Here is a 72,089-nt window from a genome sequence, read left to right on the forward strand (position 1 = left end):
GTGCTTTGGGATGATTCCTTTGGTAGCTGAGAGGTGGGTGGATCTAAGTGGGAAGAGATGTGAGGAAGGGAAATCAATTATACAGATACTTCAATAGTCTAGGCCAGAGGTTTTGAGCACCTGTATTAGGGTGAGTGGAGAGAAAGGGATATAAAAGATGATGTGAAGGTAGAAATGGCAAGATTTGGAACCATGGATATGTATGATATGTGAGAGTAAAAAGTTGAGAATGATATTAAACTTAAAGGCCTGGATATCTGTAAGGCTGCTGGTACCCTTGATAGTAACAGTGATGTTGGGAAGAAGGGATGATTTGGGGAGTGGTAAAGATAATGTTTTAAACATATTGAGTTTGAGGAAATGAAAAAAATCAAGATTGTGTCTATATTTGTATGTAGCTAAGTTGGAATAGAAGAGTAGGTGAAAGAAATTGAATATCCTGAAGAAGTGAGATGTTAGTGCATTTAAGGGAACCATGTTTGTTGAAGTCTCATGAGTTGGATGAGTGCCCTCTAGGTTATGCCTTTACCCTCACTTGAAAGAGCAATGTTCTGAGCTTGATTGCTCTAGCGGTGTGAGTCCCTGAGGTAGGATACAATTTGAGATGTTCAAATGCAATTAGTGCTGTGGGAATACAGCTCAGGAGAGATACTAGAGTTGGCTATTTAGATTAGGAAATCATCTGCATAGAGATGATAGTAGAACACACAAGAGTTGTCATGATTACCAAGTGAGATATACAAAGAGATGAGACAAGGACCCAGGACAGATATGATATGATTTTAGTAGGTTTGATTAGGAGAAAGATCCAGGAAAGGAGAACGAGGAGCTATTATGCAGGTAGGAGGAGAGTCAGAATATAGAAATGTCATAAAAACATAGAAAGGAGAGGATATCCAGGAGAAAAGGGTAATTGACAACATCGACAGCTGCAGAGAGATCAAGAATGATCAGCATTAGGAAAAGGATATTAGATATGGCAGTTGAGAGATTATCGGAAAGAGCAGTTTCCTTTGAATGATGATTCCAGGAGCCAGATTACAGAGGGTTTGGAAGCCAGTGGTAGGATAGAAAGTTGAGGTTCCTAATGTAAATGGCTTTCTCAAGGAGTTTAACCATGAAGGGTAGGAGAGATAGAAAATGATAGCAAACAAGGATTACAGGATCCACTGAGGGGTAAATGTGGATAAATTGAGGGAATGAAGGATTAGAAAGAGGAAAGTGAAGTGTTGAAGTGATTCACTAAAGGATCAAGATGGGGAAGGAAGGAGATTATAGTCAATGCAGGGGTGATAGCCTGGCAAATTACTAAGGGGTGAAGAGATTATACATCACAATGAAGATGAAGAATAGATTTGGAAGGAGGTAGACACAGGGAAAGATGGAATGAAGGGTGATTATGATAAGACAAAGGAAGTTCCTAGTTCTTGATCATCAAAGTTGAATACTTATAGGAAATGAAAAAACATCAAGTGTGACAATTTTTGCATATAGCTAAGGTGGAATGGAAGAGTAGATCAGAGGAATTGAATATATTAAAGAAATGGGATGTTAGTGCATATTAAATGAACATTGCCATGTTTGTTGAAGTCCTATGAATTGGGTGAGTGACTTCTAGGTCGTGCCTTTACCCTCACTGGAAAGAGCAATGTTCTGAGCTTGATAGCTCTGGGGGTGTAGGTCTCTGAGGTAGTCAGAAAAGGTATTATTAGCTCCATTTTACAGATGAAGAAATAGGTCCAGAAAGAGTAAACAATTCATTTGGTATTACAGGGAGATTCAAGGGTAGGTCCAGATTGGAAACCACATCTCCTTACTCTTAGCCTAATTCTCTTTCTGGTATATCAATTAACAAGCATCTATTAACCACCTGCTATATGTGGGCACTATGATGGCTTAAAACTGCACCATGACTTTTGGGATGCCATGTATGCAAAATAAATCATGGTAATTTTTATGTGTTATGGGGCAGAGTGAGGAGGTATGATGCACCATCAACTGAGTGGATCAGGAAAGGCTTCTTATACTATAATGTTGCTACATTTGTTCTCTCTGCCTGACTGAAACCAGGATTGTTTGCTCTCTCTCTCTCTCTCTCTCTCTCTCTCTCTGTGTGTGTGTGTGTGTGTGTGTGTGTGCACGTGTCTCTCTGTCTCTCTCTCTCTCTGTCTCTGTCTCTGTCTCTGTCTCTGTCTCTCTCTGTCTGTCTCTCTCTCTCTGTCTCTCTCTCTGTCTCTCTCTGTCTCTCTCTCTCTCTCTCTGTCTCTCTCTCTCTCTCTCTCTCTCTCTGTCTGTCTCTCTCTCTCTCTCTCTCTTTCTCTCTCTCTCTCACCAACTTCAGTGAATGTCCTTGAACTTAAAACATCTTTCTAATTAGATCTCAGATAGGAATTAAAGTTCTAGCCACTTCTCATCTTCCCTGTCTCTGGTTCCTTCAGCCCTGATAGCTACCTGTTGATTTTCATTTGGTTGTTACCTTCCTGAGAACTTCTTAGTTACTATCATATGATTTCCCAGTAATTACATGCCCATGTGGATTACTCAGTACTTATGCTCAGCAGGTGAAAAAAAGTCATTAGCACAACAACATCCCTGGCACTCGGGGTGAAGGGGGCACAACATCCTGTTTTAATTGGATAATTGAATGTTATTCACCATGGCCAGGGCTATTTATCTACAAAACAATAAAAAAGAGTCAATGACTCACCTTCTATAAGCCATTTGTTAGTCTAGGTGAAGAGCAATACACTGTGCATGAAAGCTTCCTACCATTTTCCATATGTAAACCTTTGGATTTGTCAGACAAGGGTGATACTTGAAAGTCTCTGACCAGCTGATTTGGTAACCAATGAGGTTCAATTCAATTCAGCAAGCATTAATTAAACATCTATCATGTGTAAAGCATGTACTAACCCCAGACAAACAAAGACAAGAATAAAATAAGCTCTGCCATCAGGGTTAGGGTGACAGCATATACATATGCATATACATATGCATATACATATACATATACATGCACACATACACATACACATATACACGCATATACATATACATAAACATATACACATATATACATATACACACATACATATACACATACATACACATACACATATACATATGCATATGCACATACACATACACATACATATACATATACACATACACACATACATGTATGCACACACGAACATGTACACATACATGTACATGCACACGTACATGTACACATACACATACATATACACATACATATACATATACATTCCTTCTCTCTCCCCTCTCCTTTCTCTTCCTCCTTCTCCCTCCCCCTCCCCTTATACATACATACATACATACGTACATACATACATACATACATACATACATATGTATTGTGTATGTAAATGCATGTATTGGAGAAGGAAATGGCAAACCACTCCAGGTTCTCCAAGAGAACCCCAAATGAGGTCATGAAGAGTCAGACAGGACTGAAATCTCAACAACAAATGTGTGTATTTGTATTGGAGAGTGTGACTGTGGTACAAATCACTAACAACTGAGAGAAATAAAATGTAGTACTTGAGCTAATTCTTAAAAGGGGTTCAGTATTCAAAGAGGCGAATGAGAGGAAAAAGCATTCTCTAGGCATGACTGCATTCAAAGATGCAGAAGTGGGAGATGCACTCTCATATTTGGGATACAGCAAAAGAATCAGTTTAGTTGTATGACATGAACTCACTTCAGAAAGATAAGAGCGCAAAGCTCTTTAAGTGCCAAAGAGAGAGGACTTTGTATTTTATCCTAAAGAGTGATCATATTTTTGTCATTGTTTAGTCATTTCAGACTCTTTGTGACCCCATTGGGGTTTTCTTGGCAAAGATACTGTAGTGGTTTGTCATTTCCTTATCCAGCCAGCTCATTTTACAGATGAGGAAACTGAGGCAAACAGGGTTAAGTGACTTGCCTACAGCCAAACAGCTAGTAAGTATTCAAAACTGAATTTGAACTCAGGTCTTCCTGACTAGGCCCAGTGCTCTATCTGCTGTGTCACCTGGCTGCCCCATAAAGAACTCTTATGTACATTATATGATATATAATGCATTAATTATCTCTGGGTTGATTATCTGATTTATGGATTATCATTAACAAGTTTTAAAAAATCTTAAGCCATCCTTTCCTAATGCTTTATTTGTTCCCAAGTTGATATGTATTTAGGAAAGTAAGGCTAATTTTAATATTATTTCTAAGCAAAGCATAATTAGTAAGGTAACTGTTTTCTACCTGCCTTCTCCTCTGCCCCCCCCAACTGTTTTCCAAAACCAAATATAAATGGTTTTTTGGCTATCTGTACCATTGCTAAACCTATTAGTTTGGACATTTGTAGGGTAATTCTGTTGTCAGATGCAACCAGGTTGCCAGATACAGGGGAGGAGCTGTCCTTTCTACATGCCCCTGCCTCCAACTGCTAATATTCCTGAACTGCCTGGTGTGAGCCTTTCTCCTGTTGATTCCCCCAAATCGATATGACAGCCCTTCATTTGTTCCCAGCACGGCTTCTTGCTTATCTTGGACTCAAGAAACCCATAAAAACCACTGGCAAGATATTTCTTGCACTGAATAATGTTCTCTTGGACTCCAAATGCCCATCTCCATCTTGAGAAATGACTGCTCATCTTTTCTGGCTTTTTATCTCTGCGTGCGGACTCTCCTTGTTTCTCCTTGAATTGCACAAGCTTTGTGGAACAAGAAAGTGGACAGACAGGCAGAGAGGTGCCTGGTGGAGGGGGCTGAAGTCGAGGGGCGAGTGTGACTATGGGAAAAGCCTCCTGAAAGAATAAGGAAAATGATGAGTCTGAAAAGGGGGACACATGGAGTGCACAGCATTTGTCTACTGGCATAGTGAAAGAAACGTTATGCTGAGGCACATACCTATTTAGACATGAGAGCTGAGTCATTTTTTTCCAGCTATTCAAAAGGAAAAAAAAGAGATGGGGATCAGCAGAGGAGGAGAGTAGGAAGGTATGTTTGTTATACCCCGACTGTATTGATTGATTTCAGTAGGCAACCAACCAGGGCTCCACTTTCTTTTGTGGAAATGTGGGCTTCAATAGTGGTATTAAGAAATGTTAGACCTGTGGTTCAAGGATCAAAATGTATCTTATTCCTGTTTCCTCAAAGGATTACTTAAGCAACCAAAATGGTGTTGGCTCCCAATAAACAGTTCTCAATAATGACATTTTAAGTTTATGGAACACCTTTTCCATATAAAATGTGCTAAGTACTTTGCAGTCAACACCCTCCCCACCAGCTTGTGGAGTCAGCACTGAAGAGAGAGGAGTAAATAGAAGAAAACCAAGGAGCCAGACTCTTTTTAGGTCTAGGAGCAATCTGTGTCTTTGGGGTTCCTCTCATTGCTCAGGACTAAGAACAGAAGGGCTCTTTTCTATACAGGTAGGCAGAGTCTCAGGCCAAATTACTACCATTTCCTGATGAGATCTCTCCTATATCAAAAGCAGATAAGATGAGAAAGCCCCATGTGGTATGGTCTGCTCCAGCTTCACATTCATCTATTGTAGTTTCACTGACAACACCTCTAGAGTTATTAACAGCCTAACAGGACTCAGAGCCTTCTGTTCCCCACACATTTTCCACACCTTCCCTGTCCTACAACCAGTATCTTTAGCTTATTAAAAAAAGTCTCCCTCTTCATAATCCATGGTACATAAAACAAGGAATAGTAGCATGAGCATGGACAAAGCTTATTGCTGACCCTTCCCATCTCACAAATCCAAATGACTTTGCAGGAATTGACATTGCTAAATTCCTTGGTTCTTGAATTCTTGAATTCCTTCCTGAATTCTTATTTCTGAAAATAAAATGGACCTAGTCAAGAGCTTTGCCAGTTTAACTAGTAATGACTGCCCCCTGCTAAGTGTAGTCTAAAATCTTCCCTCAAACTCTTCAGATAACTCCCAAACTGACTACTATTTGCTGGCATCCATTAGGAAATACTCCCCATATCAGTGACTCCCTTGTCTCACAAACCAAAGATAGAACAATTCTGGGTGATAGTGGGTTTTCCCCCTTCTGAGGTAGGGAACTTAGAGGAAGGTAGTCAGCTATTAATTATGGAACTGTTGATTTCATGTGACCAGGGCAATGAAGCAATTCTTCTGTGACTTGTGAGACAACCTGCCCTTCTTCCTTCAACTCATTCTACCTGAAAAGTACAAGAAGTGAACAAGAGTGAAGGAGAGACTAGTAGCGGCCTCCTTTGGAAATTCTGATTCTCACTCTGACATTGTGGGTATTTATCTGCAGTAGAGAGGTTGTCTGACTCAGAATGAGGGTGACTATTGAACCCTTGCTCCTTTTGTTTTCCTTGCTCAGTCTGTAAAGCAACCAAGCTATTCTTGACCAGATATCAGTCTCCATTGTTCAACATCTTCCATCTCCATTTTAAGACCCTCGCCTATACTTTTTTCAGCAGTCCGACACATAGGGAAAGTAGTCTGACCCTGGAGGAGAGCAACAATGAATTCATTTAGGGGGCCAGGAGTCATAATTTCTACTTAGAAAAACAATTTTGTTATCCATGCTTTCATGCTGTCCCTTCCCTTTCTACCCACTTGTAACAATGCCACTTATTTGGCTTTCAGGCCAAAGGTTTTATGTGATCTGTTATATGATGCTTTAATTACTGTTGTTTATTTATTATGATTGTATTTGAATTGCCATGGTGTGCCAACAGTGCCTTGGCAAAGGGCATTTCAAAGCAATATTGTTATCAGTGAGGCAGCTGGCCTGCATTACAGTAGAAAACCCAGGGAACTCATGCAAGAAGGAAAGGATTATTACTTTAACCTTTTTTCTTGGTGTGTAAATGTGTGCCCACATCTAATTTTTTCTTTGTGCTTATGCTTAGAGTGAGAGCATGTAGAGGGAAGCATGAATTTCTTCTTGAGCTGTGTATAGAGTTTGGGAGGATTTATTAAAATAAAATATTCTTAATTTAGTGTACAGAGTGATTCCAGGAAGGCATTATCTTTGGGTTGCTTTACCAGAGACATTGATACATCTATCCTGTTATTTCTTCTTAGAAACACGTTGTAAGACATTAGTTTAGAAGAACTGATATGGTCAGCGGCCATAGAATTCAATTCAGTTGAATTCAATGGAAGAAGTAATCACTGAGTGCCTACTATGTGCAAGGCACTGTAAAATAGAATGAAAATAACTGGCCCAAATGGGGATTGGTCCTAGAACCTTAACCTCATTAACATTACTATCTAATAGCCCATAACCTGTATTCACTTACATAGTAACTAAGTTTATCGAGTTCCTCTTCTTTAAAGGTTTCTGTGGTAAGTTAGACACATAAGATTATCGGTAGCATCACTAAATATTATACTTTCTACACTAAAATGAACACAGAACCTAGGTTCAGGGCAGAAAAAAGAGGTTGTTATAATTACCTTTCTTCAAGGAACTTACATTCTTTTTTGGAGTGGCCAAATAGGTTGTTAGCACTTTGGGAAATCTGTCTCTGGATATTCATTGTCTTAGTGGCTGTTGGATTTCCATTCAGTAGAAGGCTTCCTCTTGTTTCTTCTTTCAGTGCCTTAGGCTGTTTGGTGGGAAAGCCATTCTAGAAATAAAATAATTCTATTGGAAATGAATAAAAACATCCACAGAGAGAATAGACAGGAGGCAATAGAAGAGTGAATCCTGGATTGGCAGCACTCAGTAGAAAGAGAGCAGCTGCCTTCTGTGTGAGTGAAGAACAGGGACCAGGAAAGCAATTGGGGAGAGGCGGGGGCAGAGCCTCAGGCATAATCTACTCCATGGAGGAATAGTGGAAACTGCTGTCTGTGTGGAAAGTGGCTTGGAGCCAAGAAGGCAGGGGGAATCTTCAAGGGGATAAATACTAAGAGATTTTCAGCCCTTTTGGGATAGGTGCCAGGGAAAGAGGCCAAGATTCCAGGGAACGCAGCCAGGACAGGGTTATTATAATCCCTGGGAGGATTCATTTGCCAGCTACTAAGGCAAAAGAAAGCAGCACCCTGAAATGGAGACTAGCTATTTTGGAGCAATTAGCCTCTGGTGCCTGCTGCTACTATTGGAAAAAATCCAAGAGTACGAAAGGTATCATAGAGGGCAAGAGGTCCTGGTCTGCTTTGGTTGGGATGGCTTCATCCTTGAAACTTTCCTTAGACAGCTCAACTGCAAGGAAGATCGCAGGACTCCTTGGTGGTCAACTAATTCATTTTCTTGCCTCTAGGCTGTGCTATACTCAACTTAAACTTTTACAGACCCACAACCGTCTGACCTGTTATTGAAAATCTCCAGAGGAAAACAATGGGAAAAGAGTTCTATATTTCTAGTCAAAGGGCTTGGGTTCAAATCCTAGCTCTTCAACTGACTGCATGTGTGATCTTGGAAAAGTCATTTGAATACTCTAGGTCTCAGTTTCCTAAACTGAGAATGATGGAGTTAGATTGGATGATCTCATATGTCATCTCAAAATCCATCATCCTTACTTGTTACTATATTCCAAGATGACAGGAGAATCAAAATGTGTTTTAATGTATGACCTAAATCTCTTCTGCTGTGATTTAAGCCTATTCCCTTTTATCTTGTTTTGAGTCAAAATATAGAAAAAAACCACACAGCTACCAGTCTCTTCCCTGTTCTTGTTAATCTTCCCCCTGGGAAGAAAGGCTGCATACCTCAGATTTCATAGAGAGCAGGAAGAAAATATGCTAAGAAAATATTAAAGTTAAAAAAAAACAACCAATTATTTCTCCAGCAGGAATTGGTGCCAACAGTGGAAAGAGTCCTCAATCTGTGTTCTGAAGACATGAGTTTGAATCCTGCTTCTGCTCTGTGTGGCATCTGTTATGTCACTGATCTTCTTTGGATTTCAGCTCTACTGGATAAGGAGGGTTTTTATCAGTTGTTGGATTCTACATTCTTAAAAAGTATTGAGGATCAGAGCATAAAGCATAGGTGGTGCAGTGAATAGAGCACTGGCCCTGAAATCTGAAGGACCTGAGTTCAAATCCAGCCTCAGACACTTGACACCTACTAGCTGTGTGACCCTGGGTAAGTCACTTAACCCCATTTGTCTTCCCTTTCCCCCTCCAAAAAAAAGAAGTATTGAGGATCCCAAAGAGCTATTGTTTAGGTGGGTTGTATCTATCAAAGTTATCATGTTAGAAATTTACACTGATAAATTTTAAAATATTTACTGATTCATCAAAAATAACATTAACAAACCCATTATAGATGGATATAAATGGCATTTTTATGAAAAATATTTTTCCAAAGTAAATAATTTAATAAGAAAAGTAACATTGTTTTACATATTTTTTTTTTCAAATCTCTGTAGTGGCTGGCTTAATGGAAAACAGCTAGATTCTTCTGTCTACTTCCATATTAAGCCTATTGGAATCTATTCTTTTGGTTGAAGTATATGAAGAAAATCCATAGAGTTGGAAAAAAGAAGGAAAAGGAAGTAGTGGAAATATGTAGTTGGAAAAGGGAGGAACATTTTAATAGGAAATTAACACCTTAATATCACTATCAAAATAGTTTTGAACCTGCAGACCCCCTGAAAAAGGCATCTGGCAACCCCAAGGGTCTAAAGATTATATTTTGAGAACTACTGGACAAGAGGATCTCTAAGATTTTTCCCTGCTCCAAATTCTAGGATTTTTTGTGCTCCCACTCTTCAACTCAAGGTTTAACCTCTAACTAGTACCACTGATATCCTTGCTCTTTCTCCCAAAGCTCTGATAGAAGAGCACTCCCATTTTCCCTTCCCTGACCTTTTGTGTTTCAGGACGAATCAGCACCTAACAGGACTAAATTGAACCAGCTATGTGAACTATTGCTTTGTATCAAAGAGTAACTTGCTCACTTGCGTTGCCTGATAAGAAATCAGATCCCTAGGGAATGATTCTGCAACTATATGTAGGAACATTAGAAGAAAAAAATAAAGGGCAATAGATTCTCTTTGGAATAAACCCCAGTGGAAGGTAGACCTAGAAGGGAAACACAAGTGAACAGGCAATGGAAGGAGAACCATAGGTAAGAATGAGCAAGCTAGTCCTATGTTGCTTCCACTCAGGATATTCCAAATAAATCTCTCAAGGACTTGACAGGCATTTCAATTATTGAGCTAAAAAAGGGAGATCCAAAAAATGCTTCAGTGGTTCTACTATCCCTAGTGCAAATAACCTCCCCTAGTACACTTGGGAGGCTAAAATCCCTGCCCTGCCATGACTGTGGTGGGTAATACAGGGTCTAGGGCAGATCTTGATTCTAAATAATCTCTAAAGTCCAGGTTATCTTAAGCGTTATGCATCAAATAATTCTAAATAAACTTCCATTTGGCTTTGGAATGAATCATGTTACTGTCATTTTGTGCAACAAGTTTCTAGAATATAAGCTCCTTGAGGACAAGTCTTGTCTTGTTTTTGTTTTTATGTTCTCAAAACCCTGCAAGGGTTTTGAGTATGTAATAGTATATTTTTGAGTATATAATAAAATTAATAAATGATCATTGAATTGAACTTAATTATGGTATTATAGAAAGCAAGAATATTTGAGTTAGAAGAAACCTTGGAAACCATCCATCTCTTCCCCCTCATGTTACAGATGAAGAAACTAAAGCCTGGAGAGGATTGATTTTACCAAGATCACATAACTAACAAGCTGCTAAGATGGTATTTGTTTGGCTCATAGGAACAGGCACCTCAGAGGTGAGAAAATTCCTAACAATACAGGTTGGTACCAGAACTATATTAACAAAATTATAAAAAAACCCAAACTTTTTATACAAACAAAATCAGATTTAAATAATTAGATAAATATTAATTGTTCATGGGTAGGCAGGGCCAATATAATAAAAATGAAAATTTTACCTGAACTAATTTATGTATTCAATGCCACCCTCTGCAACTTCTAGTCTTAGAGGTTTACGTAGAGCACTGAGTGACTTGTCCAGGGTAACCCAGTGAGCATATGTCAGAGGTAAGACTTGGACCCAGGCCATTCTGGTTTTAAGGCCAGCTCTCTGTTATATACCACACTGCATCTCAAATTCATATTAAAATAAATTTTCACTCCCCTAAATTTTGGAGACACAGAAAGAATATGATACATGTCAAGAAAAAGATAACAGGAGTTTAAGTCTATATTGCTAGGTTTAGCTGAAATTCCATATTTTCCACATGGTCTTTTCACTACTATATAGCCTGATTTAAAAAAAATGGGGGAAGGGAAGGAAGAACAAATTTCTGTGGTGCTTATGGCCTGTATCACTCAATTTGACATGAATGTGTCTATGTATAAACACGCATCTATGCCATGTGCAAAGTAGAGCTTCAGTATATACCTACTGATTGCTTGGACATTTCACCTCTCTAGTAGGTACCTAGTCAGTCAGACCACAGTACATTCTTATCTCATAATATTTTTGCACAGGTGAAATCAGATTATGAATGATCAAGGGCAGCTTGTATATGTGTGAGTTATGGGAGTGGGGTGGGACAAAGAAAAAGAATTAATTTCACCCAGAGGGTGAACAGGAGATGAGTAGTTATGTGTGTTCTAGACTGATGATATAAGTGTTTCAGGTCTTTTACTACCTAGATTACAGTGTCATAGATTTAGAACTCGAAAGGATTCCAGAGATCATCAAGTCCAAAACTCTCATTTAATAGATGAGAAAGCTGAAGCCAAGAGAGGTTAAATGACTTGATCAGGGTCATATAGCTAATAAGTGGCAGGGCTATGACTTAAGGGCTGGTTCTCTGGCACCAAAGAATCCCAGTATTCATTCCACTGTCTCATGTGGGTTTCTTAAATTAGTTGTGAGCTAGTTTTTGTCACTTTAGTAAAATGTGAGTGGTTTAATACAGATTATTTTCATGTCTATGATTCTATGTTTTACTAAACATGTGGAAAGAGATACCTTCTTCCTCACTTACCACATATAGCCTTTCTGCTGCTGGTCATTGTGGGCGGAGGACTCTTCGAAGTGCAGAGATTACAGTTTAGCCTTTCCAGGTCCTACTTTCCTTATTTGTAAAATCTAGGATCTTATTGTTACTGATGCCTTTTGAGATCCCTTCTACCTCTAATTTATGATGCTGTGACTAGGCATGAACAGCCTAACTCTGCCTATGTATAATTTTTAAGGACATGGATGATTCTCACATGGAGTATTCAATGCACCTACCAAAACCCTATTGAAAATGAGATTGGTGGTAGATAGAGGTGAGATATGACTGTCTATGAGGCTAAAAGCAGTTTTAAGGCAGTGAGGCTGGAGACTTGGAGCCTCTTAAGGTTAGAAAGAAGCAGGAGCTACCTCAGGACTGGGCTATTTGCCTGCTTCATATCCACCCACCAGCAGGGGGACTCTGCTAATGAGAGAGAACATGTTGGGCACAGCTGAGCCCCAGGCTCAAACAGACAGGTGCTGACAACCATGGGACCTGAGCCAGAGGATAAAAAGGACTTTGTGAATTCAGAGAGAGGCTGGTCTTGCCACCATTAGACTTGTGAGAGTGACAGGGAAGTTGGTAGCCAATACAGGCACAATCTGCCACACTCACTTGGGGGGTGAGGAGAGCTTGATGCCTGGGTCTATCACTGTATCATCTGAATATCTTGATTTGGAGCTAATAGAGCAGCCCAGCGTGGTAAGAATCATGTGATCGAAATGCTGCTGAGCAATCTACCAGTGTTTCCGTTTCAGCACTAGGGACAGCTACTGACTGCCCTAGTCTATTGAGAAGGTAGTAACAAAAGAGTGCAGTTTGGCTATGAACTCCTGGGGCTGTCCACAGGGAGCCAGGCTGAAGTCCTGGAACCTGCCCCTACTTTTCTTGTTCTCCATAGTGAAACTCAAAGCAGCCAGTACCTATAGCTTCAGTATTGCTGCAAATCCCTACCAGTAGGGTCAAATAACTCTCAAAGCAGGCCAGCTAGTCCCCAGAAATGTTGTTCAATATTAAATAGCATTCAGGGCCTTAGACCTGTGCTCTTCTCTCTACCCTTTTTGTGAAAGAACAACTACCCTGGTTCTCTCAAAAGTCATCTGGGCAATTATCAGACCATCCTCTGGGTGACATATAAGTAACACATTTACCTCCTCTTTAAGAACTCCTAGTATCTTTCTTCAACATAGCCTATATTGGAAAGAGGCTTAATTGTTGTCTTTCCTTTATTAGCCTCTGACTCTAAGCCAACAAAGTATCTTATTAATAGTAAGCAAAAGTCTTGAGGACTTTTGAGGCTAGGAATTTTGATCTTTTAGGGTGTGTGTGGTGTGGTGGTGGTGGTGGTGGTGGTGGTGGTAGGGTGTGTGTGTGTGTGTGTGTGTGTGTGTGTGTGTTTGTGTATAGAAAATAATGTTTAGGCAGGTAAAGTGGTTTGCCTATGGTCACAAACAGATGAGATCTGAACTCTGCTCTCTCTTGTTTCCAGGTCCAACATTTTTGCAATGTACCATACTACCTTTGATAATGTTATTCAGGATTTTGCCAAACTCACTAATCTATAGAAAAGGGAATCTACCTGCTTTACCTTTGAAATATCTGGACAACACCTCCCTGTCTCTGATGCTGTAGCATCTCTTCTGTTCTTCAAGACTTTTCAAAGATAACTGATAGTACCCCCAGAATCACACCTACACATTCCTCTCCCCCCCAACAAATAATCAAAACATTTTCATTTGAGTTTCAAAACAAAGTCATTGAGGGCAGTTAGATGTCCTTTTGCAATCTCCTTAGTTTCTGTTAATCATTTTTGTGCTATTTATCTGTCTCTCTAAGTTTCTTCTATCTTTTTCTAAAAGTAAAATCCCGGTCCAAAAATCACAAAATTTTGTATTGGAGTGGACATTAGACATAATATAGTTTAATCTTACCATTTTGCAAGTGAGAAAATTGAGGGCCATAGATGGTAAATAACTTCCTAAAAGTCACCTAGGTAGAGTGACAGAATTCAGACTTCAATCTAATTTCTCACACTCTAAATCCAGTTAATTTTCCACTGAACCTCCATTTCCCATTTGTAGAGAGAAAAGAAGTGAAACAGTTGAGTAGTAGTACTTTCTGTCATTTATCCTATTTCAGCTCTATGTATGTATGTAATAACAATTTAGATTTGAAGATCTTTCCTACCCATCAATAGGCCATGTGACGTGCTTACATCGCATTAAGCCTAAGTCACATGTGGTGGGAGGAGCTTGCGGAGAGGAAAAGGAAAGTGTGTCACAGGATATGCAGAGAGAGCAGTTAGAGCTGAGGGAGAGAGTAAACATGTGCTGCGCTGTGAGTGTGTTTTTGGGAAGGCCCCAGCAGGGCAATAGAAGGTTATGGGAAGGCTTGGCTCCATGCTGTGATACTGTGTTTGAAGTTCCTTGCTGTTATTATAAAGTGGGCTTACTGGTTTTGGGAACTGGTTGCTGCTTGGATAAGTTGGACTTATTGGTTATGGGATTTGGTCCTCAGGTGTCTGAATAAATGTTTTACTCCTTCTACCTTCTATATGGACAGTCTCTTATATTTTGCAATACAAAACTACATAGGCATATTCACAATTATCATTGATATTGTGTTTATTGTCCAGCTAATACAATGTATCAGGACTATCCCATAGTTCTGGGAAAACAAACTCCGTTAGCTAAGGCTATGTTAATAGAATGATCACATTAAGAAGAAAGAAAGGTTTAATGCCACTATATACTGCACTGGTTATCATGTGCTGCCCCAGTAGTAGTCTTCATCCTTCTCTGTTCTTTCTTTGGCTCCCAACATAGGTAAGTGTGTTCTTTTTATTGACATTAACTTTTATCACAAATATTAGAAACACTAAATGTGTTCTAGACATTTTTCTAGGAGTATGCTATTCTGTTATATGTTTATCTTCAATTACATGTGCTTGCCTTCATCTTTGTTTTATATCTCCTTTATTGAGGAGCCTATATATCCACATAGGTCTCATTCATCATCCTTTTATTTAATAATATTTTTAAAGCTTCTACTATGTTTATACCAGTATGCTAGAAATTTTGTTTCTATTAAGAAAATGCTTTTTGCGCTGCACACTTACAGATGAACTTTTATAACATAATCTCTTTGTACTAAGAAACTATCTGTGTGCCTCACCTTAGCAATACTAAATATATGAAAATCATTTTCTTAAGAAGAAGTACTGGCAGAACAGAGGAGTTGGATCCAAGATGGTAGAATACAGGCCAGGACCCAGTTGAATTCTCCAACATTTCCCTCCAAACAATTTTAACATATTGTCAAGAATCAAGTTTTGGAGTGACAGAACCAACAAAAGCTCAGAGGGATGTTTTTCCAGCCTAAGACAACGTAGGAAGTATGTAAGTGAGGTCTATAACCAGGGTGGACACAGACCTGGGGTGCAGCAGGAGTACCAGTGGTGGACTTGGAGTTTCCTTTCAAAACAAGCACAACTTTCAGAGCTCTCAACCCAGAGATGGTAAGAAGGGGTCAGACAACTGATCAGAAAGAGATTACAGGAGACCCTTTGCTGGCACTGGGTGTACAGTAGAACCTTGGTTTATGAATTTAATTTGTTCCAAGATTCTATTCATCATGCAATTTGTTCCTATTGCAAAGCAAATTTTCCCAAAAGAAATAATATAAAGTTGGATGATCGGTACCATAGCCCCAAAAATATTCATATAAAAATAATTATTTATAATGTTAAGTAAGTTTTTTGTCCTTAATGCACCTGAAATACAATAGCAGTGATTAGTACACAGTATAAACCAAAAATAAAACAAATTAACCTGAGTCATGGCTGGCATGAGAGAGACAAGAAGGAGGAGGAGAAAGAAGGGTTATTGCTTGGAAGGAGAATCTCCTTCCATGGGAACATTGGGGATTTCACTGTTGAGAGCATTCTCTCTTATGCTACTTTCACTAAAAGTAACACTAACACTACTGCCTTCACTTATTTTTCATTTTTTAGAATCACTTTCATGTTTTGACTCACTAATTTTTTTTCTTTAAATTTGCTTCTGACTAGGAATCTATCTAACGACACTTGTTTTTGACGTTTTTTTCAGAATGTCACAGAAATGTGACATTGCATTATCATTAAAAATGTTCGTGGCTCTCATTGCTACAGCCTTATTTAGGTGACCTGAGGTTCCTTTGTTTGACATATGAAAGCAAACAAAACAAAACCATTGCCCTAGTTGGGCATCATCCCTTCAGGAGCTGTTCAAGTCCAAATATGATTTTGTTCATCCTGCAAGACAAATTCTGTGAAAAATTTTTCCTTGTCCAACAAAACATATGCAAACCAGGTTACTCATAAACTAAGTTTCCACTGTGGTTGAAGCTGATCAACAACTCTATTGGCCCTAAGAATTTCTGGGTTGCAGTTACAGGAAGGAGAGAAGTGCTTGTGATCAGTCACAAGGGAAAAGGGAGCCTAGTCACATTCCAGGGCCAAGAGGAGCAAGGATTCTTCCTGAGTAAGTACAAGAGCCCAGATCAGGAGAGCAGTGACCACATCTCTTCCCAAATCAGAACCTTGGTAGCACTGAAAACTTGCAGACCTCTAAGAACTAGCTCTGAAAACAGCAGCATGAAAAAGCCTAAAGCTTGAGAAAGTGCCTCCCCAACCCTAGGTAAGCCGAGCTTGACTTTAATATAAAGTTCAAAGTGAAGAAATAGGCCAGGAAAATGAGCAAACAACAACAAAAAGAACTTGGCCATAAAAATCTACCATGGTGGCAGGGAATACCAAGACATAAACTTAGAAGAAAGCAACAATGTGAAACCAGTTACAAGCAAAACCTCTAAGAAAAATGCTAATTGGATCAAACCCAGCAAGAATTCCTGGAAGAGCTAAAGAAAGAGATAAAAGTGGGAGGAAAAAAGTTAGAAAAAGAAATGAGAGTGATATAAGAAAATTATGAAAAGAGAATTAACTGCTTGGTAAAATGGGGGAAATAACAAAGAAAATAACACCTTGAAAAACAGAATTGGCTTTATAATAAAAGAGGCACAAAAATTCACTGAAGAAAAGAACTCCTTAAAAAGTAGAAGTGGCTAAATGGCAAAAGAGGTTCAAAACCTCAATGAAGAAAATAATTCCTTAAAAATTAGAATTGGGCAAGTGGAAACTAATGACTCTATGATTCTTCAAAGAACAATAAAACAAAGGCAAAACAATGAAACAATAGTAGAAAATATTAAATGTCCTGTCAGGGAAACAACTGACATGGAAAATAGAGAGAGGACAGATAATTTAAGAATTATTGGGCTACCTGAAAGCCAGGATCAAAAAAGAGACCAGATATCATATTTAAAATAATTATAAAGGAAAACTTTGATATCTTAGATTCAGAGGGTAAAATAGAAATAGAAAGAATCCACTGATTACTTCTTGAAAGACATCCTAAAATAAAAACTTCCAGTAATATTATAGTGAAAAGCCAGGGCTCCTAAGATAAACAGAAAATATTGTAAGCAGTGAGAAAGAAGCATTTCAAATATCATGGAGCTGCACTCAGGATCACGGCCTCCATTTTAAAGGAATGGAAGGTTTAGAATATGAAATTCCAAAAGACAAAGGAGCTAGGATTACAACCCACCCAGCAAAACTGAATATAATCCTTCAGAGGGAAAATGGATATTTAATGAAATAGAGGACTTTCAAGCATACCTGATGAAAAAATCAGAGCTGAATAGAAAGTTTGACATTCAAACCCAAGACTTAACAGGAGCATAAAAAGGTAAACATGAAATAGAAGTCATAAGGGACTCAATGGGATTAAACTGTTTACATTCCTATATGAGATGATGATACATGTAACTCCTAAGAACTTTATCATAATAAGGACAGTTAGACAGTTATCATAATAAGGACATAGAGAGGGGGCATGGGTGTGAGACATATTATAATAGTCTGCAGATAAAAAGAATGTAGGGAATGAAAAAGAGCAAAGCAATGAGAGAATAGGGAAAGAAGAGATAGAATGGTACAAATTTTCCCCATTAAGGAGGTACACACGGAAGAGCTTTTATAGTGAAGGGAGAAGAGGATTGGCAAAACTTGAAACTCACTCTCATTGGAATTGGTTCAAAGAGGGAGGAATATATCTATACACTCAGTTATAGATAACTATCTTACCCAATAGGGAGATGGGAGGGGAAAACGATAAGAGATATTGGGGGGATAAGAGAGAGGTGGATTATGTGAGACAGTGGTCAAAACTAGAACAGGTTTTTCAGGAGGAACAGGATAAAAGGAGAGGAGGACAAACAGAGGAAAATAGAATGGAGGGAAATGTACAGTTAATGTCATAACTGAGAATGTGAATGGGGTGAGCTAACCCATAGAATGGAAGTAGATAGCAGAATGAATTAGAAATCAGAATCCAACAATATGTTGTTTACAAGACACACGCTTGAAACAGAAAGACACAGAGAGCTGGAGCAAAGTCTTTTATTCTTCAGCTGAAGTGAAGAAGACAGGGGTTGCAGTCATGATCTCAGACAAAGTAAAAGCAAAATAGACCTAATTGAAAGAGATAAGCAGGAAAACTACATTTTGCTCAAAGCTACCATAGGAAATAAAATTTTAAGAATGTACAGCCACTTCCTCTAATAAAGGCATCATTTCTAAAATATTTAGAAAACTGAGTCAAATTTATAAGAATAAGAGCAATTCTCCATTCGATAAATGGTATAAGGTTATGAACAGACTGTTATCTGAAGAAGTAATCAAAGCTATCTATAGTCATATCAAAAATGCACTAAATCACAATTGATTAGAGAAAGGCAAATTAAAACAATTCTGAGGTACCAACTTGCTCCTATCAGAAATGCCAAATGCGGGAGGGGATAAGGGAAAATAGGTGCATTAATGAACTGTTGGTAGAGTGGTAAACTGATCCAGTCATTTTGGAGAACAATCTGAAACTATACTCAAAGGGCTATAAAACTGTGCATCCAGTAATATCACTACTAGGTCTATACCCCAAAGAGATCAAAGAAAAAGGAAAATTACCTATCCATACAAAATATTTACAGCAGCTTTTTTGATGGTGGCAAAGAATTGGAAATTTAGGGGATACTCTTCAACTGGGGAATGGCTGAACAAGTTATGGCTTTTGATTGTGATGGAATACCATTGTGACATGAGAAATGATGAGGGGGGGTGGCTTCAGAAAAAAACCCAACAACAACAACATGGCAAGACCTATAAGAAATGATGAAAAATGAAGTGAGAAGAATTGGGAGATTATTGTGCACAGTAACAGCAACATTGTAATGATGATCAACTGTGAAAGACTTGGCTACTCTGATCAATATAGTGTTCCAAGATAATACCAAGGGACTTATGATGAAAAAATGCTATCCACCTCCAGCTGAACTCTGAGTGCAAATTGAAATATAAATTTCTCACTTCATTTTTAATATATTTTTCTTCTTTAGTGATATGGTTAATATGGAAACGTATTTTGCATCGTTTCACGTGTATAAGTGATATAGTATTATTTGCCTTTTCAGTGAATGAGGGAGTTGTGGGAGGGAGAGAACCTTGAACTCAAAATTTAAAAAGAAAATAATGTTAAAAATAAATAAATAATAATACAAAAGAAGAGATAACAGTTGAAACTATAATTAGATTCAGGAAGATCTGGGTTTATTCAAGCCCTTGTTCTAGGGGATCTTTGACTATCTACTTAAACTTTCTGAACCTCATTTTCCTCATCTATAAAAACAAGTGGGTGGATTGAATGATTTCTAAAATCAGTTTCAGATCTGACTGACATTTGATAATTATAAGAGTTTAGATAAATTCAGAATTCAAGAGTTTGGATTTCAGAGTTTAGATAAATTTAGAATTCAAGAATTACTAAGGGTAGCATGAGGAATTTGGAGAATATCCTTTGGTGATAACATTATGTGGAGCAACTTTACTCTTTTAAAAATATCTTTTGCTGCCATAATCAGAGGTGAGTCACTAATCTGGACCTGTTAAGCTATCAAGTCAGCCCACCCAGTCATTGTTCATTCAACAAGTCTTTACTGACTCTTTTATTCTTACTCAGTGTTGTGCTTATTTTGGAAATTATGTTATGGCACTGAAAGACCTTGCATATATGATTGTTAAACTATTACAGGTAATCTATCCAGAGATAATTCTGCTCAGAGGATAGAGCTAGAAATAATGTGTGAAAGTCATAGAGAGAAAGATTTAGGCATGATATAGGGAAAAGATGTCTGAAAAATTAGAATTCTCTCAAAATGGGATGAACTGAGGTAGTAGGTTCTCCCTTAACAAGAAGTTTTAAATGAAGGGTGGATAAAAGGCTGAATATCCACTTGTTTGAGACACAGTCTAGGGGATTCCAGTATAGACATGAGTTGGACTAGATGAACTGAGATGCTTTGCAACCTCTCAGTTCTATGATCTTGAGCACATCCTATAGTTGCATGGCTTTCATTTCAGAAGAAGAGAGTGGATAAGTCAAGTGAACAAGCCCTTATTAAGTGTTCACTACATGTCAGCACAGTGCTAAGCATTGAAAGAACAAAGACAGGGAAAACAAAAACAATTGCTTTTAAGGAGCTCATAGACAGAGAAGACAACAATGCACAAATGATATATAGGGGATAAACTGGGAATAATATCAAGGGAAGGCATTCAGACTAAGCAGCAACAGGAAAAGCTTCTTGTGGAAGTTGGAATATTAGTTGGGACTTGAAGAAGTCTGGGAAGTCAGGAGGTGGAGATGAGGAAGGAGGGACTTCCAGAAATGGAGATAGCAAATGAAAATACTAGGTACTGGGAAATGGAGTCTCATGTGGGAGGAAAAGAAGCCAGTATCACAGAATACATGGAAAGAAGTAAGGTATGAGAAGACTGGAAAGACTTATTAAGGGAAGGTTATGAAGGGCTTTAAAAGCCAATAAGATTTAAAATTTGATCCTGGGGGCAATAGGGAGCCACTGGATTTTATTGATTGTTGGACTGGGGTAACATGATTAGATCTGAGTTTTAGGGAGATTACTTTGGTGGCTGACTGAAGGATACACTGCAGTGGGAAGAGCTGTAAGGTGAGACCAACTATCATGTTATTGCAATAGTCCAGGTCTGAAGTAATGCAGGACTTCATCCTTCACTATATAGGCACTAATTTTATGGATTTTCACTTTCACGGAAAAAGTAGTTTGTTCCCTTCAAATATATAGAGTATACTTTTCTCTATTATAGGCAAGTTACTCCATATAGTTGGAATGAGACAAACTGCAGTACATAGAGTAGTACAACACATATTTTTATTAAATGGATTTTTGCTGTTGCTGATGACTCTCAATTCAGTCTATTCTCACTATATCATGTTGTTCTTATTGATACCTACACTGACCACTTCTTGAATACAAAACCATAATTTGGCACATGATTTCATATCATCTTTTACTGCTTTTTAATTGTGCAAATTCCTCCAAGATTGTAAATTCCTTCAGGGCAGGGTCAACAGTTTGTATTTCTTTTGAAATATAAGACAAATTTTGGCTCGATGGATAGAAAATTTTCTTGTAGCAATTAGAGATATCCACACATGAAATGCACTTTTTTGGGGTGGTGGTGGTGAAATTAATGATTTTCAGCTTACTAGAGGTCTTTAAGCAAAGCCTCAACAACCATTTGTTAGGGAGAAGGTAGCTGTTGAACTATACGATTTCTGAAGTCGTTTTCAATTTTTAGTCTCTGGGATTCTATGCCAGTTTTAGGGAATAGGTTTTGTCCATATTTTGAGGGATGGGTGGATCCATATTTTTGAGGGCTGTCTCTCTTTTTCTGCATTTTTTCCTTATTCTGTTTTGTTTTTGTCCTTTTGGTTTTATACTACTCACTTCAGCGTCAAGCCTCAGCTGCAGTCTCACTCTGGAATCTTCCTTAACACATAAGGGTCTTCGTCACCCTGGGACATCTCTGTGCCATGTCAAAGTTATAGTTTTTCAAAAAAAGTAAAGTGTAAAATGGAAATTAATGGTTATATATTGCATCTCCTGTTTATGTTGTGCTGTGTACATAGAAATATTATTTTCTTTTCATTTTGAACTTAAGTTCAAAATGAAAAAAAAGAAAACCTACGTAATAAGTACTATACATAATTTTCAAAGGTGCCCTGCTTTTCCCTGCTTCCAAGTTTTCTTTTGTTCTCTGCTGTGCACTTTTTATTTCTTTCTCCCTCCTTCCAAACCCCATGTTTGAGAAGGTTAAAACCATACTATACGCTGCATTCTTCTATTTGTCGGTTCTTTCCCTGGATGTGAATAGCATCTTTCTTCATAGGTTCTTTGTAGTTGATTTAACTATTCATAATACTTGAAATGACTTAGTCATTCAAAGTTGTTCTTAGAATACTATTGTCATTACTGTGTACAGCATTCTCTTGGTTCTGCTCATTTCCTTCTTCGTTATTTTATGTAAGTCTTTCCACGTTTTTCTAAAGTCGACCAGCTTATTATTTCTTATAGCCCAAGTGTAATCCATTACATTCATATACCACAACATGTTTAGCCATTCCCCAATTGATGGGCATCCCCTCGATTTTCAGTTCTTTGCCACTATGGAAAGAGCAACTATAAATATTTTAGGACATCCTTTTCTTTTTCCCTAACTACCTTGGGAAACAGACCTAATAATGGTATTGTTGGGTCAAAGCAGATGTACAATTTTATAACTTTGGGCATAATTCCATAATTCCAGATTGCTGCCCAAAATGGTTGGATCAACTTAAAGTTCCACCAACAGTGAATTACTAACCCAATTATTCCATATCCTCTCCAACATTTGTCACTTTGCCCTTCTATCATTTTAGTCAATCTGATGGGTGTAAGATGATATCTAAAGTTGTTTTAATTTGTATTTTTCTACAAGCCTTCTTAAACTTTTTGCACTCGTGACCCCTTCATCACTTCTTAAACTGTGGGGTGCAACCTTATATGGGGTCGTGACCCACAGTTTAAAAAGTGCTTTTAGAACATTTTTTCAGTCATTTTATTTATGATTTGATAAAAAATAATTGTGTGCTCATATCCTTTGACCATTTATCATTTGGGAAATAGCTTGTATTCTTATAAATTTGACTCAGTTCTCTATATATTTGAGAAATGAGGCCTTTATCAGAGATACTTGCTGCAAAGATTTTCTCCCAGTTTTCTGGTTTTCTTCTAATCTTGGTTGCATTGGTTTTGTTTGAACAAAAACTTTTTCTTTTAATATAATCAAGTTATCTATTTTACATTTTGTAATGCTCTCTATCTCTTGTTTGGTCATGAAGTCTTTCCTTCTCCACAGATCTGAAAGGTAGACTCTTCCTTGCTTTTCTAATTTGCTTATAGTGTCATCTTTTATGACTAAATCATGCACCCATTTTGACCTTGTCTTTGTATATGGTGTGAGATATTGGTCTATACCTAGTTTGTGTCCTATTGTTTTCTGGTTTTCCCGGAAGTTTTTCTCAAATAGTGAGTTCTTTTTTTAATTAGATTTTTTTTTTATTTTTAGTTGACAACACTTAGTTTTACATGTTCCTGAGTTTCAAATTTTCTTCCCTTCCCTCCCCTCTCCTCTCCCCCAAGGCAGCATGCAGTACAATATAGATTCTACATAAACCTTGGCATTAAACTTATTTACACAATAGTCAAGTTGCAAAGAAGATTTATGACCAGTGAAATGAATCATATGAAAGAAGAAACAAAACCAAAAAAAAAAGAGGAAAAAAGAGAGAGCAAATATTTTGCCTCAACATGCATTCAGATTTCCCATTTCTTTCTCTGGATGTAGCTAGCTTTTTGCATCATGAGTCCTTTGGAGCTGTCTTTGAGCCTTGTATTGCTGAGGAGAGGCAAGCCTATCAAAGTTAATTCATCACAGAATCAATATGTCTGTGATTGTGCATAATGTTCTCCTGGCTCTGCTCCTCTCACTCAGCATCAGATCCTATAGATCTACCTTTCCAGGTTATTAAGCACAATAGTATTCTATTACATTCATATACCACAACTTGTTCAGTCATTCCCCAATTGATGGGCATCTCCTTGATTTCCAATTCTTTACCACCACAAAAAGAGCAGCTATAAATATTTTTGTACATACAGGTCCCTTTCCCACTTGTGTGATCTCTTTGGGATATAGCCCTAGGAGTGGTATTGTTGGGTCAAAGGGTATGCACATTTTTATAGCCCTTTGGGCATAGTTCCAAATTGCTTTCCAAAATGGCTGGATCTGTTCACAACTCCAGCAACATTGTATCAATATTCCAGTTTTCCCACATCCTCTCCAGCATTCATCATTTTCCTGTTTTGTCATGTTAGCCAATCTGACAGGAGAGATGTAGTACCTAAGAGTTGTTTTGATTTGCATTTCTCTAATCAGTAGTGATTTAGAGCATTTTTTCATATGCCTATAGATATCTTTAATGTCTTCCTCTAAAAACTGCCTGTTCATATCCTTTGATCGTTTCTCAATTGGAGAATGACTTTTATTCCTATAAATTTGGCTCAGTTCCCTGTATATTTTGGATATGAGGACTTTATCAGAGACATTGGTTGTAAAGATTTTCTCCCAATTTTCTGCTTCCCTCCTAATCTTTGTTGCATTGGCTTTGTTTATAAAAAAAAGTTTTCAGTTTAGCATAATCAAAATTATCCATCAAATAGTGAGTTCTTAATCCAAAGGTTGTAATTTTTGGATTTATCAAACAGGAGATTACTATAGTCATTGACTACTGTGTCTTGTGTACCTAATATATTCCATTGATCTACCATTCTATTTCTTTGCCAGTACCAGGTAGTTTGGATGATTACTGCTTTATGACATAATTTGAGATCTGCTATTACTAGGCTACATTCCTTTGTATTTTTTCATTAATTACCTTGATATTCTTGAACTTTTGATCTTCCAGATAAATTTTGTTGTTATTTTTCTAGCTCCATCAGATTTTTTTTGGTAGTTTGATTGGTATGGCACTGAATAAATAAATTAATTTATGCAGAATTGTCATTTTTATTATATTGGCTTGGCCTACCCATGGGCAATTAATATTTTTTCAATTATTTAGATCTGACTTAATTTTTGTGAAAAGTGTTTTGTAATCATGTTCATATAATTCCTGGGTTTGTCTTGGCAGGTAGACTCCCAAGTATTTTATATTGTGTACAGTTACTTTAACTGGAATTTCTCTATCTCTTGCTCCTAGCTTTGTTGATCATATAAAGAAATGTTGATTTATGTGGATTTATCTTATATCTTGCAACTTTGCTAAAATTGTTAATTATTTCAAGTAGTGTTTTAGTTTATTCTTTAGGGTTCTCTAAGTATACCATTATATCATCTGCAAAGAGTGATAGTTTTGTTTCCTCATTGACAGGTATAATTTCTTTTATTTCTTTTTCTTCTCTTATTGTTATAGCTAATATTTCTATTGAATGAATGAATATTAATGGTGACATTGGGTATCCTTGTTTCACCCCTGACTTTATTGGGAAGACTTATAGCTTATCCCCATTACAGATAATGTTTGCTGATGGTTTTAGATAGAATGCTTATCATTTTAAATATCACTCCCTTTATTCCTATGCTCTCTATTGTTTTTAATAGGAATGGATGCTGCATTTTGTCAAAAGCTTTTTTAAGGATCTGTTGAGATAATCATATGGTTTCTGTTGGTTTTGTTATTGATATGGTCAATTATGTTGATAGTTTTCCTAATATTGAACCAACTAAATCCTAGTCGTAGTGTATTATCCTATATATATATATATATATGTATATATATATTCATATTCATTAGGGGAATAGGTCTATAATTTTTCTTTTCTGTTTTAGCTCTTCCTGGTTTAGGTACTAACACCATATTTGATCAAAAAAGGAGTTTGGTAAAATGCCTTCTTTGCATCTTTTCCCAAATAGTTTATATAATATTGGAATTAATTGGTTTTTTTTGTAGGTTTGGTAGAATTCACTTGTGAACCCATCTACTTCTGGGGATTTTTCTTAGGAAGTTCATTAATGGCTTGTTCAATTTCTTCTTCTAAGACGGGGTTATTTAGGCATTCTATTTTCCGATTTGTTAAGCTGGGTAATTTATATTTTCATAAATATTCGTTGATTTTGCTCAGATTGTCAGATTTATTTACATAAAATTAGGCAAAATATTTCCTAATGATTGCTTTAATTTCTTCTTAGGTGGTAATTTCACCCTTTTCATTTCTTCTTTATTTTTTATTCAAAATAATCAAAGGTTTATCTAGCTTATTTTCCCCCATAAAACCAGCTCCTAGATTTATTCATTAGCTCAATAGTTTTTTTTGTTTGCTTTTTACTTTCAATCTTATTAATTTCACCTTTGATTTTTGGGATTTCCAATTTGGTGCTCGATTGGGGATTTTTAATCTGTTCTTTTTCTATTTTTTTTTTTTAGTTTCATGACCAATTCATTGATCTATTCTTTTTTTTCTATTTTATTGATGTGAGAATTTAGAGAAATAAATTTTCTCCAAAGTGCTGCTTTGACTGCATCCCATTAATTTTGGTATGTTTTCTCGTTGTTGTCATTCTCTTTAACGAAATTATTGGTTGTTTCTATGATTTATTTTTTGACCCACTTATTCTTTAGGATTAAATTATTTAATTTCTAATTAATTTTTAACCTATCTTTCCATTGTCCTTTGCTGAATATAATTTTTATTTTGTTACAATCTGAAAAGTGTACATTTACTATTTCTACCTTTCTACATTAGATTTTGAGGTTTTTTATGCCCTAAGTCCTATGTAACTCTGATCATGGTTCCTCTATATTTGAACTGTTTCTTTCTGGCCACTTGCAATATTTTTTTCCTTGACCTGATAGTTCGGAATTTTGGCTATAATGTTCCTTGGAGTTTGTATTTTGAGATCTCTTTCCTGAAGAGATTGGTGGATTCTTTCACCACCTATCTTGCCCTCTGGTTCCAGGATATCAGGACAAGTTTCCTTAGTAATTTCTTGAAATATGCTGTCCAGGTCCTTGTTTTGATTACGGCTTCTGATTCTGACATTCTCTCTTTTGAATCGATTTTCCAGCTTGGTTGTTTTTCCCATGAGGTATTTTACATTTTCTTCTATTTTTTTTCATTCGTTTGAATTTATTTGATTGATTCCTGATGTCTCATGAAGTCATTAGCTTCTACTTGCCCAAATCTAACCTTTAAGGAGTTGTTTTCCTCAATTAGCTTTTGTACTTCCCTTTTTATTTGGCCAATTCTCCTTTTTAAGGAGTTGTTTTCTTCAGTTGATTTTTGTATATCCTTTTCTATTTGGCCAATTCTACTTTTTAAGCAATTGCTTTCTTTTTCCAAGCTGTTGACTTTTTTCATAATTCTCTTGAATTACTCTCATTTCTTTTTCCAATTTTTCTTCTACCTCTCTCATATGATTTTTAAGCTCATTTTTGAGCTCTTCCTTGAGTTCTTTCTGGGCTTGAGAGCTCTTCTCTTTTTTCTTTGGGATTTTGCCAATGCATGTTTTGACATTATTGTTACCTTCTGTGTTTATGTCTTGATCTTCCTTGTCACCATAATAACTTTCTATGGTTAGATTCTTTTTTGTTGTTGTTGTCATTGTTTTTTGCTCATCTTTTTTTGGCTTTTATCCTTTCTTTTAAATCTGAGCTCTTCTTCCAGCATAGAAGGGTCACTGTCTCAGGCTTGTTGTGCCAGGTGATGAAAGCCCTGGCTGTCTACCTGGTGCTGCTCTGATGTTGCCCTGGGGGTTCCTTGTGTCTGGTGCTGCATGGTGCTAACCTGTGGGGTGGGGGGTGGCTGGTGCTGCTGGAGGCTGTAGGGATCTGGCAGCTTACCTAGTGCTGAGCCAGGGTCCTAGAGGTGGTGTCTTGCATGTGCTGAAGCTGGTGAATTTCCCTAGGGTTACACGGAAGCATGTGGACATCTGGCCACTAGAGGTTGCCTGTTTACCTTGGGCAATGGTGAAGCACATGGCAGTTCTCAGAGCTGTAAGTCTGCCCATTCCCCTGGCTATGCTGGGGCATGTGGAGGGAGGGGAATGGTCCTGCTATTGGTTTTTGGCTGTTCTATCACACTGGAGTTCAGGATTAACCACTAATTTGCTGAGGTGGGTCATGCTTATGGCTTGCTGGCATGCTTCCTGTCCTGGACTGTGCTCCACTTTTACCCAGGTGAGGCAGCCCTTTCCTAATGGTCTTCCAAGTTTCTTGGGCTCAAAAATTGTTTTACCTCTTTTTTGCTGATTCTGCTGTTCCAGGATTTCTTTTGGGTTGCCATTTTATGGTTGTTTAGAGGTGAATATGGGAGAGTTATGGTGATTTACTGCTTACTCCTCCATCTTGGCTCACTAAAGTCCCTCTACAATTATTTTAAATGGGGTATCTTTTACTATCTCTTCCTGCAAGGTTTTATTGGTGACATAGAGCAATGCTGGTGTTTTATGTGGGTTTATATTATATGTAGCTACTTGGATAAAATTATTAATTATTTCCACCAATTTTAATTGAATTTTTAGGCTTTTCCAAGTATGTCATTATATTGTCTGCAAAAAAGATAGTTTTATTACCTTATTGCCCATTCTGATTCCTTCAATTTCTTTTTCTTCTCTTATTACCATTGCTAGCATTTCTAATATAGTATTGAATATTATTGGTGACAATGGTTATTCATGTTTCACTCCTAATCTTATCAGGAAGGCTTCTATCTTATCCCCATTACAAATAATGCTTGCTAATGATTTTAGGTAGATGCTTCCAATAATTTTTTTTATATTTTTTTAATTTAAATTTATTTATTTAACATATTTGGTTTTCAGCATTGATTTTCACAAGTTTGAATTACAAATTTTCTCCCCATTTCTACCCTCCCCCCCAAATTATTTTGCTCCTTCCCAACCCATCCTGCTTTATTGAATTTTCTCCCTTGACCCTGACCCCTTTCCAAAGTGTTTGTTTTGATTACCTCCACCCCCATCTGCCCTCCCCTCCATTATCCCCCCCCTTTTATTTTTTTTTTTATCTTCCTCCCTCTTCTTTCCTGTGGGGTAAGATACCCAACTGAGTATGTATGGTATTCCCCCTCAGGCCAAATCTAATGAGAGCAAGGTTCACTCATTCCCCCCTCACCTGCCCTCTCCCCTCCTCCCATAGAACTGCTTCCTCTTGCTGCCTTTATGCGAGATAATCCACCCCATTCTATCTCTCCCTATCTCCCTCTCTCAGTATGTTGCTCTCTCATCCCTTAATTTCATTTTATTTCTTTTAGATATCCTCCCTTCATCTTCAACTCACCCTGTGTCTGCTCTCTCTCTTTTACATATATATATATATATATATATATATATATATATATATATATATATATATACACACACATACACACACACACATACATACACATACATACATATACACATAGATATATACATACATACACATTCACCTATATATACATAAACATATATATATATATATATATGCATATTCCCTTCAACTACCCTAATACTGAGGTCTCATGAATCATACACATCATCTTTCCATGTAGGAATGTAAACAAAACAGTTCAACTTTAGTAAATCCCTTGCAATTTCCATTTCTTCATTACCTTTTCATGCTTCTCTTGATTCTTGTGTTTGAAAGTCAAATTTTCTATTCAGTTCTGGTCTTTTCGCTGAGAAAGCTTGAAAGTCCTCTATTTTATTGAAAATCCATATTTTGCCTTGGAACATGATACTCAGTTTTGCTGGGTAGGTGATTCTAGGTTTTAATCCTAGCTCCATTGACCTCCGGAATATCGCATTCCAAGCCCTTCGATCTCTTAATGTAGAAGCTGCCAGATCTTGGGTTATTCTGATTGGGTTTCCACAATACTCAAATTGTTTCTTTCTGGCTGCTTGCAGTATTTTCTCCTTGATCTGGGAGCTCTGGAATTTGGCAACAATATTCCTAGGAGATTTCTTTTTGGGATCTATTTGAGGAGGCGATCAATGGATTCTTTCAATTTCTATTTTGCCCTGTGGCTCTAGAATATCAGGGCAGTTCTCCTTGATAATTTCTTGAAAGATGGTATCTAGGCTCTTTTTTTGATCATGGCTTTCAGGTAGTCCAATAATTTTTAAATTATCTCTCCTGGATCTATTTTCCAGGTCAGTGGTTTTTCCAATGAGATATTTCACATTGTCTTCCATTTTTTCATTCCTTTGGTTCTGTTTGATAATATCCTGATTTCTCATAAAGTCACTAGCTTCCACTTGCTCCAATCTAATTTTTAAAGTAGTATTTTCTTCAGTGGTCTTTTGGACCTCCTTTTCCATTTGGCTAATTCTGCCTTTCAAGGCATTCTTCTCCTCATTGGCTTTTTGGAGCTCTTTTGCCATTTGAGTTAGTCTGTTTTTTTAGGTGTTGTTTTCTTCAGTGTATTTTTCAGTATTTTTTTGGGTCTCCTTTAGCAAGTCATTGACTTGTTTTTCATGGTTTTCTCGCATCCTTCTCATTTCTCTTCCCAATTTTTCCTCTACTTCTCTAACTTGCTTTTCCAAATCCTTTTTGAGTTCTTCCATGGCCTGGGACCAGTTCATGTTTTTCTTGGAGGCTTTTGTTGTAGGCTCTATGACTTTGTTGTCTTCTTTAGGCTGTATGTTTTGGTCTCCTTTGTCACCAAAGAAAGAATCCAAAGTCTGAGACTGAATCTGGGCACGTTTTCGCTGCCTGGCCATATTCCCAACCAATTAACTTGACCCTTGAGTTTTTCAGTGGGGTATGACTGCTTGTAGACTAACGAGTTCTATGTTCCACGTTTGGGGGGGAGGTGCCCTCTCTGTCAGACCCACACTCCTCTTTCCCCAAGAACCCCCAGTCCAGACTGGGCTTAGATCTTCAGCAGGCTGTTGTACTCCTGCTCTGATCTGCCACTTAATTCCTCCCACCAGGTGGGCCTGGAGCTGGAAGTAACAACAGCTGTAGCTGCCCCACCTCTGCTGCCCCCGGGGCTGGAAGCCGAACCGCGAACTCCTTCTACTCCCACAGCTTTTCCCACTAACCTTCTCCGCAGTCTTTGGTGTTTGTGGGTCGAGGGGTCTGGTAACTGCTGCAGCTCACATATTCAGGGCGCTAGGGTCCCCTCCGCCCAGCTTCTGGTCTGGATGGTCCACACTGCTCAGGCTGGGTTCTGCTCCACTCCATTCCCAGCTCCCAGCTCCCAGCTCCCTGTGGAATAGACCTCACCCAGAGACCATCCAGGCTGTCCTGGGCTGGAGCCCTGCTTCCCTCTGCTGTTCTGTGGCTTCTGCCATTCTAGAATTGGTTCAGAGCCATTTTTTATAGGTTTTTGGAGGGACTTGGGTACGGAGCTCACTCTAGTTCCTGCTTACCAGCCGCCATCTTGGCTCCGCTCCGCTTCCAATAATTTTAAAGAAAAATTCTTTTGTACCTATACTTTCAAGTGTTTCTTTTTTAAATAGGAATGAGCATTGTATTTTATCTAAATCTTTTTCAGCATCTATTGATAGAATCATATGGTTTTGACACTTTTGTTATTGATATAATCAATTATATTAATAGTTGTCTTCATGTTAAACCATCCCTGCATTCCTGGTATAAATCCCACTTGGTCATTAACATTAATTAAAAAAAATTGAGTTCCAAATTTTCTTTGTGCCTCTCTCACCTCCCCCTTCCCTAATATAGGATCAATTTGATATAGGTTTTGTATGTGCAACATGTAAAACATATTTCCATATTAATCATGTTGTAAAAGAAGAAACAGACAAAAAGAAAAAAACCTTAAAAAAGATGAAAAACAGTGTGCTTCACTCTGCATTCAGACTCCATCAGTTCTTTCTCTAGTGGTGGATAGCATTTTTCATCATGAGTCCTTTGGAACTGTCTAGGATAATTGTATTGCTAAGACTATTATAGTTGATCATCATACAATACTGCTGTTACTATGTACAATGTTCTCCTGGTTCTGCTTACTTTACTTTGCATCAGTTCATGTAAGTCTTCACAGGTTTTTTCTGAAATCATCCTGCTCATCATTTCTTATAGCACAATAGTATTCCAATATAATAATATACCACAACTTGTTCAGCCATTCCCCAATTGGTGGGCATCCACTCAGTTTCCAATTCTTTTCCACCACAAAAGAGCTATTATAAATATTTTTGTACATATAGTTTCTTCTCTTTTTTAAAAATCTCTTTGGGATGCAGACCTGGTAGTAGTATTTCTGGATCAAACCGTATGCACAATTTGATTGCACTTTGGGCATAGTTCCAAATTGCTCTTCAGAATGCTTGGAGCAGTTCACAACTATACCAACAGTGCATTAGTGTCTCAATTTTCCCACATCCCCTCCAACATTTTTCACTTTCCTTTTTTGTCATGTCAAGATATTAGGAGACAGTCTGTTTACCAGAGCTATGGACTAGCAAGCAAGCTGTTCCCTGAGCTTGGCATAACCACAATCCTTTGCACTTACTCTCTGGCAAAATCATGTAATTATTATATTGCTTTGACCAGCACCAGGTGTTCTCTGAGTTCAGACAAGCACTGGACAAGATTGGATAAGTACCCAAGTCCTGGTCATGAAGCCCTGCTATGAATCAAACTTGTCTCATTGTTTTTGTTTTCCCTCAGTGTCAAAGCCACAACTCATACAGCCATTGGTATAAGTATTGAGATCTCCCCACATTGCCTTGGGTTTCCCTACTAGGGGCAGGGCCCCGGCATATGTATCTAGATCCTCTCCTTGCTTGTAGGGCATTTCCCTCCCTTTGAAATTAAACTATTGTTTGAATCCTCACTCTCATGTCTCTAGCCTTTTCTGTTTGACTGGCCATCCACAGGTTAGAGGCCACTTTGTTCTGGTTTACAATCACAGTAGCCAATCTGATATGAGGTTGTACCTCAGAGTTTTAATTTGTATTTCTCTAATCATTAGTGATTAGAGCATTTTCCCCATATGTCTATAGATAGCTTTGATTTCTCCATCTGAAAACTGCTTGTTCATATCCTTTAACCATTTGTCAATTGGGTTAATTTCTTTAGCACTAACTGATTTGATCTCTTTGCTGTCCAAGCGACTCTCAAAAATCTTCTCCAGCACTATAGTTCAAAAATATTGATTTTGTGGTGCTAAGATTTCCTCATAGTCCAACTCTCGGAGCCATGAGTTGCTCCTGGAAAAATGATAGCTTTGACCATATGGACTATATGGCAAGGTGATGTCTCTGCTTTTTAGCATGCTGTCCAGATTTGTCATAGCTTCTCTTTCAAGGAGCAGGCATCTTTTAATTTCAAGACATAGTAAACTTTTAAATATTTCATTCACTCATCATTCATTCATTCACCCATTCATGACATCCCTGACTTCCTTCAAGACTTTCTGCAAGAGAGAGTTCCTGGGACTAGGTGGCACTGATGCCAACTTGAAGAGAAGACTCTATTTGTGTACTGAAGGGATCTGTCTTTGACCCTATTTCATGTTTGAATTTAATATGGAAAAATGTAAAGTTTTACTCTTTAGTTAAAAATAAATTACAAAAATGTAGAATAGGAAAGATGTGATTAGAAAATAGGTTATGTAAAAATGACTTAGGAATTTTAGAGGACAGCAAGCTCATTATTTAGGGTTGTGTTATAGTTAGGCTTGTTCCCCAACAGACACAACAAACTGATGTTCGTTTAGATGACATTAAGAGAAGTGGAATGTATGACACAAATGAGTCTATATTTCCTGTGCTTTGACCTGGTCAGGACTTACTTTTTTCTCTTGCAAGTTAAGTTCTGAGCATCATATTTTAAGAGGGGTAATTAAGAAGCAGGAATCTGGCAATGAGAGGCTGACCAAATTGCAAAGACAATATAATCCATTCCATTTGATAAATTATTGAAGGAGATGGAGGGATTTAGCCAAGAGAAGAGAATAATTAAGAAGAACATGACAGATATCTTAAAATATATAAAGGCTTCTGTGTTTATCCTCTGTGAATCTAGGAAAGAACTAAGACAAATAGGTAGAGTTTTTGGAGATATATTTTGATACAACTGAGGAAAAATTTTCTAACAATTTTATCTGTCCAAATATTCAATGGGCTGCTTCATTAAGGAATGAGTTTCTTATCACTGGATATGCTGAAGCAGGGGTTAAACTGTTAAATTTGGCTTTTGCTGTAAAAGGAACGAATACACTAGCCCATCAGTTGATGTAATGGTAACTAGTAACACTTGTGGGGAGTAGGGTGTATAAAAACTTCATGCTCTGGGTCACAAGGCCCAATAGGGGAATAGACCCTAGGACACCATCTTGTGCTGAGGATACAATGACCCCATGAATACCTCCAAGGCCTGTGATGGGATGACCACTTTTTGTAGAGAAAGCAGAATGGAACGTATCTTAGCAGGATCTCAGCTGTTGTGGAGGAAAGCCTTGAGACTCTACCTTTTAACACACTAGCCTTCTCTTTCATTGCCCTACAAGTGGTTTTCATGAGAGTCATCCTAGTGGTCAGGGAGGGATGGTTTTGTCTCTCAGAGAATCTAGCCATGTTTCCATGATCTTTGTACCTCTGAATCCCCAGTGGGATACGGAAGGGAGACGGTATAGCAACAACCATCTAGACCCAAGGATGGGGTGAGAATGTGCCTGTAGTGCTGTGGGCTGGCTGCTTGACCTATGGTGAGGAATGCAAAGGGGTGGTAGCCTGTGACTGGTGAGATTTTGGAATCAATCATGTGATGAATAGAGGAGGTGGGGCTGTGGCGTACTACTATCAGAGGACAGTGAGACATGAGAAGAAGGACTTGGATAGAATAGCCCTTATAGATGTGACACCCTGGGGCAAGGTCCCAGCTAGTCTAATTATAGCCCTGTGGTTTCAAAGAAATCATAGACTTAGAACTTGAAGAGACTTCAGAAGTCATCTAGTCCAATTCTCATTTTATAGATGAAGAAACTAAGGACTAGAAAGGCAGTGACTTATCCAGAGTTAAGTGTCAGACAAAAGATGTACTAAAAACCCCCTGCCCCAAGGTCCTTTCCATTGCTGAGATTTTATGATTTCATAATTATTCTTCTAACTGAATTTCCCCTAATCCTCCCACCTCTGCAAAAGTTGAACATTAAATAAATAATAAGATTTAATGTTTTAGCTTTGTAGAAGTATTTATAACTCTGGGCACATCATTCCTGATGGTGTCTGTGAAAAGAGGAAAGAGAATGGGAGAGGGAGGCTGTTTACAGGTATGTATGCCTGTGCAGATGAGAGAAGAGGGAGAAGTGAAGGGAGAGGTCTGGAGTCACTCTTTTCTCTTACAGAAAGTCAAAAATCAATCCGTGACCTTAAAGGAGTTTATGAATTCCTGGCTTAGGGATCGATGCCCATTGATTTTTGTGTCTCTGCATGGGCTGTCCATGTACACTATCAAGTGATGAAAGGTGTATTTTGCTGGGCTTGAAATGGGGATAAGCAGGTGCCATTTCTACCAGATTTCTAGGAGTAAAAGAACATTTTCAATCTGTAGCAGCCAGGGGCATCTGGGCCAGCCTGACAGAGGAATGAAGCTGCTCCCAGTATAAAAGGATTAGCAGCTTTTAAATCTTTCATGAGGGTAGAATCCTTCCCCTTAACCCCCTCCTGCCTTTTAATAACATTCTTCTGCCAAACCTCGGTTGGTTCCTGTTCTCTCCCAAATTGTGTTTAGAAGCTCAGGTGCATCAGAGGAAGTAATGCCAAACAGCAAATACAACCAGGGGACAGGATGGACACTTGATCTTGAAGGCGATTCATTCTGCAGGGGGAAAGGCATCCACTAGCCATGGCAATGCCTGCTGCCACCCTGTGGCCAGAGCACACACATCTCATCAACTCTGCTCTGCTGGGTTGTCTGAAGAGTGACCATTGACTTGATTGGAAGGAAAGGAAGGGAAACAAAAAAGACAAAAGACAACCACTAATTCAGTCACATTCCTTCTAAGCCCATCAATAATGCATGACATTCACTGTGTAGATGCTAGCGAAGTGGGTCTTGTTGGTAATTATAATGAAGGAAAGGACCAACTCCCCGTCCTTTGGAAGCTCACATTTAATGGGAGACACATGACACCCAGGGAAATAGCATGAGGCATTTGCTTCCATACAAATGAAAAGTTTGTCATAGACACTGAAGAATGGGCATTTATGTGCTCAAGTACAGCTAGAGTGAAAGAAATCAGAAAATTTGAATATTTGGCCAGAGAAGGACTTGAAAGAGCACTGAGTCCAGTCTCATTATTTTAAAGATGAGGATGTGCCGGGGGAACAGAGCCAAGATGGTGGCTGGAAAGCAGGGACTTTTCTAAAGCTCACCCCCAGGACCCTTCAAACACCTATAAAAATGGTTCTGAACAAATTCTAGAACTGCAGAACCCACAAAATAGTGGAGGAAAGTAGGGCTCCAGCCCAGGACAGCCTGGATGGTCCCTGGGTAAGGTCTATTGCACTGTGCTGGGAGCAGAGCAGAGCCCATTGTGGGGTGAGCCCAGACCAACCAGACTGGGAGCTGGGTGGAACAGACCCTAGTGCCCTGAATCAGTGAGCTGTGGCAGTTACCAGAATTCTCAACCCACAAAAACACCAAAGACAACAGAGAAGGTTAGTGGGAAAAACTGCAGGACAGAGTGAAAGGATTTCGCAGAAGGTCACCACCCCGGGGGCGGTGGAGGTGGTGCAGCTCTGAGGCTGCTTACAGAACTACAGCTTCAGTTGCTTCCGGTCCCAGGCCAACCTGGTAGGAGGAATTAAGTGGCAGATCAGAGCAGGAGTGCAGAGCCTGCTTAGATCTGAATCGCTGTCTGAGTTGGTGGTTCTTGGGGGAGGAGGAGGGCTGGTGTGGCAGAGCTTGCTGGGTAGAAATAGCTCTGAAAACAACAGTGCAGTCCCTCAAGCTTGGGACAAAGTACTCTCTATTCTACATGCAGTCATACCCTGACAAAACCCTCAAGGGTCAAGTAGTTGGCTGGGAACATGAACATGCAGTGAAAACAGACTCAGATTCAGACTCAGACTTTGGAATTTTTTTTTGGTGACAAGGAAGACCAAAACATACAGCCAGAAGAAGTCAACAAAGTCAAAGAGCCTACATCAAAATCCTCCAAGAAAAACATGAACTGGTGTCAGGCCATGGAAGAGCTCAGAAAAGATTTGGAAAAGCAAGTTAGAGAAGTAGAGGAAAAACTGGGAAGAGAAATGAGAATGATGTGAGAAAACCATGAAAAACAAGTCAATGACTTGCTAAAGGAGACACAAAAAAACACTGAAGAAAATAACACCTTAAAGAATAGACTAACTCAAATAGCAAAAGATATCCAAAAAGCCAATGAGGAGAGGAATGCCTTGAAAGGCAGAATTAGCCAAATGGAAAAGGAGATCCAAAAGACCACTGAGGAAAATACTACCTTAAAAATTAGAATGGAGCAAGTGGAAGCTAGTGACTTTATGAGAAATCAAGATATTATAAAACAGAACCAAAGGAATGAAAAAATGGAAGACAATATCAAATATCTCCTTGGAAAAACCACTGACCTGGAAAATAGATCCAGGAGAGATAATTTAAAAATTATGGGACTACCTGAAAGCCATGATCAAAAAAAGAGCCTAGATATCTTTCAAGAAATTATCAAGAACTGCCCTGATATTCTATAACCATGGGTAAAATAGAAATTGAAACAACCCATCTATGGATTCTTGAAAAAGATTCCAAAAAGAAAACTCCTAGGAATATTGTTGCTAAATTCCAGAGCTCCCATATCAAGGAGAAAATACTGCAAGCAGTCAGAAAGAAACAATTTGAGTATTGTGGAAACAAAATCAGGATAACACAAGATCTAGCATCTTCTACATTTAGGGATTGAAGGGCTTGGAATATGATATTCCAGAGGTCAAAGGAGCTAGGATTAAAACCAAGAATCACCTATCCAGCAAAACTGAGTATAATGCTCTATAATGCTCCAAGGCAAAATATAGATTTTCAATAAAATAGAGGACTTTCAATCTTTCTCAGTGAAAAGACCAGAGCTGAATAGAAAATTTGACTTTCAAATACAAGAATCAAGAGAAGCATGAAAAGATAAACAAGAAAGAGAAATCATAAAGGACTTACTAAAGTTGAGCTGTTTTGTTTACATTCCTACATGGAAAAATTATGTGTATAATTCAAGAGACCTCAGTATGAGGGTAGCTGAAGGGAATATATATACATATACATATACACACACACACACACACACACACACACACACACACATATATATATATATATATATATATATATATACATATATATATATATATATATAGACAGAGGGTACAGGGTGAGTTGAATATGAAGGGATGATATCTAAAATCAAATTAAGGAATGAGAGAGGAACATATTGAGAGATGGAAAAAGGGAGAGATAGAATGGGGTAAATTATCTCACATAAAAGTGGCAAGAAAAAGCAGTTCTGTTGAAAGGGAAAAGGGGTGCAGGTGAGGGGGAATGAGTGAATCTTTCCCTCATTGGATTTGACCTGAGAAGGGAATAACATACACACTCAATTGGGTATCTTCCCCACAGGAAAGAAGGAGGAAGGGGATAAAAAGGGGGGATGATAGAAGGGAGGGCAGACAGGGGGAGGAGGTAACCAAAACCAAACACTTTTGAAAAGGGACAGGGTCAAGGAAGAAAATTGAACAAAGAGGGAGAGAATAGGAAGGAGCAAAATATAGCTAGTCTTTCACAACATGAGTATTGTGGAAGGGTTTTGCATAATGATACACATGTGGCCTATGTTGAATTGCTTTCCTTCTTAGGGAGGTTGGGTAGAGAGGGAAGAGGGGAGAGAATTTGTAACTCAAAGTTTTAAAAGCAGATGTTCATAAAAAAAGTTTTTGCATGCAACTAGGAAATAAGATATACAGGCTATAGGGCATAGAAATCTATCTTGCCCTACAAGAAAGTAAGGGAAAAGGGGATGGAGTGGGGAGTGGGGTGACAGAAGGGAGGGCTGACTGGGGAATGAGGCAATCAGAATATATGCCATCTTGTTGTTGCGGGGAGAGTAGAAATGGGGAGAAAATTTGTAATTCAAACTCTTGTGGAAATCAATGCTGAAAACTAAAAATGTTAAATAAATTTTAAAAAAGATGAGGATGTGCCTAGAGTTCCAAGGTTACATACCCAGCCAGTGGCAGAGCTCTAACTGGAACTCAGGATTGTAGACTCCTAATCCATAACTTTTTCCATGAAGATGTACAACTCCCACTGGGCACTTGGCTATGTCAGAGTCCTGGGGCTGAGGAGCCATCTCCCAACTCTAGCTGAGATCACATCTGCTGTGTATCTCTAATATTCAAGAGAACTGCCGAAGGGCATTTTATGAAAAGGCTGGGAAAGTTCTGCTGCAGGGGGTAAGCTACCTCCCTGAGTAACAGAGTGATTTGGACTCTTATCTAACGGAGATAAGAAAAGACTGATTGACCCAGGACTGAGTTTGAACCATTCTGAAGCCTACGTTTATTAAAGGATTTTGGCTTTGCTCTGCTACTAGCAATGAATATTAAACAAGTCAAGGTTCATTTAAAGTAATAAATCATGAATTAAATTCAATTTTGCCTTGTAGGGTCCAATCTAAATTCTATTAGGACAGGTTTACAAATTATAATGTGTCCTAGGAGCTAAACCCCTCTCCACTCTTTTGGGATATTCCCCACCCCCCCCCCTTTCACCTGAATCTCATTGGTCTGAAAATCCTTGAGCTTTTTACAAGGGGAAGAGTCAGAGAGTCCTTACCCCTCTTCTCTCTAAAGCACTTATACATCACTGCCTATCCTTAATGTTACTAATGCGTATTTCTTAAACCTATACTAGCATGTAAACTCTTTGAAGGCAGAGTTTTCTTATGCAATATTTGTATTTCCCTCAGTGTAGCATACAATATTGTATGCACTTTAGTTGGTTAATACATTTTTATTGAAATGAATTGTTAAACCATGAGAGGCAACGAGGTAGCCAGAAATTTAAGTGTGGGAAATGGAGAAAGTGGCATTTGATTTAATACGTATTCTCTACCCAATTCCCCAATATGTCATTCAACTGTCCACATTTTTCTCCCTACCTCCCTTGCCCCTGGTTTCCTTTCTACTCTTAATCTCTGCTCTTCTTCTCTATTTCAGTCACTATTTTAAACATGCAGGAAGGATGTATATTAGATGGAACATTGGATTTGGAGTCAGGAAGAGCTGGCTTTAAATCCTGCCTCAGATACTTGCTAGCTGTGTGACCTTGTAAAGATTACTTGATCTCTCTGTGTTTCTCTTTCCTTATCTCTAAAATGAGATGTGATACCTTCTAAGATTCCTTCCTATGATCCTTAGCTGCTGTCTGTTGGGAGGGGTGGTCTAAGGCCATGGGAGCTGCAATTGAAAGCACACAACAACTAATACCAAAGGAAGGGGCAAGATAGAGAAATTTAGTCAAAACATAGTAGAGTGAGGGAAGGCAACTCCTGAATCAAGATCGTGACTGGGGCCAGAGTGAGCATCCAACCCTTCTGAAAACCCCATCGAGGCCTATCCACTAGGTTTCCTTTCACACTGATGTTGATTCTGAACATTCAGCTTTAGGAGTCTTTCTTTTTATTTTGAAATAGTGTATGATGTGTCCACACATGAGGGTAGCAGCTTAAAGAGCTAGAGGTAGATGGCTGCTTCCTTTCTTCTCTATCAAATGTTTCCATTTACTTTGTCTGCAAGAGAATATCAGTGGAGACATTTTTGGCTCAGGGCTGGGAAGAGCTAACACTCTAGCAGCACAGGGAGGGGAGCATGTATATTTGTATGTATGTGCACACACATACATGTATGCATGCATGCATGGACACATTTTACTCTCTTATTTACAAACAGAAATAAGGGAGATAGAAGAGAGCTCAATTCTAATCTACTAAGTAACTCATTAAGAAAAATCACCCAGTTATCAAGAATTATTTTTAAGTGTATGAAAAAAAAGTCTGAAAGGTATTGGGGAACCTCAGCACAAAGTGCAGAGGTGCTCTATGTGATGGTATCAACAGCCATCTCTCAGATTAGGAGTCCTAGGGATGGGGAACAAAAAGAGCAGCTGGGTGTGGGTGTGAGGTGGCAGGAGAGAATTCGAGTTCCCCTGGCAGCTTGGAAGGAGGAGAAGGTTGCAAAGGGTGGGACTATTTCAAGGCTATCCTGGACTGTCAGTGCCTCATGCCTTGCTTTAGTAGAAAATAAAAATTCACCCAGAATCGTAATAAAGAGGAAGAACAAACAGCTGAGAGCCTGAGTGAGCCAACTCCTGGCAAACCAGACAGTCAAACTGTGACAGGAAGGCACTTTGGGGGCCGAGAGTGGTTAGCCTCCTCATTTGACACCAGGCTGTCTGATGAGACCGGGATAACTGCATGGGGTCATTATGTTTTTTCCTCTGAGTGTGTCCAGATCACAAGAACAACTGAGCCCTGCCTAAAATAGAGCAGAAGAGAGGGGACTGAGCATAGAAAAGCTGCTAGGGGCAGTGGAGGCAGGGAGAACAATATGCAGGGCTGGACCCTTTGGAGGGGCTCAGAGACAGGCTGAAATCATCCCTGACTCACCAGTCCTCAGGGGCACAGATGGGAGAAGAAATAAAGAAATCAAGTGGCTAAACCCTGGTACAGACTGGCCTGTGGAGTGGGTGGAGCCAGTAACCTACAGCTGTGAAGTAAGGGGTTGTGGAATCTTTCCTTCTTCTCTGCATCCCTCACCAACACTCTGGTGCTTGGAGTTTCATCATTAGAGTACTCATTCCTTTGAGTGATGTCTAAAAAGATACTATTGTGGACCTGATTCAAATGTAAATTTGCCTGGGGAAGGTAACACTTAAAGCCTAGTCACATCACCTTATATTTCTGTGGTTATAAGGTGTTTTGTGGACATTGTTTCATTTTTATCCTTATATCTAATCTGAGATGGCATGATTCAGTGGAAAAAAAAGCAACGAGTAAATATTTATTAAGCACCTGTTATGTCACAACCCCCTCTTTCCAAGCTTCCATATTACTATCGCAGGTACCACTATGCTCCCAGTTACTCCCCGCTCCCCATCTCTGGTCTTCTTCAAAGTCTTGTCTATTTTAGTCTCATAATATTCTCTCCTCTGACATTGCCACAACCTTAGTGCAAGTCCTCACCACCTCAAGAATAGACTATTGCAATATCCTGTTGATTGATCTCCTGTCCTCAAGTCTCTTCCCACCCCAGTGTATCTTCCATTCAGCTACCATAGCGACTTTCCTAAAGCACAGGTCTGACCATGTCACCTGTCCCTCTCACACATATATACACCTACACATATTTGACTATCACCTCCATGATCAAATATAAAATCCTCTGTTGGGGGTTCAAACCCCTTCATAAATTATCTGCTACCCCAGCTTTCTAGTCTTCTTTACACCTAAAATCCCACCCCCCCCCATTGTACTCTTATTCCCTCCAGTGACAATGAGCTCCTTGCTTGCTGTTCCTCAGACAAGATACTCCATCTCCTTTTCACTGGTTGTCCCCCATGCCTTCGAATGCTCTCTCTCCTCATCTCTGTCTCTTGGCTTTTCTGACTTCCTTCAGATCTCAGGTAAAATCCCACCTTCTGAATGAAGTCATTCTCAGTCCTTAATTCTAGTGCCTTCCTTCTGTTAATTATTTCCAATTGATCCTGCCTAGAGCTTGTTTGTACATAATTTCCTGCATAGTTGTCTCTCCCATGGACTGTGAGTTCCTCGATAGCAGGTGACTATCTGTTATCTATTTTTTTTTCTTTTGTATCCCCAGCATTTAACACAGTGCCTGCCCCATAGCAGAGGCTTAATACATGTTTGTTGACTGATACCGTTAAAAGCTGGGAGTGCATGTGTAAAAAGAATGCAGCAATTCCTGCTCAGTAGGAGTTTATATTCCGAGGTGGGAGACGAAATGTATATATTAAAATTTGTACTGTGTAGGTCTCAAGTGAATAAATACAAAGTAGTTACATGTAAGGTATTTGGGGAAGGGAGAGCTTTAGCAGGTGGGAGGATACATGAAAGGCTTCTTACAGAAGATGGTGCCTGAGCTGCATGTTAGAACAAAAGGACTTGGAGGAGGAGGTAAGGAAAAGGGAGTAAGGAAAAGGCAGGAATGAGGGTGGGAATAGGGGGATGGATATCTCAAGGCACTGAAAGGGGAGCTGGTGTCTTCTCTATGAGCGACAGAGAGAAGGCCATTTCAACTTGGCTGAAGTAATGTCCAATGAAGCTAGAAAGATAGGTCAGGGTGAGATTGCGCAGGGCTTAAAAAGATAATTAGAGGAATTTAGATTTTATCCTGGAGGCAATAGAAAGACAACTGAGTTGGTTGAGTAGGAGAATCCGGATTTGTAGTCAATGGACCTGGGTTTGAGTCCCAGCTCTGTTACTTCTATTTCTGTAACCTCAGGCAAGTTTCTTAGCCTCTCTGGCCCTTAACTTTCTCCTGAGTATCTTCTGATCCTTTTGATAAAAGATTTTTAAAAGTGCTTAGCACGGTGTGAGGCACGTGGTAGGCACTGTGTAAAACTGCTTATTCCCTTCTTTCTCTCTGCCCTTCCTTTTCTTCCTGTGTAAGATAAGGAGGATAGGCTAGTTTGCCTCCCAAGTCTCTTGAGCTCCGAGCCTAGGATCTTGGTCAGGGCAACAATCATTATCCACCTTTTGGAAATTTTCAACTTAGGCTACACAGCTACATAAATATCAGAACAGGAGTGAGGATCAGATTTTACATCTGGAAGAGATCTTATACATTTCAACCCTTGATATGTTAAAGATAAGGAAACTGAGACCCCACCCAAAAATTGGATTTGAGGTTGGACAACTTATCCGTGGCAGAGCTGGGCTACAAGTCAAGTTGGTAAGGTCTCTAATTCCAGGATTTTATACTACAACCCATTTGCACCTTAATCTCAATGGTTTATCAAAACTTTCCCCAGATGTGATCTGACAGAGAGATGGGGGGCGGGGAGAGAGAGAGAGAGAGACAGAGACAGAGACAAAGAGACAGAGACAGAGAGACAGAGACAGGGACAGACAGACAGAGAGAACTGAGGCAGGAGGTACCTGAAGAGGAGCAGTAAAATATATGAGTGGGGCAGGATATGCATGGATCAGAGGGGAGAGTCATAGAATAAAAAATTCAGAGGTCACCAAAGAACAATTTTTACTCAACTGTTTTATCTAAAGATGGCTGTCTGTAGCAAGAGGAAAAATGAAGACAAAGTGATATTGAATTGGCTAAGAATATAACATTCTTGGTGTAAATGGATGCTCTACCTTATAAACGCCTGTTTTATTTATTTACTTTTTGAATTAAATTTTATTTTATTTTCAGATTCTCATTCTCATTCTCTCCTCTTCTCCCACTTCCCCCTCCCAAATTGAAAAAAACAAGAAAAGCCTTATTGCAAACATGCATAGTTGAGCAAAACAAATTCCCGCATTGTCCATGTCTAAATGTATCTCTTTGTGTGTGTACATACATACACACACATATAGAACATATATAAATGCATATATATCTTAATCGTGTACTCTGAGTCCCTTATCTCTCTGACAAAGAAATGATGATATGTTTCATCTTGAATCCTCTAGAATTGAGGTTGTTTAGTAGCATCTGATTTGTTAATAACTTATACATTTAAACTTGTGTTAAAAGAAGGTAATAGAGAGTGAGTCTTTTGGAATTGTAAAGGAGAAGAAACATTTTCTTAACCACCACCATCCTACATTCCTGGATGTGCACTGAGTAGCCAGTGACCAGTGTGGTTTCCACTAAAACTGAATTCATTGTCTGCCCCTCTAAACCTTACCTTCTTTTAAACTCTACCTATTCTTTTTTTTCCTGATGGCACTACCATCTTCCCAGTCGTCTATGTTTGTAATTTCAGAATAATCGTCAATTTTCCTCTCCATCTTCTTCCACATTCAAGCTTCCTCCATTCTAGCACCACAGCAACCCTTCCATGTATCCCTTTCTTTCTACTCACACAGTCACCACCTTGGTTCAAGTGCTTTTCATCTCTGGCCCAAATTAGTGCAAACTCAGTCTCCTTATTTTCTGGCTCTTTCCTCTTCAATTAATCTTCCACATAGCTGCCAAAAATAATTCTTCTGAGGTGTAAATATGATCATGCAAATCCCCTTCTCAGAAAGCTCCAGTACCTACTTACTGTCTCTAAGATAAAATGCAAACTCCTCAGCCTAACATTTAAAGCTGTCCATAATCAGGCTTCAGACTACTTTTCCTAAAAAAGTGATAAAAATGGTACATTGGGTCAGCAGCCTATTCATCTCATAATGTGGCTGAATTCAAATGGTTGGTTCCTTAGGATCACTAGTTCCTGAGTGTTCGTACTATAGTGTCATTATTATGACCTGTTCTTTAAATTGTATTTTTTTTTGCATCTGAGGCAAAAAGGGCTACACATGCTTCTGTAGCAAATGACAAGAAATAGGACCTCAATTGAGTAGGAGGTGGAGGAAAGAAGTATCACCTTCAAAGAGAGAGGGAGGGAGGGAGGGAGGGGGAGAGAGACAGTGGAGAGAGAGAGAGAGAGAGAGAGAGAGAGAGAGAGAGAGAGAGAGAGAGAGAGAGAGACAGGTAAGACACTCTGGGACACCGTCACCAGGACAGGTTTAAGAATGGGGAATAGGGAGTCCATCTCAGTAGCTTCCTATACTCATTACTTCAGGGCTAAGGTCTGTTTCTGTACCATAGAAAAACTGCAAGTGTTTTCAGTGCCCCCTCAAATGTCATGCCCTGGTACATAGCTTCAGGTACCTTGTCCTAGTGATAGCTCTGAATACAGCTCTATGTCCTAGCCAAATTAGGACATTCTCTGCCCTTCACATGTATTATCCTCTTCCACCTATATGCCATGGTTCATACTGTTTCCTATGCTTTCTTTCGTGCACTTTGTTTATAAAATTTCTATACATCCTTTAGCTTAACTCAAATGCTACTTCTTGACAGGAAGACTTTCGTGTTCTTTCTGGTCAAGAAAACACCTAGTGCCCTTGGGCCTTCATCTAGTGCTCCTTTTTGTACCTCTCTAAAGCCCTTGTCATATAATATTGTGTTGTCATTGTCTGTGTTTCTTTTGAGTCTCCTACTGGAGTGTAAGCTGTAAGAAAACAAGAATTGTTATCTAGTCTTTTTACATCCAGAACAATGCTCTGTGCATTGTAGATGTTTAATAAAATTTTGTTGTATTACATTCATATTCTGGCTTAATGCTATTATGAGGTAAAGAAGACTTTTGTGGACTGACCTGGGAATCTAAGTACCATTTATAACATCGTTTCTATGGGAAAACACATTCTAAGTTCCAATAGACTAATTTACATACTTTGGGAACACAACCTGTTTCTAAGCTTGGAACTGCTTGTAATTATGTGATGTCTTCTGCGTGCATCTGCAAATGAATAGTTGTTATTGGGTAAACAAGAGACACCTGTATGGCTCCCATAGGAGAGAAGGAGGGCTTGAAGGAGAAGTCAGACTTCTCAGTGGAAGGAGGAGGGAGGCAGAGGACAGAGCTAAAGAAAAAACGAGTGAGTTCAGTAGAAGCTGGGACCCCAAAGACATGAGAGGTGTCCTATGCCAGCAGAGGTTCTTGGCTTGGCCTGGAGTTGAAAGCAATTAGTGTTTATACATAGCAAATGTTCTGCCTCGCAGTCTCACTACTCTTCACTGGCTGGTGTGTATTGGTATCTTTCAAAGCCCAAACAGATCAACAGGGGTCCCAAGTGAATAATTCTTGACAAGGCATTGTGAGCTATGTTGGGTCCCATGCACTGTGTATCCAGGTTGTCCATTTTTGCATATTTAAGGCCTCTTAGGTTCAGAAATGTCTAAATGGCCAGACTCCAAAATTAGTGAATTGAAGGAAAAGCAGAGAGGAGATGCCTAATAGAGGACCATAGGGATCTGGCCCTGTTCTGGTCAATATTTTTTATCAGTGACTTAGAGGGAGGCAAAGGTGACATATTTATCAAATTTGTTACTGATATTAAGAAGAGAGGGATTGCAAATGCTGGATGACAGAATAGGGAAGCAAATAGATTTTGACAGACTAGAATGATGAGCTGAATCAAATAAGGTGACAGTTAATTGGGACAAATGGGAAATCCTACAGTTGAGTTTAAAAAGAACTAGACTTCTCTGAGGTACCACTTCATACTTATCAGAAATGGCAAATGCTGGAGAGGATGCCCAAAAAATAAATACACTAATGAATTGTTGGTGGAGTAGTGAACTGACCCAACCATTCTGGAGAACAATTTGGAACTAGGTCCAAAGGGATATAAAACTACACATACCCTTTGACCCAGCAATACCACTACTAGGTCTGTATCTTGAAGAGAACAAAGGAAAAAAGAAAATGACCTATATGAATAACATATTTCTAGCAGCTCTTTTTGTGATGGCAAAGAATTGGAAATTGAAGGGATGCCCTTCATCTGGGTAATGGCTAAACAAGTTGTGGCTTATTATTGTGATAGAATACTATTGTGCTATAAGAAATGATGGGGGGGAGTGGAGAGGGAGGGAAAAGTAAAGTAAAAAGTGCACAGCAGAGAACAAAAGAAAACCTACAAGGAAGCAAAGCTGCATAGCTCTGAAAACAATGTATAGTATTTGTTTTATAGGTTTTCTTGAAATGGAAATTTATTGCTTTATATTGAATCATCTCTTATGTTCTGCTGTGTACATGGCAATTTCTTTTTCCTTTTCTTATTTTCTATTTAAGTTTAAAATAAATTCAAATATAAATTAAAAATTTAAAAAAATTATGAGGGTGGTAGTTTCAGGAAAAACAAGGCAAAACTGATGCAAAGTGAAGTGAGAAGAACGGGGACACCATTGCGCCTAGTAACAGCAATGTTGTCATGATTGACTGTAAATGACTTGGTTACTCTTAATAGTATAATGATCCAAGGCAATTCCAAAAGACTCGTGATGAAAAAATGCTATTCACCTCCAGAAAGAGAACCGATGAATGCTCAGTGCGGAGTGAAGTATAATTTTCTCACTTTATTTTTCTTGCTTTTTAAAAATCTGGCTAATATGGAAATACGTTTTGCATGATTTCACATATATAATTGATATCAGATTGCTAGCCTTCTCAGTGGGTGAGGGAGTAAGGGAGAGAATTTGGAAGTCAAAATGTAAAAAGGAAAGAATGTCAAACACAAATAATACATTTGGAAATATTTTTAAAATAGACTTCCTAAATTGAATGGGCGCTATGGAGTGGTGGCAAGAAAGGCAGGAGGTGCTGTTTCTGACTCACGCTAACTGTGTGACCCTGGTTGAGTCACTTACTTCTCAGCACACCAGACAATCTTTTAAAACTATGAGCTACAGAACATTCTATTTTGGTAGGAATCATTTCCTTACCAGGATTTCTCTATGTCTATTAAGTCATAGTACTGGTCCCCCACCAAATACACACCCCCAAAAAGGTGGGGTATAGGTAGATAGGATTTCATCTGAAGATTTTCAATATCTTTGTTATTTACTAATGTATCCTTCTTTATGACTCTATTTAATTTTCTTCTTTTTTTAAAAATGTTATTTTATTTTTATTTTCAGATCCAAGTTCTCTCCCTCTCTCTAACCCCTCCCCAACCCAAAATGTCCATTATACATATGAATTCCAACTCTAGTTTAAATATTTAGACTTGTTGCAGATCTTTATTTTTGGGAATTTGAAGGCATAACAAATGGAACCAGATAGAGAATATAGACATTTCAAGGAGTCAGATAGGAGGACTCTGATATGAGAATAGATTGAACTCGGGAGGATGGACAGAGGGAGCGGAAACAAAGAAATCCATGGTTAATCTTCAAGTCTATGTTAAGTTAGATTTTGTATTTTTCCATGTCTTTTAAATTTTCTACCTATATATGGTTTGCACTTATAAAAGCATAGACGCACTTTAACTTTACTAGTAGGTAAGTACTTTTCATCGTACTTCAGAAGACTGGTCTGAAAAGGCATCTAGGTGGTACCGTGGATAGAGCACCAGTCCTGAAGTCAGGAGGAGCTGATTTCAAATCTGGCCTCAGACATTTACTAGCTATGTGACCCTGGGCAAGTCACTTAACCTCAGTTGTACCCCACTCCCGAAAAAAGGCTGGTCTGGATATATGGTGCCAAGCTGATGACTGATCATCAGAGTAATCAAAGTATAGTAGGAAGGATGCTGGATTTGGAATCAGAGGATAGGAATAGTCATGATAGGAATTTTGTTTCTGCTGTGTTACTAATGGACTTGGCAAATCACAACACTTCTCTAGGATTCAGTTTCCTCCTCTGTAAACATGAGAGGATTAGTCCAGAAGACTTCCAAGGTCCTTTATAGCTCTAAATCCTACTTTCCTAAAATTAGGCACTAATGAACTTAACCTGAAAAACTTCATTCTTATCTGTTCTTGTATTATATCTTCCTTACTAGACTGTGATCTCTGAAGGCCCTGGTTATGCCTTATCTAAGCTTTGAATCTCTCTTAGAGCCTAGTACAGTGTTGTCTGTATATACTAAGTGATTATTAAACATTTGTTTAATAAGTGAACATAGGAAATGGGGGGATTATCTAAAGCCGCACCCAGCAGAACCTTCTCCAGTTTCTTAAATGGTGGAAGCACTCAGGAAGTTTACTGTGTAGGAACAGTACTAGAAGCCAGAATCTGTTCTTACTTCAGTATCTTGCCAAAAGGGAAAAAAAAGAAGGTAGAAAAGCAGGTGCAGTGTCAATAACAGAGTTCTGATAGGGCATCCTGGAGATTCTCCAGAATTTGCTGTCCTTGGAAAGAAGCAGCTTCCCAGGAGGTCTGTCCATTGACAGTGACTTAGCCCATTCCCTTATATACCCTCCCCTTGGTATTCCTTAATCTGATAATATTAACACCTGTATATCTGCATCCCCTCGTTCATCAATTCAAAGAATCCCCAGGTCTGGGAGGAAGCACATGGGAGTAGATAGAAGACCAATGTCAGGGACTGCCCAATCCTCATTGCTACTGTGGCTTTCTTCCATTGATCCCTGTTTCATTGAGCAATAGTAACTTTAATTAGGTCTCATCCAGAACAAAAAGCTGGCACCCTCCTCTGCCCATCCCCAGTTGAGATCCATTAAAAAAAAAACAAAACCCAATCCCAAACCAAACACTAATAAAGGAGAGTAGCCAGCATGCCCTCCTCTGTGCTGTTACAATTTATCACCTTGAGCATAAATAAGAAGGGAAACCCCCTTACAGGTTACTTTAAGAGCAAGAATGGGCTGTTTGGGGATGAGGATTCTAGTATCCCTATGGATATTTATTTATTCATTTATTTATTTATTCATTTATTTATTTATTCATTTATTCAGCCCACCCACCTCTTTTCACAGCCGCAAATGCCTTTTGATAAGAATTTTGCATTATGAAAGGTGCTGGGAATGTGTTAGGAACAGAAGGTTCTGAATTCTGCTGGGCTGTTAATAACTTGCGAGGAATGTCAGCAACGAAGTAACAATAGGCGGGTGTTAAGCTAGAAAAGGCAGCTTTGAGGGATGCTGTCTCTGGAGCCAAGCTCCCTTGGCCTCTGTTTTCACTGAGGGTTATCAGGGGTGCAGAGAGACACCAAGGTGAGTGTGCCAGAATCCAGGTAGAAATCACATGACTCTGGCTCCAACTTGGACTTGGAAGGATGCTTTGCTTCTTGGCCACAGCACACTTAAGCTGCAGCCAAAAGCAGTGCAGACCTGGCAGTCCAAATGCCTGGGGTGCGATGGGAAATTGTGAAAACTCAAAGATTACAACAATGAATATAGCACCTCTTTTTAGAGTGGGTAGCAACTCTATAGACCCAAAAGAAACAATGAGGAGCTCATTAATAGGAGGTCCGCGATGTACCAGAATGCTGAATATACAGAGCAGCCTTTGTGAACCTTAATTCTGAGGTGATCTGGCACAAGCAAAATACATTTGTACGAATTTGGGACTTGATGGTCTACTGTAATACCAGGAAAGGAGAACTCAATGAGGAGAAAAAGCCAAGATGGTGATTTGGCACTGGGGGGAGATCGTAAAGATGTTTTGCAGCTCACTTTTGTGAGACTAAGACCACATTCGTATATGGTTGTCAGATGGTTCTTAGATTTAAAGAACCTACACTAAGGGAAGAATGCAGAAGGGAAAGGATGTTACGCCCATTTCTTAGAAGAGCTAAGAAAATAGCCTTGACTACGCCCATGTAAAGAAGCAAAAGCTAGGGCCTGACCTTGGAATTTCCTTCTCGTTGTTATTGCTGCTGTTCAGTCATGTCTGACTCTTCATTGCGGGTTTCCTTGGCAAAGATGCTGGAGTACTTTGCCATTTCCTTTACTAGTTCATTTTACAGATGAGGAAACGGAGGCAAACAGGGTTAAGTGACTTTGCCAGGGTCATATAGAATCCAGCTATTTTATAGAAGGCTGCCTCAGAAGATAAAGGCCCTCCCCTTGGAAAGTTAGGAAAATATTGGTAGGAAACTTGATTGAAGAGGAATAGGGCAAGCTAAGTGACACAGCTGACAGAGGGTTGGACATGGAGGCAGAAAGGCCTGCCTTGGCTATTTAGACTTTGCTAGCTACGGGACCCTGGCTGGACCACTTGATGTCTCCCAGCCTCAGATGCCTCATCGGTAAAAGAGGGATGATAATGGCATCTATTTTACAGGGTTGTGGTGAGGATCAAATTGGATCTCCTACGTAATGTACTTTGCAATCTTAAAGCACGATATAAATACGATTGTTATTACTATGAATACATTCTGACAAACTGGCCTCCTTGCTGAACCTCACACAGGATAATACGTCTTCTCTCCATGCTTTTGTACTGACTTCTTCTATCCCTCTCTCCAGTCTGGTGTCTTCCCTACCCCTAAAAATTGCCTTGTGTTCTTTTTGTACAGAGGTCATGTAGTATAGGGGATAGGGAGGTAGCTTTGGAGCCAGGAACATTTAGGTTCAAGTCTGGCCTCTGGCCCATACTAGCTGAGTAACTCTGGTCAGCTCTTTTAATGGTTCAGTCAACTAGGTATTTCTCTAAGGCTAAGTTGCCAAGTACATGCCAACCTGTATTGATTGGCAGAGTTTCCTCCTCTAGTAGTTCCTTCTATCGATGAACTTACAGGTTCAGTCCCTATCCATAAATATGTATGGTATGTATACATATGTGTGCATACCATATACATGTATGTATGTACACATACGTGCATATGTATGTTGTTGGTCAGTTGTGTCTGACTGCCCACTTCTTCATGACCAATGCTGTCTATGGAGTTTTCTTGGCAAAGATACTGGAGTGGTTTGCCATTTTCTTCTCCTGTGGATTAAGGCAAACAGAATGACTTAACCAGGAGTCATGCAGCTAATAAGCATCTGAGGCAGGATTTAAATTCAGTTCTTCCTGATTCCAGGCCCAGCACTCTATCTACTTAGTCACCCAGTTGCCTCTATACATACATACCTACATATCTATACATATTTGTGCATGCATTCTATCTCTCTGATTAGAATTTAAGTTCCTAGAGGATGAACACTGTTTAATTTTTGTCTTTGTGACCCACAGTATTAAGGGTTTAATAAATACTTATTGACTGATTATTAGGCCACCAAAAACCCTTCCACAAAACTGTCAGGTCTCATTGGTGCTTCCATGATCTCGCTGTTGTGAGCACATCGTCCAGTGATGTGGTATGAAATCTAAACAGAAACAGAGGCCATTAAACTATAATGATGTAAGGATCTCTGTAGGCCACATGTTGACACATAAAACCACATGTTAACATTGTCTATGTTTTACTGTATTTTTATTTCCTTTGTTAGATATTTCCCAATTACATTTCAGTCTGCGTGGGGTACCACCGGGGAGTGTGACAGGCTGCTGAAATACAGCCTATAGCCTGGTCCTGTGTTTGACAGCTCTAGTATAGATCACAACCTCTAGATATCTTAATAGGACTGCTATGCCAGTTGTAGTTTTATCCTTAATTTGCTCTTGGGATGGTCTGTCTTTATTGGGTATCTCCCCGAGCTTTTTGTAAACTCATCTTTTCTTCTACTTCAGCTACTTCTTGCTACTCTGTGAGATTACACTCATAATATTTCTACTTCATCTTCCATTCTCTCCGGTAAGATTTTGCCAAAGAATTTCTATTCTCATTTCACCTTCATTTGAGTGTTGCCCTTGGCTGCTGTTAACTCTCCACTTGGCAAGGAGATTAAGTATTTGCTGGCTAAGACAGTTTCTAGCCTCTTTTACTCTCCTTATTGTGGTGATTTATTTACATTGGTTATACTTCTTTAGGAAAGGGTGATAGTCTGCTAACGTTCTTTATTTTTTTTTTTTGCATCAGCAACTCGTTTTAGTAGGCTCAGTTAGAGTTGTTTTAATTGCATGCCATATCTTCTTCCCATTTTATTTTCATGTAATTTCATATTGATTTTGATCTTTGCTCTAACAAGTTGATGCTCTGACTATATACAGACAAATGATTCAGAAATAGCTCTCACAATTCTAACCAATATTTTCCTGTCTAAGATGGAATTAATTTCATTTTTAAAATGTCATTTAGTGCTTTCCATATTCAATTTCATTAAAAAAACAAGTCATTCAGTACTTGCCATGTTCATAGTCCCCTGGTTCTTTTCTTAAAGAAAGTATTCATGATATATAGGCACGTAGAGTTAACAAGTATTTGGCCTCATTCACATTTCACTCTTAAGCCATAATTTCTAACACGTTTCCACGACCCTCTCTAATGCATAGCTTTGCTTTGAAGCCACTGAGTAGTAAAGTATATGTTGGCTTACCTTGGAAGGTCTTATCAAGGTCTTAGAATTTCCTTGTTTCTCTCTCCCTGAAATGGATGTTGGCACATAAAGTACAACCGTCTTCATGGTGATTTTTTTTAGGGAGATGAGGAAGGGAATTGATGTTCGTTCTTCGTTTTCGAAGAGGACCAGTGATATCAGGGGATAATATCTTGATTTTTGAGTGAAGTGGATTTAAGTGAGGCAGAATTGTGTAAAGTTGTCTTCCAGAGTCATCAAAGATCAGTAGCAGGATAAAGGTCAAGATGATTGGTGATGGCCCAGGACACAGTGGATAACCTTGGCATCTTAGATGTGTGACTAAGCTCTAAGTGCTCCGCAGTGCCTGCTTCAGCTCCCCTCATGGCTGTTGGAACAAATGATTCTTATCTGCTCATTCCAATGAGGGAAGTCTTCGTGTGGTTGGGGTAGACATCCCCTTAATTTGCTGATGGGTTTGTGGCCATCAGTTACCTGCAATCTGGTTTAGAGGCCATCTGCCAAGACAGTTTACTGGGGCATGGCTGCTGTGTATGCTAGTTTCTTGGAACCCCAGGTGAGAGCTGGGGTACAAAGGCAGAGGAGCAGCGCTGAAAAGGACTCGACAAGCTCTCTCAGCAGAGGTGCTAGTCCCCTGTGGACACCCCAATGATCATTTGTTAACTGTGTACTGTGTGCCAGACATTGTGTTAAACACTTTATACAAATACTATCTCATTTGATTCTCACAATAACTCTGCTAAAGGTGCTGCAATTACTCATCATGAGCACAGAAAAATAAGATGACAATGTCCCAGGAAATGCCAGCTGATAAAGCCAGCTCTGCTAACTACCATATTTTCTTCCCTAAAGAAAGCCTCTGAGCCATCTTTCCATTTGGTTGCAACTTCCTTTTGTTTTCTCATTTTCATAAAGTTAATATTTATAGCATTAATTTTCTCCAGCAGTATATCCACTTAGTCATTGGATACCTATTTTGTTCTTAGAGCAGCAGGTGTTAAATTAATGTTTACAAGTAGCCTAAAACCTGTGTAATTCTTACCAGGCTGCTCCCTTTTTGCCACTTTGCTATCATCCTTGAAAAGGATGCCAGACAGGCTGGAGGACTGGTGTTTGAATTTTTCTTTTTTCATGGGTTACCATAGCCAAAGAATTCATCACGTTGTGGTCAGCCTGCTTAACTGGCTGGTTTTCAGAAAGCAGACATAGTCTGTCATTAGAACCACACACACACACACACACACACACACACACACATCACATATTTTGAGTTAATGGATTTCAGCAGCATCTCAGGGGGTTCCAATAATTCAACTTTCTTGTGGTGCATTAGTGGAATGTACGAGAGATTGGCTATCTAGAAACCCATGGCCATTTGTTATTTATTCTGCACGCTGCCCCATCTTCCCATTGACCTGAAGCCAACTTTTGACATTTTCCATCTGGCAATTTATACACTATCGCCTGCAAGCTTTCCCATAGAACTTGTGTTTTTGATCTCATACAAACTCCTCTCTCCGATCTACTGATGAAATAATAAATCTGGGGACCTTTGAAGATAGTGCACTGTGGGAGAGAGTGAGCACAATTGAAAATCTTTTTCAATACTTAAGAGTCCTAAATGTTATGTCCCCACCAGTGATGAAGCTAAATGTTGAGTGTGGCTCATTTTAAAAACTTTCATCAAAGACAAGTCCCTAAAAGTCTATCATTTACAAGACAATATAACCTATACTGTAAAGGTAGTGGCAATTTTTCATTAACTAGTATTATTCACAGCCATTGTGACTATTACATTTGGGATTTATCAAGTACCTCTGGTAACATTGCAACTATTTCACTTAATTAAACTAAACCACATGGCTGCTGTTACTCTCAAAGAGCTTACAATCTAAAAACATCTCTTTCCTCTCCCTTCCCCTCCCCTCCCTCTCCCTCTCCCTTTCCCTCTCTCCCTCTTCCTCCCAATGTCTCTCTCTCTCTCTCTCTCTCTCTCTCTCTCTCTCTCTCTCTCTCTCACTCTCTCTCTCTCTCTCACACACACACACACATACACATGCACACACACACACACACACACCCCACACTGACCTTCCTCTGTTCATGTTTCTCCCTTAACTCAGAAATCTTTAATGGCTCCCCAGTGACAACTAAAACCCTGAGATTTCAGGGCCCCCATAGTTGGCTTTCACATTATTTTTTAACCTTCATTTCACATGACTATTCTCCATGAACACCTTGGGTTAGGTATACAGGCTTCTCAAATACAACTTGCTATTCTGGGTCTCCCATACTTTTTCTTATGTAATTTTATCTGTCTAGAATGCATTTTTTCCACCTCTACCTATAAAAATCCTGCCTATATTGTAAGACACGACTGAATTCTAATATTCCTAGAAAAGTTTCTTAAACCATAGATTGAAATGACCTCTACCTCTTTAGAACTCCTACCCCAATTACTGTCTGTATTTTTCCCTTCTCAATTAATTATATGTGGTTTTATGGCCACATCTCTTCTAATACTGTGTTGAACTATTATTTAAATCCATTATTGTTAAGAATTTTTTCCTATGTTGATATCTTATCTCTTCTACTGGATTAAAAATTCCTTTTGGACTGTCTCTATCTTCTTTGTGTTTCTCATAGGGCCCACCTTTATATATTGCATATACTTATTTTATATTTGCTAATTAGATTTATTTGATCAGATTGGTAATTTTCACAATGGAGTGAAAAACAGAGACAATAATCTGTTTTCCTTACACAGGGATGGTGAGAGATGTGTGTGTGTGTGTGTGTGTGTGTGTGTGTGTGTGTGTGTGACTCATAATGGGCTTATTCTCCACAAAGGTATCCTGGACAACGTTCAGTAACAACACTCATACATTATAAGTAAGATTTATCATAACATAGTAAAACTCAGTGTAATAGCTTTTGACCTCACGTCCCTTATTAGAGTAACATCTTTAAAACTGGAGTCAGTCAGAAAATGGTTGCTGGGCATACCTGGGATAGTGCTGCAAAATTACAAGAGATATCCAACTTTCCTCTGCTTTGTGTGCCCTAACTGAGAAGATGCTGGGAGGACCATAGAGTTAGAGAAAGGACCTGAGATGCCTTGTAGTCCAGCCACTTTGTGATAAAAGTGAGATGGAGAATCAATTAGCCAACGAACATTTATTCTGTACCTATGACATGTCAGGCACTGTGAAAAAAATAGCCCCTACTCAAAGTAGAGCTTATATTCTATTAGAGGAAATTGCATACACACATGTACATCTATACACGTATGTATAGATGTACATATGAATAACTATACAAATGTGTATTTAGACGTACATATGCATGTCCGACACACATATGACACATATATAGATATACACATGTACACCTATATATATGTAATATACATACATGTACATGTGGAAACATACTTTTGGGGGGCATGCTAGCAGTTGGAGTGATCAGAAAAGGCCCCATGTTGGAGGTGGTACTTGACCTGATTCTTGAAGGAAGCTAGGAATTCTAAGAAACAGAGAATAAGGGAATGCATTTCAGGCATCCAGGACAGCCTATACAAAGACAAGAGAACTGGAAATGCAGTGTTTTGCATAAGGAACAGAAAGTACTCTAGATCAGTCTTGCTGGAATACTAGTTAGTTGCAAGGGAATGATATGTATGAAGTATGTAAAGGTCGATTCAAACCAGATTGTGAAGTTAAATGTCAAAGAGAGGAATTTATATTTTTTCCTCTAAGGCATAGGGAATGATGGGAGCCTTCTGAGCAGGAAAACAACACCATCAGACTCATGTTTTAGTAATACTACTTTTGCAGCTGTGTGGAGGATGGATTGGAAGGAGGAGGGATTTGAGGCAGGGAGCGCAATTAGGAGGCAATTGTGGTAGTTCTGGTAAGAGATGATGAGGGCCTCAATGAGGGTGTTGTGGTATGAGCAGAAAGGAGACAGATGACAGAGATGTTGGTAACTTTAGAGAAAACGTTTTTGTTTGAGTCATGATGTGGGATGATAGACTTAAAGGAGTTAAGAATTAAGAAGAAAGGAAGTGGAGGAAACAAGTGTAAACAAGTGTGGCTAGGAGTATGTATGATAAAGGGAGGAAAGATATGAAGGCAGCTTGAGATAATAGTGTCACGTGAGGGTTTTTTTTAAGATAGAAGAGGCTTAGGAGAGTTTGTAGGTAACAAGGAAGGAACTAATAGATAGGGAGAGGTTGAAGAAAAGATGAAGGGATGATTAGAGAGGCAACCCGAACCCAAGTACCACCCCCTTCCTTTTTTCTCCTCTGACACCCACCTCCTGGCTTCATCATTACCCTCGGTACTTCATCCACCTGGGCCTACAATTACCACATTCTCTCTCCTGAGGAGCCTACACACTCCCCTGGCCTTACCATCACCTGATTCTGCCTACTGTTAGGAGGGCCTCCCAGCCTCACAGGATGCAATATTGCCACGGACCATGAGGTTGAACCTCAAAGGAGGACATTAAACAGTCTAATCACCTGTTTCCTCAATTAACGTCTCTTCAACCACTGATAATCTGCCTGGATTCATTCCTTAGCAGGTAGGAAACTCTCTTTCCTTTATACCATCTCTCTCCTAGTGATTCTGAAGCTTTAGCCATTGATTCACCAGTCCTGTTCCCATTTCCGATTGCCCATGCCTTTACTCCATCCACCTCAATCCAGTTCCTACAATGTCCCACTCCAAATATGCCTCCTCTGTCCAGTACGTCCTCCAGAACATCTGTTTCAAGCAGACTTCCTTTCATCTTACATCGTTTCTTTTCTTATGACTTCCATCTTCTGGCACTGACTGAGACCTAGATCCTTTCTGACAATTCTTCCACAGCTACTCTTTCCATCACTTGATGCACTTTCTCTCGTACTCCTTTGCCTTATTCATCATTGTAGAGCACTTAGGATTCTGTTCCTTGCTCCCCATGACCAGTTCTAAGACTCTACCTCTAACAGTCAGCAACCTTTCATCTTTTGAAATTCATACTATTCAAATTTATTACCCAACCTTGATACTTGGGGTGTGGGAACTGAATGAACCACACTGACTCCCTTATATGTCTCAGTTCTGAATCTAGCTCAGTTCTCTTTCTATTCAATTATGGGTCTAGTCCAGCACAGCTAGGTGGCACAGTGAGTAGAGCACCAGCCCTTGAGTCAGGAGGACCTGTGTTCAAATCCGGCCTAAGACACTTGACACACTTACTAGTTGTGTGACCTTGGGCAAGTCACTTAACTCCAATTGCCTTTTCTTCCCCCCTCCAAAAAAACCAAAACAAAACAAAAACCAAAAACAAACAAAAAATTATGGGTCTAGTCCAATTCCTATCTTGTGAGAAAACTTTATTGCATTGTTTGATCCAAGCCCAGAGTACCTGGGAAACTAGACTACCTCTACCTGCTATTTAGAGACCCTTAACTAAGGACCTAGGTTATGAGAACCAGAAACACAGTCAGATTCAAAGACTGATGCAAAGATTCTTCTCAAAATTGTACATCTCCAAGAACCCATATTTCTTATCTGAAAACTGGCCCCGTACTGGTCACTCAATTATTGTTCCCATGTTCCTTTGACTGAACACAGACACTTGGGGGGGGAGTAGGACATCTCTTTTTCTGATTTCAAGGAATTGTACTTGTTTGATTCCTGCTCCCAACTTGGAAAATCTCTATTATTTCCTTCAATTAAAAATCAGATTAAATTTGTATCCTGATTAATTGTTTTCTTTTAATTGGTCTTATTTGATAGTTTTTAATGCATAAAAATCTGTCTCCCTTAGTATTCAGGATCTAGTGCCAAAGCTGGGGAGGCCTGGTCCCAATTAGTTATGTAATTGGCATGCATTGCTTAATAAATTGATATGCTTGGAAAATTGAACCTTTTTCCTCAGTCATTTCATCTTTTACCTGCCACAGCTGTGAATATATATAGACCTCCAGGATATTCTTCTTTAGAGCTCAGTGCTAAGACCACAATTTCCTGTCCATGATAACTACTACCCTTTTAGCAAGGACTTCAAAATACATGTTGATGCTTCCTCAAATACCCTTACTTCTCGCTTCCTTAATATGCTCAATTATTATTACATAATTCCTCCACTTTACCTCAGCCACTCAGAAATGGTCATACCTGTGGTTTTTCCATCATCCCCAAAATATTTTGTTTCTATACATATGAATTCAGAAATTCCTTTAACTGGTGACAATCTTTCACCATTCCATCTTTTCTTAAGTCTTATGACCCCACACCTTGTTTTTCATCCTCACTGTGTACACCAATTACTCCACCTCTCGGTTCTTTCCCAGGCCATCTTTCCTGAATTTTCTATACTTTCCTTCATTCCCTGCACTGATCTATTGGCAAACCTATTGCCCCCACTCCACCCCACCCCCACTCAAAGAGTCCATTTGCTGATATCTTTCACTCTTCCACTTTTCCTCATATTACATCAATCAGACAATAACAATCAGACAATAAATCAGATGAAATTAAAGCTTCTTTTATTATCTCCTCTTTCACTCCTATCTTGGATGAAGTGGCCCTTATCTTTGACAAGACTAACCACTTTACATGTACCCTTGATCCCATTCATTCTCATATTCTTTAGCATATTGACGAGCTATGATTCCACAATCTTTATAGTCTTTAATCTCTTCCTATCTATTGGCTCTTGCTGCTTATAAATATGTCTCCCTAATTCTTGGACAAACTTCATTTGATCCAGCCATCAAGATATTGTCCTATATCTCTTCTTCCTTTCTCAGCTAAACTCATTGAGGAAGCCACATACACTAAGTAACTCCAATTTCACTCACTTCTTTTTTATTTTATTTTACTTTTTTAATTTATTTTTTATTTTTAGTTTATAACACTCAGTTCCACAAGTTTTTGAGTTCCAAATTTTCTTTCCCTCCCTGCCCCCCAAGACGGCATGGAATCTGATATAGGTTCTACAAATATCTTTGCATTAAACTTATTTACATAATAGTCACGTCGTAAAGAAGAATTATAATCAATGGAATGAATCATGAGAAAGAAGAAATAAAACCAAAAAAGAAGGAAAAAAAGAGAGCAATTAGATTGCCTCAATCTGCATTCAGACTCTGCTTTGTTTGTACAAAAACTTTCCAATTTAATATAATCAAAATTATCCATTTTGTATTTTATAATATTTTCTATCTCTTGTTTGGTCATGAATTCTTCTCTTCTCCATAAATCTTACAGGTAAACTCTTCCTTGTTCTCCCAAATTGCTTATAGTATCAGCTTTTATTCCTAAATCATGAACCCATTTGAATTTTATTTTGGTATATGCTCAGTCACTTCTAAGCCTTCTGAAAACTGTCTTTTAACCTCATCCTTCAATTAAAATTGCTCTCTCTACAGTTGCCAATGATCTCTTAATTGCCAAATCTAGTGGTCTTTTCTAAATCATTTCCTTCTTGACCTCTCTTAAGCCTTTACACTGTTGATCATACTTTCCTCCTTTATACTCTTCTCTTCTAGGTTTTTATGACCTTCTTCTTTCTTGGTTCTTCTGTTACCTGACTGTTCCTTCTCCATTAACCATTGCTGTCCCCCAAAGGTCTTTCTTAAGACCTCTTCTCTTTTCACTCCACATTCTCTCAGTGATATCATCAACTCCCATGGGTTCAATGATTGTTTCTCTACAAATGATTTCTAGATCTATATATTCATTCCTAGTCTTTCTCCTGAGCCCAATCACACATTAGTAATTATCTTTTAAGCTTGAATTAGGTGTCCTATAGTCATCTTAAATTAAAGAAAAAACAAAAACAGAATTTATCATCTTTTCTTCTAAACCTTCTCCTCTTGTGACCTTCCCTACTTCTGTAGACGTATCCTCCCAGTTACCCAGGCTTGCAAGGTGTAATCCTTGACTTCTCACTCCATGTATCCAATCCTTTGACAAATCTTATTTCTATATTCACAACATCTGTCTCATCTGTCCTTTTCTCTCCACTCACATAATCACCCCTTTGTTGGGCTTTCATGACTTTTCTTCTGAACTATCATAGTACACTTCTAATTGGTCTCTGACTCAAATCTTTTCCTACTTCAATCCATCCTCCACTCAATAGCCAGTGATTTTCCTAAAATGTAGATCTACTCCTGTTATTCACTACTCCATAAATTTCAGCGTCTCCCTATTACCTCAGGGATCAAATATAAACACTTCTGGTTGGCATTTAAAGCTCTTCATAGCCTGGCTTCTTTATATATCTTACCAAAATTGTTAAATACTTCTCCCCTCAACACCCTCTGTGATCCAGGAATTCTGGCTTACTTGTTGTTCCTCTCACAAGACACTCCTGTGCACTTGCTTTTATACTGGCTGTGCCCCTTACATGGCATGCACTGTCCCTTCACCTTTTCCTCCTGCCCACTTCAGCTCCTATCTCATCATCTCTGGGAGGAATTACCTAGTCTCTTCCCCCAATTCCTAGTGTCTTCTTCTCTAAGATTACCAGGTGGAGTATACTTATCAAATATGACAGAATATGCTTAGATTTCTTTGGGAAGAGGCACGGAGTTCATCCAAGGTGATGCTGTTGAATAATAGTAGGGAATACAATAGCTATGACAATTCTGTATTGAAAATTAGAAGCATCTCAATTGAGCTGTCTTCATTTCAAAACCGAAGGCACTATCCAAAGGATGACTTGCCATAATGTATGATGGGATGTACTGGTGTAAAATAGGGAAGTGGGAAGAAATGTAGTAAGAAGTCTTTTGTTAACTATGCTCTGAAGTGGAGTCCTCTGAGAAAGCCTGGTAAATGCTATAGGAGAGAACAGTGTTCAGCTCCCGTTGTAGTAAAAGGGATATCTGGGACCTTGATGAGGAGGGGCATTCCCCTTGCAGCACAGCCATCAATGGCTTCCTATTACAGTTGGAGTTTATTCTGAGTTCTCCCCTCCTGGCCCTCTCAGATAGCCAAGGCTTTATTTAAATGGACATCTTCCTGTAATTTAACACTCCATGGGGGTGGAGTGGGGAGGAAAAGGAAACAAAGAAAGAGGTGTTGGGGACAGCGGGAATGGAGGGAGAAAGTGGCTCATTTATCAGTTTGGTAGAGGGAGGAAATCTTCCAGTTGTGACTATTGAGATGAGTCAAAGGGAAACCATGGGACATCTTCTCAGCATGGTGCAGGGACCAGTGCTGCAACAAGAGTCAGGATGGCCCCCCAGCCTGGATACAGGAGTTGTTGCAAGCTGAGAGCATGGTCCAGTGATTGTGCAGAAGCTTTTCACAGACTCTATAGACCTCTGCCCCCTAAGGAGGAACATTCCCCCTACAAGCTCTTCAGAGGCTTAAAGAAAAAAAAAAAACAGATAGCTTAGTTATTCCTGGCTCAGTGCCAGCCAAGCTTAGCTGTCTGACTAGTGCTGGCTTTAGCTTGCCTGGTGCCCATGCCTAGGACCACCTGTACAAATGAGGAAATAACTTTTACTTTCCCAGACTTCTGGAATAGCAGGGTATACTTGACTTGTTTTTTGTTCATCTCTCTTTGGAGAGAGAGAAAAAAAATGATATTGTTTTTTCAACAATACCCATACTACCCCACCAAAACAGTACTTCCCACCTCCTCCAAAAAGCCAACAACCCCCCATCTCTTACTCCTTCTCTAGCTCCTGTGCCACACAGTGTCTCAGTCTTATTTTCATTTCTGTTATGTCTTTTTCATTTCTTCTGTAATCTAAATGGCAATATCATATAAAGGAAAGGATACTGGACCTGTAGTCAAAAAGACAGCTTTAAATCCAATCTTTGTCACTTAGTAGAGGTTTTTTCCCCCATGGGCTAGTCACTTAAACTTGCTCAGGTCCTCATCTGAACTAGTGTCTTCATCTGTAAAATGAGGACAACAGGGTTAATAACTTTAGTAGTTACCTCACAGGTTTTTGCAAAAATCACATAAGACAATGTGTATAAAGTACCTTGCATACCTTAAAGTAGCTATTAATATTCACTTTAATATCACACACTACCGCTGCAGTCACTGTAGACCTTTATCGCTAGTAACTAATTTAGGTGTCCTGGGTCAGGGTTTAAAATATAAGAATGCCAGTATCCTGGTCAGGAATGGAGTGTGCCCAACAGGGACTTGTACATGTTTGTTTGCTCAGTCTTGCAATTTGAATTTAAAATCTCTCAACTAAAAAGAGGAAAAGTGGGGAAATAATTCATCCTCCAAATCACCTACCACACAGAATATAATGGCTATATTGTAAGAAGGAGAATGAATAAGTAGTAGAAATACTAAGAAATGGGCAAGAAACAAAATCAACTAAAGAAGCCAGCAGGACAACTCATAGCTTCAGATGTTTATATAGAAATGCGTGAAAATATGGGTAATAGACAATGTGGTCTAGTGATTCTAATGCAAGGAAACGAATTGATCTGCTGAGTATCCCTGATACTCAGGGATCACACTGATAAATGGAATATAGGCCTGGAAGAGTAAACCTTATACAAAAATAACAATAAAGGAGAAGTGTGGTGAAGGGTCAGGGCAAAGAGCATTCTTGCAAAGATAATAACACATCTGCAAATAGCATATAAGATATATATATATATATACATATATAATATTATATTTATATGTGTGTATATACATGTACCTACATACATATATGTGGTCAAGAACAGATGAGGAACCAGAGTGGTGGTCATGGCAAAGTTCATTTGATTGAGGGTCAACAGACAGAAATACAGAAGTGATACTGTCATTGGAGAATACTACTGATCACCTAGACAGAAAGAGAGATAGAGGTAAAAACAAACCACACACACACACACACACACACACACACACACACACACACACACAAGAATAGTTTGAAAAGCAGGAATGATGTAGAAGTTATGGGGGAATTCGGTTGTTTTATTTGGCCATTTCCTAGCTCTCACTCTTCATTAAAAGCAGAGCAGCTAATAATTTCTTGATTTATTTTCATCCCTTAAATGCTGAGCGAACAAATAAAAGGAACCTCTTTCATGGATATGATCCTCACAAAAATGGAGAAAGAGCTGGTGGGTGGGGTATAAATGTAGGACCCTCTCATGGATACACCCAACTCAAAGTCAGGGGTTTGTCCACTGGGTCGGTGACTACTACCCCAGGTTTAAATTACTCTGTGTATCTGTATCCCTACAACTATAGTTCACAAGCTCTCACTAGTGCATTTACTTTAATAGCCATCCAGTAGATATGATTAGCTCAAAGTAAACACATATACAGAGAAATACAGTCAGAACAATAGCTACAAAATATTCTTCCTCCCCACCCCCAAATGTGTTCACTCACAAATACACATAGCTCTGTGAGAAGAGAGGGCCCCTACCTAGACATTAGCAGGGAAGTGTGCAAATAGGGAACGCTTGTGGCCAAGGCAACTCACACTTCTGACAGTGCAGGGCCACAGTGACCTTTCTCTTCTTATGGTGTCATCATGCTACTACTACCTTCTGGGTTAAGTGTTTCTGGTGAGTAGTGCACTTAGCTGGGTTCCCTGGACCCACTCCTTTTCACAGCTTGATTCGAAACTGCCAGGGCTAATTCTCTCTTGAATCCATAGCTGGCTTTCTTCTCTGCTTCCAATAATAATACTCATCGAGTCTGTTTCCTCCCTTCTGCCTCCACTTTTTTTATTTGTTCCATGTTCAGGGTTATGTCTCCTATTCGGGGAGTAGCTCAACTGAAAGTTCTGAAAGGGTCCTCACAAATTAATACAGATTTGAATTTAATAATAACGACGTACCTAGTCTGTGTCTGAGGATCACTCTAGCTAAGTACAGAGAGACTTAGTAGAAGTAAGTTGCATATTAAGTGATAGATTTTTTTGACCTTTGCAAACCACAACCACTTTAATAATGCCATTTCCCCATTCAAAAAGATTCCAGGATAAAACTCCTTAACCTGATATTCTAGGTCTTCCCATAAGCTGGACACAACCATATTTTTGGCCCTATATCCTACTACTCTCCAACGAAAACCTTATCCAGTCAGGCCGTTTTACTCACTGCCTGTCAAATAGGTATTTTGCTCATGGCTTACCTTCACTTAGTGTTCCACTTTTCTGGAATTACTCCCCTCCCTCTGCTTTTCTGCTGGCATGAGACTTATTCACCCTTCAAAAGTCAGTTTAAGTCTTATCTCTTCTGAGAGCTTTTCCTGATTATATAAACCCAATTTGCCTTCCTTCCTTTAAACCCCTGGGCTACTTCACATCTATCTCATTCATTCGGATTTGTTATTTTGTTATATTGCTAGTTAACTTTCCTTGTGTAAGCCTAGTCTCTTTAACTAGATTTTAAGCTCTCTGAAGCCTAGAGCTATTTCTTATAGGTCTTCTCTATCCTCTCCTCCCTTCTTCTTCCCACCTAGCGCTAAGCACAATATTTAGCACATAGTAGTTTTTTAAAAAATTGATTAACATCTCTTTTCTTCATCTCAACCTTATTTCTAAGCAGGTTCCTTCTCATAGAACTATTCTACCTGTAGAAACTGCTGTGCTGGGTTTGCAAATAACCCGCTGATCCCTCCCCCGCACCTTAGTGAACACACTCTGCCTCTGACTTTCTCCATCTCTTCCTTCTTATTTTTCCCTGAACTCTCCCTCTCCTAGAGTCTGGAAAAGATGTCTCCACCATCTAGTTTCCCCGCTTTTCTGTTTGCTTACTGTTCTCTACCCCTCTAACTTTTTATCTTTCTGTCCATGAGTGTGTGTGTGTGTGTGTGTGTGTGTGTGTGTGAGAGAGAGAGAGAGAGAGAGAGAGAGAGAGAGAGAGAGAGAGAGAGAGACAGAGAGAGACAGAGACATTCATTCTAGGCTTTTCAATCATTTTAAGTTTCATGGGAATTTCCATTGTAGCTAACAGAAGGTTACTATTTTGGGGGGCTTGTAGTGGACAGCAGGGGAAAGAGTGGGGTGTCTGAGAAGTGTTAACAGTGTTAATGAGTCTTTAGATTCTTAGCTCTAAGTGCTCTGCTTCCTTACAATCAGAGCTGGCTCTGCAGGAAGAGGAATACCCCTCTCTTCTCTCTCTTCTCTCTCCTCATCTCCACCACTACCCCACATCTCATTTTAATAGCAACGCATAAATCCTATTCTGATTTTTAAATGGTTCTTTGGCCCTCTCTTTTCTTTCTCGAACATTTGACTTGATTATACCTGACTTCATGGCCATGGCCATACTCACCCTTGGTGAGTGGATGTATTCTTATTGCCTCTCCCTGATAGGTCAGATGCTTGGCTCTTCCTTTATATGCTGGGTTAGTCCTTTGCTGGTGTTGTCTGATCATTGAGTTCTAGATTGAATATTAAAGAACTGTCTAGGGAGGAGGAGTCAAATTCTTGGTAGGTGGCCACATGCAGGCGACAACACTCCAGAGTACGTGGAGGGGAACAGATTAAAATGTAATTGAGAAATATTTAGCACAATAAATAAAAATGCAATAAAACATTGCTAATATTAATAGGTGGTTCTCTAAGTCAATATGCCCCCTGCAGGGAATCTCATGTATGGTTTAGTGGCCTCTGTTTCTATTTGAGTTTAACCCTACTGGCCCAGATTGCTGAGAGATTAAGTGAGTTTCCCAGAGTCACATAGCTCATCCATATACAAGGCAAAACTTGAACTCGGGTTTTCCTGACCGTGAGGGCAGCTGTCTGTTTACTATGCCATGCTCTTTCACCATTGTGTCATAATGATATGAAAAGGCAGGCAGGCACCAGATGCTTAAGCGACTTATCTAGTTATGCACCAAGTCAGTTACTACACCAAGGAAGAGAATCCCCATCTTTCGGACTTGGGGGCTCTATTCTGTGCTGAACAAATCCAGTTTCCAGTTAAGATAATAATAGCTGACATTTATATAGCGCTTTAATGTTCAAAGTAATAAAACAGAATGTCAGTCCTGAGCCAAGCAGATATGAACAAATAGGCAGACTTAAAGTATGAGAAGACTTTCATCTGCCATGATTCCAGACCCTCAGCTGGTTAACTCCCTGACCTTTCCCACTTCTAAGATGAAGCCTGTTGCTTTACAATGTGTTTGAGGACCCTTAGCAACAGAGAATGCTTGCTGCTGAGCTATTAAGGGCAGCATTGAAGACCAGAGGTTAGCAAGAAGCATTTCTTGCCATCTTGTATAAGTCAGGAAAATTGAATGGATGGTAAAGGAACAAACTTATTTTTTCCTAGACCTCTTCTGGGCCCTTCCCTCCTCACCTTTTCCTGGCATATGTTTAAAAAAAATAATAATCAAGTTCTGTGTTGTCCATGGTGAGTGCCCATCTGTATTCAGATTTAATAGGTTAGAAGTGTCCAGCCATTCAATCATCTGATTGGCTAAACATTCCTAAGTGTTTTAAAATGAGAAGAAAAAGGTGGGTGGTTTTCTCCCCTCTGTTTCTTTTTCATCCATACCAGAAAATAATGAAGCTTATGGTAGAGAATTTTAAGCAGCAGCTTCAGTCAGGCTGGGTGGTTTATAGAGATTAACTTACCCCCTCAGAATGTTCAGCAGCCAACCAGAAGGCTTGCCCAAGCCAAGCCATTTTATAATTAAGTGATAATTGTTTTTTGGTGATTTTTTCCCCCGGGTAGCCTGAAGAAAGATAAACAGCTGCAGGAATCAATAAGCATCAAGGTCATGGGCTGAGTTATTTACTGATTCTCCTGCTATTTATCTCCAACTTTTCTTTCGACAAGGAAAAACAGTGTCTACTTCACAGAAGATTTAGAACGTACCTGGTGTAGTTTCATGCTTGTTGCTGCTACAGATGCCTTTTTAAAAGCTGTGCAAAATCACTGGTTCCCAGACCAGGGCTGGGAGATGGAAAAGGTTTTAGGAAAGAGATAGAAGGTTGGACTGCCCCTGGGGTCAAAAGCAGGTTACTGGGGTGGGGGAGGACCATTGTTGGAGTGCATTCCTTTAGAATGGGGATAAATAACATCCCTGGAAGCAAAGCCCAGTTGCTTTCCCTCCCTTGGATAACTGTCAAGCTAGATTTGTGTAGATAACTCAGTTCTAGGTAGAGTAAATTAATCACCATTTAGAAAGTGTGCAATCAATTGGGAGGGGTTAAGATTTGAGAAGGTATCTTGACAGTGGTCACTTAGGATGTTCTAGATCCTAAGTGAAGTAGGGATTACAGGGAATCCAAATTGATTAGTTATGCTTTTCTTACTTGAAATTAAAAACTCTCACTGGATGTGCCTTAAAATAAGTGATTTGGGGATTATATAAATGAGTTATGAACATACTATAAAACCAAACCATGGCACAAAGGATTGTATCCATATAATGCAAACATCTGTATGAAAAGTAGAAATGCAGGTAACCACTCGTATGTATCTAACTGTGATGTGTATCAATCATATGAATTATTATTTCAAATTTCACATTGTATGTAAAGATCCTTATATTGTAGAGACTTCTCATCTTGATTTTCAAAAAATAGGTAAAGAATAGAATCTGCAAATTATGGACAATTAATATTAAAAATAAAATTTTATTGGTATAATTTATTTTTTCTATTACCATAACTTCCTACAATATGGCTCCCTTTCCCCTCTCAGAGAGCCATATCATTTTTAAAGACCAAACAAGAAGATGAAAAAAAATCAGCAAGACTGATAAATACATCAAAAATGCCTGAAAATAAGTGCAATGTATCACATTTGTGGACCTGCCACCTCTACAAAAGGGTGGGTGATGTTGTCTTCTTATATTTCTTTTTGCAAGTAAAGCTTTTTCTCTGTAATTTCGCAACATTCACTTTTTAATTGTTTTATTGTTATTCTTGCTGTTTAGATTTTTTGCAACGATTGTGTACATTGTTTTCTTGTCTGTGCTTATTCCACATGCGTGAGCTCTATCAGCTCATGTACGTCTTTTCATGCTTCTCAGTAATCATCATAATTATAATTTCTTACAGCACGATAATATTACATTACATTCATGTACCACAATTTGTTTAGGCATTCCCCAATAGATGGACATTTACTTTGTTTTTAATTCTTTGCTCTCACAAAAAGTGCTGATTTAAATATTTTGATGTATATGGAGATTTTCTCCTTGTCAATGACTCTTTTTGGGGGGTGTAAGCCTAATAGTAGAATCTCTGTGTCAAAGAGCTTGGACATTCTCTCGTTTTATTTGCATAATTCCAAATTCCTTTCTAAAATGGTTGTACCGTTACACAGCTCTCACAGTGATAAATCAATGTGCCTCCTTCCATAGCCCCTCACTCACTAAATATTCTGATCTTTTGTCATCTTTGCTAATTTGCAAAGCATGAGGTTAAACTGTTGTTTTTTAAAATTTTAAATTAAATTAAATTTTTAAAATTAAATTATTATTAAATTAAAATTATTATTAAATTAAATTAAAATTTAAAAAACTTTAAAATTTATTTTATTAGTGACTTAGAGCTTCCTTTAGTATAGTTGTTGATAGTTTGTAGTTCTTTTGAGAACTATATTCTCACAGCTGTTTGGGGAAAGGCTTTTTGATACATACATATACATATACTTACACACACACACACATATATATACACACCTATATATACACACATATACATACACTAACATACAAACACACATATAAACATATGCACATATACATATAGTGACACATATATGTGTATATATGCAGGTAGTGCATTTTGTGCATGTGTATGTACATATGTGTGTAGTGCATATACATAGTGCATTTGTGGAAATAAATAGTGCTTCAAAATATTTTTACGCACACACTCATTTTTGTATCTTGTATATCAAACCTGTGCAAGAGAAATTTGATACACAGATTCTCCCTGCCTCCCCCCACACACATAGGACTGCTTCCTTTCTTATTCTGGTCCATTGGTTTTGTTTGAGTAGAAGTTTTTCTTTGTTTGCTTAAGAATACATTTTCTTTCCATAGCTGTAAAAGTTATATATCTGATTTTCTTCTAATTTTTATTGTATAATGTTTAATATTGTTATGTATCCATTTGGAATATATTATGGAACACAGTGTTAGGTGTAGTTCTGAGCTTATTTTTTGTCAGATTGCTTTCTAGTTTTTATTACAGCTTTTTTTAAAAAAAATCAAATAGGGAGTTCTTTCCTGAGGATTTTATGCTTTCTGGTTTATCACACACTGGCTTATTAAATGACATTGTTTATTGTTCTCTCATGTAGTCTGTTCTTTTGATCTACCCTTCTATTTTTTAACCAGTACTAAATGGTTTTGGTGATTGCTGCTTTACAATATAGTTAAAAGTCTAGAAGTGCTATTTTCCTTTTCTTCTGACCACTTTTTGTGATTTCCCTTGGTATTCTAGGTCTTTTATTTTTTCAAATGAATTTTCTTTTTATCTTATCAAGTTTTGCAAACTATTTCTTTGATAATTTGGTTGATATTGCATTACATGTATGAATTAATTTCGGTAGCATTGTTATTTTTATTATATTGACATGACCCATCCTTGGGCACTGAATATAATTGAATCTATACAAATATTTTTGAATGCTTTGGCACATTGATCCTTAGATATTTTATTTTATGGATCTTTTTGGCCTACTAATCTTGACTCTGATTCCTGGCAAAATCCTAAAATGTTATATTAAAGGTATAGTTTGTGAATATCTCAAAAAAAACAGCATTACTTCATCAAGAATAGCTTATACCAAACTAACCTAATCATTTTTTTTACACAGGGTTGATAGATCAGTAAATAAGGGGAATGCTATAGAAGAGACTTGCCCAGATTCTAGCCAAGCATCATACAAAAATTTGCAAGATATTCTTGTGGAGCTTATGGAGAAAAGTAGTCTAGACAAGTGGTGGCAAACTCAAAAGGAAAAAGGGGGCATTAAACAATATCTTGGTTGCATATTAACTTGGAAAACCACATATTAATATTATCTTTTTTGTGCATTTTTATTTATTTGGTTAAATATTAACCAATCACATTTTGATCTAATTGGGGCCATACTCAGGAGTGTAGC

This window comes from Trichosurus vulpecula, chromosome 2 (genome assembly GCF_011100635.1).
Source record: "Trichosurus vulpecula isolate mTriVul1 chromosome 2, mTriVul1.pri, whole genome shotgun sequence".
NCBI classification, from domain to species: domain Eukaryota; kingdom Metazoa; phylum Chordata; class Mammalia; order Diprotodontia; family Phalangeridae; genus Trichosurus; species Trichosurus vulpecula.